This window comes from Schistosoma mansoni, chromosome 1 (assembly GCF_000237925.1).
Source record: "Schistosoma mansoni strain Puerto Rico chromosome 1, complete genome".
Taxonomy (NCBI): Eukaryota; Metazoa; Platyhelminthes; class Trematoda; order Strigeidida; family Schistosomatidae; genus Schistosoma; species Schistosoma mansoni.
In genome coordinates, this window is record NC_031495.1 from 9,698,621 (window position 1) to 9,770,709 (window position 72,089).

At 35.8% G+C, this 72,089-nt stretch overlaps 4 protein-coding genes across 4 annotated transcripts in view; 3 read left to right on the plus strand and 1 right to left on the minus strand.

The window, feature by feature from the left end:
* The window catches only part of Smp_162040 (putative transmembrane 9 superfamily member), a gene marked incomplete at its 3' end in the record, with an annotated part of 12,239 nt that extends 5,251 nt beyond the window's left edge, over positions 1-6,988 (minus strand). Inside the window, exons 1-4 of the mRNA XM_018793185.1 lie at positions 6,974-6,988; positions 4,787-4,905; positions 4,117-4,246; positions 737-873 (exon numbers count right to left, since the gene is read on the minus strand). Coding sequence (XP_018647723.1) covers positions 737-873; positions 4,117-4,246; positions 4,787-4,809 — 290 coding nt within the window. The 5' untranslated portion in view covers positions 4,810-4,905; positions 6,974-6,988. The remainder of the gene's footprint in view (positions 1-736; positions 874-4,116; positions 4,247-4,786; positions 4,906-6,973) is intronic.
* A 14,770-nt stretch (positions 6,989-21,758) lies between these two features.
* On the plus strand, positions 21,759-50,214 carry Smp_162030 (folylpolyglutamate synthase; the record flags this gene model as incomplete). The annotated part of the gene is made up of 13 exons (XM_018793186.1): positions 21,759-21,955; positions 22,758-22,872; positions 25,161-25,241; positions 30,301-30,362; positions 32,178-32,280; positions 34,662-34,742; positions 35,166-35,364; positions 38,490-38,587; positions 41,829-41,878; positions 43,125-43,197; positions 45,776-45,833; positions 47,584-47,870; positions 50,194-50,214. 13 exons carry the CDS (start codon positions 21,759-21,761, stop codon positions 50,212-50,214), a joined length of 1,425 nt encoding a protein of 474 aa, XP_018647724.1.
* Positions 50,215-56,112: 5,898 nt separating this feature from the next.
* On the plus strand, positions 56,113-60,570 carry Smp_073720.1 (putative arp2/3 complex 16 kD subunit (P16-arc)). Its single transcript, XM_018793188.1, has 3 exons — positions 56,113-56,156; positions 58,750-59,254; positions 60,140-60,570. Exons 2-3 carry the CDS (start codon positions 58,862-58,864, stop codon positions 60,200-60,202), a joined length of 456 nt encoding a protein of 151 aa, XP_018647725.1. The 5' UTR covers positions 56,113-56,156; positions 58,750-58,861; the 3' UTR covers positions 60,203-60,570.
* Positions 60,571-68,503: 7,933 nt separating this feature from the next.
* Positions 68,504-72,089, plus strand: part of Smp_162010 (serine/threonine kinase) — a gene marked incomplete at both ends in the record, with an annotated part of 54,558 nt that continues 50,972 nt past the window's right edge. Inside the window, one exon of the mRNA XM_018793189.1 lies at positions 68,504-68,809. Coding sequence (XP_018647726.1) covers positions 68,504-68,809 — 306 coding nt within the window. The remainder of the gene's footprint in view (positions 68,810-72,089) is intronic.

The following is a 72,089-nucleotide window of genomic DNA, read 5'->3' on the forward strand; positions in this document are numbered from 1 at the left end:
CAGAATTCTGTAGCCCATGAGCACCATTAGTTTGGAATCAGAATCTTCTAACTCCTCTAGGTGGGTCTTCCATACCCACCAACCCAGTTTAAGCACTTGACTTTCACTTTTCAACGTTTAGACTTCAAAGATGCAAAACCACCGAGCAACAGATGTAATTTGACTCAGTTAATACATAATTCGTGCAATCAACTATTAACCATACTCCAGTCATATGAAAATTAGGGATACACGTTGAGTATCCAAAACAAACGTGGATAGAGGTCTGAATCTGTGATTTAATGGATAAAAACCCAAGTAATAGATGTATTCAACAAACAACTTTTAGCTAATCACAAGATTTAATAATGATAATACATTATATACAGTTTCGTGTAGTTGGTTGTAATACATGAAAGAATAACCGGTCTACGACAATAGTGATGCTATTCTGTGATCACAAGAGATAATCACTTCCATACAAGATAACTCAACTTTTCTTTTCTGAATCACATGGAGAGTACAATCTGTCCCTTAAAAAAAGAGCTTAGTTCAAATATTTTATAAACTGCACCTTCACAACTAAACATTTATGCATAAAACAGATGGATCACTTGACAGGTAAAATAGACTAGTGAGGGAAACGAAGATCAAAATTAATATTAGATTTTAATTTGAAAACGAGTTTTTTCTTAGGTTTCTTCAAGTGCAAAACATAAAAACATAACAACTTATAATAAGAAGCCTTATATCTTACCTACTAGGACTGGCAATCACTGAAAGAATACGTCCAGCTTTAACATTTCCTGAACTACTCCATGAATCTTTAACTGGATGATAGACAATGTGCAGACTGACATGATTTAACAAGATTGTACTATGTTTGGCCAAAGGCTGATTAAAAAAGAGAACATATATATATAATGAAAATCATTTTATAAGCACCAATAAAACAATCGAAATTATATTAAAAACATAATACCTCAAGCTGAACTTCTTAAAGTTAAGGAGGGGGTATCACGTCTTGCCAACTGCAATAGTTGCAAGAATGGGGTTTGTGAAGTCAAACAGAAATCTTAATGTGAAGACGGTTAAATTATTATTGTCAATCTACACTTATGAATTATTACACTTCAAATCACCACACTAAGACGAAATCAATAGAAGGGGGAGTGAGAAACTGAATACAGAAATACTAAAACCAGTAAAAGAAACCAAGTATGAGCAAAAAAGAAATTAGGTGATGAAATGTAGAAAACAACTCGATGCTTAATACTTATGAAACAATCAATATCGTCTCAAGTTTCTAATAATCAAATACGTTTATTTAGCGGACGACAACTAATAAACGTATTAACCTGTAAAAAAATGACAATGAATTTTAGAGCTGACGCAGTTACAGCCTGCCGACGAGTGGCGGTTACACTCTTGTAACACAGTAAATATTTACCTATCAGATATTCAATTATCCCAATCTGTTCATAAACACTTTGTCTTGTATCACTAGTTCATCTTAAAGACGGATGAATCTAACGCAACAACGATTTGGAACTTCATTTAAAAAGTTAAGGATTTTTTTAACAAAATCCTATCTTCTCACGACCGTATATTGTCAGTAGATATATGTTTGATTTTGTACTAACAATATTGAGACAAAAATGCAGAATGTACAGAAATATTTCGAGTTCTTACTAAGTACAAAAATGTGTTTCCAGCCAAAAAAAAATTGGAACTATTATTTACGAAGTTAAAACATGTGTGATAGCTGAGGGAGTAAGGTAAACATGACTTTGGGTATTATGGTTTAATTGATTACAGTAAATCAAGCTTCCAGGCGCAACGTACGACCTGTCACATGTGTGCACACGTTCATGCTTTCACATCCAATCAGAACAGTGAAATCAAGTTTGAAAGGCGAATCCCGGAGTAATGAAGGTAGTAACAGTACTAGTAGTAATAGAAAGACAAGACATCGGAGATATGATTTGAGAAGATCTAAATTAGTGAAATAATTCACAAGTTGAGTAGAACCTAAAAAGCTTAGGATCTAAAGGAAAACAAAGAGTGAATACACCTACGCCATTGCAAACAATTCTCACGCATGTCAACCAACGATTGGTTATGATAATCAGGCGGATCCCAAACAGGGAATCTTCATCTATCTACACGGCTAAGCCCAACAGTTAAAAACTTCACGGACTGATGCCAAATCTTGGTTTGGCTACCGCTAACCGTTTGATTTTAGAAAGATCAAATGAAGAAACCAACGCAATAATCTTACACAGTAAAGATAGCTTGTTAGTCTTTAACTTATCTATCTACAGACTACCATCCTAAGCTTAGCAAACAGTTCTACACCGAAATTTCGACACTGCATAAATGATAACTGAAGGTGTAAAAACTTATATCTGAATTCCTCATCAAGTAACAGAACAGTTGGAATGATTCGATTTTTTGAGTCACTGTCAGTTCTAAAACCCCGAGATAGAAAAGAGGAAGAAAAGCAACCAGTGGAATAAACTGTCTAAATGCCTTTAATAAAGTTAAAAAGGGTCAAGAGAGATCAGATGTTGAGTGACAAGATGTCTGTTGTCTATAAGAAATCACAGAACAAGTAAAAACACAATAATTAACTAGTTCAAATTCTCTGATGCTTTTTCCATTTAATAAGATTCTAGTTTTTCACAAACCATAACCTGAATATATAAAATTTCTTATTATGGCGAAAATAGATAGATGTTTGATACGTCAGCTGCTTGAACTTCAAGTCGCTTCTATAAGAGTAAAAGCCTTACTCCAAGGTTAATCTATGTATTGTGGACTGTGATGTGGCTACTCGAAATTCTACCGATTGATCAACGCCAGATATCACAATATGACCGCAATACAGTCCCCCAATCTCCAATATATTAGAACACAAACCGTTAGATGAGTATTGTTTAAGGGGTCAGGAGAATGAATATAATTTACAGACAATGCATATTAATACAGTTAGGACGACCGTGAATACTGACCAATAGGAAACGACATGTGAAAAGTCTGAAGACATGTGAAATCATACCATTTTACATTCAACATAGAATTAGAATAAACAGAATAATTTTTGGATATTTTTATGAATATCCAAACTGTTGTATCCCGTGGAGAATTATGTATGGTAACTCTGAGGACTATTTATGGACCAATGTTATATGTATATTTCCCTTTGTATAGTTGTTAAGTAACGTAACTATTCATATTCATGTTCCTCTTATTATAAGCTTTATTTTGACCTATAGACTATTATTATACGATTTACCATTCCTGAGTTACCCCCAGTCAATTGATTACTGTTCCCCCTATTCACAGCCACATTTGGCTAAATCTTGTACAAATATTATTTTCTATTTATGGTACCATGTGGTCTGTTTGGTTGGTATATAGACCCAGTATGTTTGAGAATAATGATTCATATTGCAGAGGCTGTTATTGGTGTTCTGGACTTAACCGGCTGGGCTAGGCAGAAAGCAGGGCACTCTAGACTGCTCGTACGGTTTTCGTGTGTCACTGTCCCAACCGATAATTCGCTGTTCTCTGATTGGCGGTTCTATCACGTCGTACATTAACAAGTCATCCACTCGGCCACAAGATATAACACTAACAATGTACATCAACAACAAAAAAATTGTTTTTAAGGTTTCTTATGACTTTGACAATGAAAGCTCCTGGAAACGCATTAAATATGTAAGCAATATCACCAATAATTCAATAAAAACAACAGAATCCTTTGTTTCCTTCCATGTTTCTGGGAAGTTTATATTCAAAAGTGATTGAACAAAACGTCTTCAGACTAGTTTCAGGCCTCTAGAGACTTTGTTGAAGGATATTTGTGGACTTTCAACAGTGTTATATTTTTGTTTTAATTGTTTTTTATCTTTCATTTTCATCAAGATTTCATAATAAGTTATGAAATATCTCACGACGTCCAACAAAAATAGTTAAATGGTACAACTATCCCACCCATTTCAAAACAATCAAGATATCATACTAAGATAAGTATGTGTGGCTATTTAACATATGGTAATAAAAACATCATTATAAGATGAATCCATAGCGAAAATTTAAATCATCACATAACAAGACAAGTGAGTAACTTACTATTCCTAAACACACAGAATCCGATTTATCCTGATTACCCTCAAAGCATCCAAGTGGAATAGAAGTTTTACAATATTTTTTTCCGTCTACAGCTTGTACACAAACTGTAACTGGCAAGTTATCCATAACCCTGAAATGAAAACACAGGTTATGTTGAATATGCATGGAACATGATATCAAGTAATGATCGAATAGATATAGATTAACAAATACCAACATTTATGTTTTGGATTAAAAATTACAACTGAGAATTATGATCACAAAGCATTCCTTCTATAATACATGTAAATTTAGGAGTACTAATTTTTTTGTATGAACTGCATTCTGATAAACAAAATTTTGATTAGCCGGCTATTAAATGTATACTAGCTCGTATAAATGACAAAAAACTAAATTATCGATAATTTATGTATATTTGCAGTAGACACTGATCTTAACGGAAAATTAGAACTATTATTGTACAACAATTTAAACGACAATTATGTAAGGACTATGAATTGGATTCAAATTTTAAAATAGTAAAATGCAATACCTTGGAATAGATTTACAGTCAGCTCGAGTAAAAGTCTATATACTTAGCTTTGAGTCACACAATTTATATGAAGATTAGTGACAAGTGTAATTTCGTGGTTATACTATCGTAGAGTAAAAAAACATTTAAAAAGCTTACCAATGATGCTCATAGCCCATCATAATAGCCTTAGTAATAAATAAATATTTCTTGTAGTTAGCATGTGAGTATTTTTTCGAGCAAAGAACTTTACATGTCTCTTCTTTGCCAAATATAATCTAAAATGTAAGAAAAAAGGTTCAAAATTTCCAACAAAAACACGGAAAAAATAGATGATCCCTGTTGATTACTAGATAAGTGAATTTAGGTGAACTACTAGGAGGAAATGTGGCTAAGCAGCCAACGTATGTATGTAGTACTGCACATGTCAAATATCTAAAATCCCATAGGTACTATATGGAAATTAATGCTTTACATATAAAGACTATGGATAATTTCAAGTGCATATGATCTTTAATATTTATTGAATATGACAACAACACTTTAAGTAATGCCATATATTCAAAAATACTTAACTTCAGTTACTAGATGGGTCCGAAATGAAACTCTCCTTTTGAACTCACTGCTATAATCCCAATGGTATTATTTGAGGATATAGTGAGTTTTACTGCTCTCTTGCAAAATACTATGCATGGCAATAATGATAATCAGTGTACTCGTAACAGATTAGTGCAAACCCTAAACTGAACTGCAGCCTTAAGACAGTCGCTGTCAGGAGACTTAAGTGTAGTCTTTGAATAAGTATACAAAAAACCACTTATCCTCTAAAACGTACTGTAAGCACACATGAATTTACCACAATAACTCCAGTGAGAATCATTTTGACAAGCTGATTTACTAACATATTTAAAAAGGTATTTAAAACTAAAGAGTTCCCAGTGTAATATAGATGTTAGGTATGGCATGTTATTTATAAATATAGCTTGCTGGTCAAGTTGTAGAACACAATAGCTGGTTTTTTAAGAATATGACTGCGCATTCACTTAGGATAGTTGCTACGAATATGTTATATTTGATTGTTTTATTGATTTCTTAATCACGTCATAAGTCTTGCAGAAGGCCGGATGCTATATCGAATTGGAAATACATTGCGATGAAGTTGGTTAGCGTTGTAATAGACTACCACAGAAGACGGCTAATATGGAGAATGACCTTAGATCAAGTGTTCCACAGTTATGCCGAAAACATTTGTGTTGCTTCCAGGATTAGAAAGGCCGATAGAGTGGACAAAATTTTCGCATTCAAACCTGATACATGTTTGACAACTACGCTTTGTAAAGATGCAGACCACTTGTTTGGAGTCCACTCGACTATCGTAACCAATGTTTAAAGACTCTGGGTAACATGGCTCAGAATCAATCATAATAGCGAAGGTGTATACACTGTTCGTCTTCCCTCAAACCGTGAGATTAAAATTACTTTATACCTTTCTTTCTACGAACTAATTATTTCTTCCTGTATTATATCCTTATATGTTATCTTTATTTTATATATTACTACCATTGAAGTAACTACTTTTATGAATTTGGTGATCACCTTGTTGTGCTAATGAGGTATGGCAACTTGGACCGATACATATATGTACCTAGTCCTACGTTGTGGCTGACATTTTGTCATTCACCATATAAGCAACAAGAAGTAGCTGGTTTGCTAAAAGCTTATACCAGCACATTTGCTTTAAAGAATCCCCATAAGGTACCATTTGGTCTTACCCTTACATTAATGACATACAGTAATCTACTACTGATAATTTTGTTGTGTTCTTCGTTGTTAACACGCATGTACTGCGACAATTATCGCATTGAGGCAACAACTACGTGCGTTTTCTATTTTTACGTCTTGTTCAAAACTGACAGTGGGACTACGATTCATTTTCACAAGTATTCTATTCTCACGCATCGTGCGTCGGGGTCAAATTACACTCCTTAAACTCACTATGAGCACTTCTATATTTTGTCTTCACACAAACGGTGTAGCTCAAAGCCTAGTAAACAAACGTATGCATAGTTATTGAGCTGGAACCCAAAAACTAAAAATGATCATGTTTCCCACATTCATTGATCACACGTTTTCCTCTATACTAGTAAAGAGTGTGGAGATTCAAAGCGTGCACAGTTACGCATGATTCTAATATGGATTTATTGGTGCATGATAGCGAAGAACTTACATACTATCTAACGTGCTATTAGTCTAAGCAAAGTCGGAATTCTAGATAAAAATAGCAGCTAAGGGAAAAACAAAAATTTTTAGGACGAAGTGCATCTATCATTATAAAAATATTATCACCTCATAACTCGATGGTGATAGACGTTCTCCAAAGACCACTTGACCAAGATTTTCGACCGGAGATGGCTCTGAGGACAAACTGCAGAAATCAAACCTAAGATTGAAGCGCAATAAGAGATAAAATCAAGAGTCTGACTAGAAATATAAAGAAACGCAAGAAACAATAAATAGCTTTATATGACGAGCATTGATGAGATTCCTGGAACATAGACTCCTACACAAAACTAGACTTCAAAAGTTTACTGTTTAGATCTGAACAAAAATTCTAGCTGTCTAATAAACTGTATGTTGGCGATGTACACACAGAATAGTTTAAATTTTTTAAAACATCTCATTCGGAATGTCTGCATACTATCAAAGGAAAATAACCTCGGTGTTTCATCTACTGTCTACAAGCATCAAATGTGGTCACCGCTTACCATAGCAGTTTTAAAATTGCTTACACTTATCTGAAAAAAATTAAGGTGAAAAATGGTTTCTATGTGCATATTGACTATGCAGAACTTGATTTAAATAGAAAGCGCATTTGTGTTTCTCTACTAAATGACCGTTTATTCTATAGACGAAAGTCCAGAAATAAGAATTTATCCTCAAGTAAAGGAAATATAACAAGATAATTACCCAAGAAACTAGTGAGTTCCGAGTTAGTCACGTAAACCCCGATGTACACTTAACAAATTAGTGCTGTTGATTTTAGCAATCTGTAATTGCCTTTTTTTAAGTCGATCACCGAAATATTTGAAATCAGATATGTAGACAGAACTACCGCTGAAGAAAAAATCCACTGCCATTGTGAACCATGACGTATAACTACAAAATAGGTAGTTCTTAACTTCCTATCATTATGCTAAAATGAAGTGTGACAACTTGGATTGATACATGTTTGTACCGCTATGACGTCAATTACAACCGGTAGGATTCCTATAAGTAAACCCTTAGAAAAGATGACCGCCAACAAAACTTCGTTAAAAATGCTAAAATATGAAGTTTTATTTTAGGCTGTAATCGAATACATCAAATGTTATCAAATAACGAGCTACGTAACCCCAGGTCGTTTTGTATCATAAACAATCTATCACTACGACCATGCTTTGACAATCCCGTTATATTTACAGTTGATTCATAATTTCACAAGGTTGATATCCCCACTTTTATTATTATTATTATTATTATTATTAATGTCTTTATTCCGACTTGGTTTGTAGTAGTGTCTTCAGGATAAAAAGTCCATGAAGATATCTTACAAAATACCTCCACATTTCTTCAAAGCGGAGCTTCATTAAGACGAAATTTTTAGAATGACAAACCTCCCCGAAATACACGTGTGTCTCTAATGAGTACAGGTTCCAGAACGACATTCAAGACCTGTTAATCATAAACTAAGATGGTTGGTAAAAGTCAATAAACATGATCACGAACTATAAGATGCATTAACTGTTGATAGGGAGGTGTTAGGGATGCTTAGATCAACTAAACCAATTTTAAAATCCACATTCAGAGTGCATTTTATGCATCGGATTTTAGTTCATTTCAATGTACTAATTCGTTTCGTATGAAGTTGATTTATTGATTTCCCAAAGGGTCTCATCGTATTAATTAACTCAATGTTATTCTTCATTTAAGTGATGACTGCTTGATCGACACGTTCTATAATAATCATTGAAATTAATTGGTATGTAATCGAATTAACGTGGATGTAAATTAATCTTGAGCTAATACAAAAACTACCCACAAAAAGGTCGTGTGTGACCGACCTCAAGCAGTTGTCCCTTGGGCACTGCGGTCACGCTCTCAGGTCATTAAGGCCACTTCTAACCCAATTTGCTTTTCAGGTACCTCTAGAAGAACCCTTCCACGGTGTGGGCAACCGGGAAGTGATAACTGCCCTCATACCTCTAACAGCACTCAAGACCGCTGACTGACTGATATCTCTTAGTAAATTTCTCACAAGATTTGTCTTTTGCAGTAACTGGAGTTAGAAGAGAGGAAAGCCGTTGTATACACTACAGTTGTCTTCAGAGTTATCGTTGTTACTTTGCAAACGTATCGGTTGGTGAAGTCCCTTTGTAAGCATATGATTGATATACAATTTTATAATTGATCATCAAGCATCGAAAGCAGTGTATCCTTCAAATGATGGACTTTCGGTAATCTGATGGAATGTCTCAGTGATAAAACTTGAGACTAAATGTTTGAAATATCACAACTTAAAACACAGGCTAAAGGTGCATCACACAAACACTTATAATCTGAGTAACCATAGTTTGAAAACCTACCCAGAAATGCTGTTTGTTTGTCGATTCCGACACAAAATTTAGGATATTATGGACGGGTTATAATGCCACAAAATTAGTTTAGATGTAAAATGTAAAAGATTTAAGTTTGATAAAGAGAAGTGAGACGAATCAATTTATCTTGGAGGTAGAAATAGTATCTGCACAACAATGATCTGCAGTATTAAAAGACTGATCCTGTGTATTTGGGGGTAAAATAAATGAAAGCGTTTGTGGGTAAAACATGACAATTGTCTGAGGTTGGTGCTGGCATAAGCGGATCGAAAAACACAATAAACCTACATGGAAAACCTGGTCCCTCAAGAACAGTGACAAAATATCCGTCCAAACTTATGATCCTTTTTTGAAGCTCATATTATGCGTTATTATTGGTTTAAATTTGACAGTCAGAAGTGACATAAGAAGTCTTAGGGTCGAGTTCACTCAGATATGAGAATGATATGCAGAAATGCGAAACATGTTACTAATAATGGGGATTATTCGTTTAAAGACAAGGTTTAACAACCTGATTAATCAGTAGAAATTGAATCCACAGATATACAGTATTACGACTGCCACTTATATACAGAGACTACACAGCAAGAAATGTGAATCTAAATGACAGACTCCAGCCTCAGATGTTCACTCAGTATCCATTAGCATCTATACGAATTCATACGAGTTCCAATGGTCCCTTATTCTCCGATTAATTACAAGTTTAAAAATAATCCTAAACCGCAGATAAACGACCTGAACAAAATGTAAACATTAGATCCTAATAGAGAAATCTTACAGCTTATGAACAAATCTATCAGGTTAACCGAACATGTCTCGTATTTGCAAGAATGAGCAGTCAATATTTATTACTCAGTTTTCGGTTGCTGACTAGATGCCCAAAAAAATCCTACTAACACCATAAGTGCTTCCGAATGTTCATCGTTGAGTAATTCACCGTTATCAACTGACCGGTGTCAAATGCATCGAGCACAATGTATTTTTGAGCAGACAAGGCGGATACTTTTCGTAATACAGAGTCAGCAGTTTGTGGTTGTATGAATACCAACCACACGTCATCCCTTCATCGAAATCAACAGTTACAATTCACTCACTCTGATTGCAGCTAGATCGATAGTAACAAGTTAGTGTGTGTTTAAGATATGCTAACCATTATTTTGCCTCACCAAATAAGTCATAGTAAGGGGACTCTTATCGTTAGTTGCCTTGTGGTTTTGACGTATAAAAACTTATCTAAATCATGAACTCAATCAGGGACCGCATACAATCGCGTGAAACATTAATATTCGGGTGAATAGAAAACAAAAAAATAAGTGAGTGAAAAAACTTGTGAAGAGAACTTACGAGTCATAGCGGAAAGAGATAAACGACTTCTTTGAAGTCAACTTATTAACGAGCAGAGTAATCTCACTCTAAAAAAAGTAAGATCATGTTGAAACGTTGTACCTTGCAATTACTCTCACTACCAACCGGTGGTGGACAATAATTGATCGGCGATATCCCTGGTAAATACCACGCCCTTACCAGGGACAAGTGGACAATTAGTAACCAGCCTAAAACACAATTCTTCACCATCATACGTGTCACAAACAATCGAACGGTCTTTGATGATTTAAGATGAAAAAATCATCCAATGTTCAAGGTTAACAACGTTTTGGAACAGACACTTCGTCATCCATATCTGTTGTATAAAAGTTGAAAAGTGATGAATACTTGAGATTTGCTTTAAAATTTTACCAAGTATGTTTCTCCAAAGCGGAAAAACGAGCGCGCTTTTTAAAAGTAATGTTGTAGCTGTATAAAACTCCCCAAAATCAATACCTTTTTAAGTGTTCGACATTTGACGCTGACCACGCTATTTTTAGTGGTCTTGTTTAGCTGAAGGCGTTCGGTCATGCATCCGCACCAGATCACGTTACAGCACAGCCTGGGAAACATTTCCTAAGATCATTAGCCAGATTAGATCAATCACTTCTCGATATATTGATAACGCATCAAATATATCTTCCAACCCCTTCGCTTCTGACTTCTGATTTTAACTGGGTGGGCACGATTCGATAATAGGTTTTACTGGTCCATAGTTGTCAAACTACAATATTAGTGGTATCTTCAGTGGTGAGGCCGACGTGATCTGGTACACTAAACGATAAAGTGTGAGTCTGTTCCTTTTTGCAACTTCGTTAATGATTGTCTTGCTATATTTGACTTTTATATATTGGGATACATTTTTTAGAGTTCTCGGATACACTTTAATTATTTATTTTTCGTTCATCATAACACTTGATTTTTCACTATGACGGAACAGATACCCCAAGTATTTAAGTTAGAGACTATCCCCCCAACCTCGATTCAGTTAACGCCTTTTTGGCCGGACAATATCGAAGCCTGGTTCTGCTACGCAGGAGCATTACGGACTCACGCACAAAGTTCCTCGCGGTTGTTAAGACACTACAGCGCGAATTTAACAAGTACGTCACACCTAGTATGTTTACTAGTGATGTTTTGGAACCTTACGAGACACTAAAACGATAGATTTTGAAATGTGGAGATCTAACCGACCGTCAAAGGTTAGACCAACTCCTCAGTAACATCGATCTGCAACATGGTTCTGCGACAGACATGTTGCTAAGAGTGGAAGAGGTTATCGGCCAACGAACTTTCGATGATGGCCTATTCAGACAACTTTTCTTGCCTAAACTTCCTCAACAGGTGCAAGCAGTTCTCGTCTCGTTGCAAAACAACGTCGTAGACGAGCTGGCTGCATCTGCCGACCGCATCTTAGAAATCAAAAAATCTACTAATCCGAGGTCTTTTCAGTCAAAGAAAAACCTCAAACGACCCCGAATGACATCATCGAACTATGTCATACACTGGGACGCTATCTTCGATTTCGTAATGACCCTAGACGGTCATAAACCTCGTGAAGAAGAGTTTCACGTGGGCAATCTGTCTCTCGACTACGAGAGACGGTTAACCCCGACTGGTGCTAGTATCATAACCAGTATGTAAAGTCTTCTAGAAATTGCAGGAAACACTGCAATTATCCGACCTTAAAATCGGGAAACTTCCTAGCCGGCACGCGTTAACGGCAACCGTACCTGGCAAACATAGACGTCTGTTATATGTCCCAGATGTGACAACGAAAGTTCGCTATCTCGTCGACACTGGCTCAGAAGTTAGCGTTCGTCCCGCGAATTCTAACGACAGGCTTCACGAGTCTGTTTTAAGCTTACAGTCGGCGAATGTAAAACCGATCGTTACATATGGTAAAAGGTACGTCTGCCTAAACGTGGGTTTACGCAAACCCATTCGCTGGCTTTTCGTGGTCGCAATCATTGATGTAGACCTGTTACAATACCACAATCTTCTGATTGACACACGCAAACGCAGGTTAATAAACGGAAACGCTAAATCATCCGTTTATGTAACTCCTCTTCCTGACTGCAGATTATCTCCAGTCACAATTAAGCACGCCAAAGACCCATTATATCAACCATTACTCGATAAATACTCCGGTATATATCAACCGCAACCGAAATTGCCGTGTGTGACCAGCAATGTTACACATTACATCTCGACTACAGAACCACCTGTATTCTCAAAAACACGCCGACTGGCTCCCGAAAAGCTTGGGTTAGCTAAAAACGAACTTGACCACATGATAGACTTAGGAATCATTGGACCGTCAAACAGCTCGTGGGCATCTCCTTTGCATATAGTCCCTAAATAGGACAGCAATGATTGGCGTCCAACTGGTGTTTATCGGCGTTCAAATGCAAATACGACTTACGATTGTTAGCCGCTGCAGAACATTCAAGATTTGACAGCTACCTTCAAAAGTACGATTGTCTTTTCGAAAATCGACTTGATTAAAGCCTACAAACAAATCCCTATGGCTACTGACAATATTGCAGAAACCAGCTGTCATAATTCCCTTCGGAATCTACGAATTTTTGCGAATGCCCTTCGGCCTAAGAAATGCTACCCAAAGGTTCAAAGGTTCATAGGTGACGTCTTTCGTGGTCTCATATTCGTACATGCGTATGTTGATGACTGTCTGATAGCAAGTCCGGACAAAAAATCACATCTCCAGCATCTGGACACTGTTTTCGGACGACTTCAAAGGCATGGCCTTACTGTAAACATTCAGAAATGCTGAATCGGAACCGACTCCTTAGACTTCTTAGGACATACTATTGTTGCCCAAAGCTTCCGACCCCTCAGAAGCAAAGTTGCGGCCATTCTGGATTACCCATACCCGACTTTTGAGCAATTGTTCACATTTAACGGTCTTGTAAGTTTATATAGACGGTTCATACCGAAGTGCGCCTCCCTTATGAAACCGTTAACCGACCAACGTCGTGGAAATGCGAAATCCATTAATCTGGACGACACTGCGTGAAGAGCATTCTCCACAGTCAAGGAACATATCGCAAATGCAACCATGCTGACCACTCAGGACACTCAAGCAATTAAGTGCATCTGTCCTTGAGATCACTTCTGATTACCATCGATTGACATCAGTAGGCTACTTCTGATTGGATTGCCATGTCAGAAATATGTTTAAAGCCACATTCAAGTCCTTACCATCACCGTTCATCCTACGGTCAACATCTAGGGTATCATATTGTAAGATCCATTTTGAAGGTTTCGTGTGTGAAAATCCGTCCCTCCATATATTTGCAACTTGTTCTTAATGTTTTCTTTATTTGTACATTATTGTTAATCATTTTTGATGCCATTTGAGGTTTCATTTCATAAAAGTTTTCTCAGTTTTTCTGTCGCTTTCACTGGGTTTCTATGTTTCTTCTTAAACTGTATCTATGTTGTTTTAATTGATTTTGTGTCTTGGTGGCTGCCATATTGATTGTCCACACTGTGATTGTGTCGCTTGATTTGACTGGGATCGTGCATTTTGGTTGTGAATTGGAAAAACTTTGTGTTATAAAGTAACCTTCTGAACGGATTTTTTCTTGATCTATCCAGACGGGATAGAATAGCACTTATTTTTTGATCGATTACTGTGGGAACAATTATTGTTTGAATAACTGAGTGGTAATATTTGTTTAGAACTCTAAAATCCAAACTACGTTTGGGTGAAGAATAACTGTCGGGAATAAATAAGAGACGCGTTTTTACCCCAATCACCTTGTTCTGCTTTCGATTGGGCAGAACGCGTCTCTTATTTATTTCCGACAGTTATTCTTCACCGAAACGTTGTTTGGATTTTATACATATTGCCCTCCATGGATCGATAAGGAAACCGAAAAGCTGCCGAGACCTGCTTTTGAAAACAGACCGCGAATCATTTAATTGTGAACGCCGAAAAATCTGGACTACATGATTAAAGACCACAGCTAGACGTCGCACCACTTATGAAAAACAATTGACATAAGATGGACGTGCTTGCCCAAAACGGTTGTCTTCGTACATCGGACATAGAATGAAATGTAGTGATGAAATCGCCTCAATGTTGTTTCACGGGAACTCAGATCTACTGGCTTAGTCAGACCTGGCCAAAGCTGAGACTTTATCAAACTGTTTCAGTGAATAATATCCTACGGGTACTGTTAACAACACTCATATCTACACCACTGAGATACTAGATAAAAAGACTAGTACATGCAACTGAGAAAGCCGTCCTTCAGTTGTTCTATAACTCAGATCAACAAAATCGATGGGTTCAGATGTACTACATTCACGACTATTGTCATCTATTTGCACTATGTTCAGAGCCACTGACAGCGCTATTTAACATATCACTCTCCCAAACTCAACTCCTCGGGGACTGGAAAGACGATATAGTTAGCCCTAGATTCGACATAGTGGGATTTTAATTTCTGAAGCTTTTGCGAGCGTGGAACGCCTTATCGTGCACATTGTGGAATCAATATTTGCTAGCTTAATTTTTGAATGTTTGCTGTTTTGTTCACCTTTGTGCAATTTGAATGGTTTAAGCCCATATTCATGGCAAATAATCGCATTCTATTTTAAGACTTATGCGCCATACATGAGACTGTTGCATCAACTTCAGTCTTATCTTCCAAGTAAGCGAAATGTGGTATAATTATAATCGCAATGTTAAACAGGTTCATGCTGATGTAATTTTGGGCTTTGAACTGGATTATTGCACCTAAGCATCTAATGATCATCAAATATTATTTGTCATGCGAACTAACTTTGATACCTTCTAATCATTTATAAAATGATAAACTGTGAGCCAAAGTACAACTTGAGTATGTTTGTGCTTTCACGTTTTCATGATGTCACCCATATTAGAATGTATGTCTCTGTAGAATACATCAATGGACTCAACAGGAGTTGGTTAGTGCTGATGAAAAAGATTTAGTTTGGAGAAGCTCTTATGAATTACAATTCAGTTAGCAATAGAAGACAGTGGTAACAAATTTTTTGTTCATTAACCACCTCAGATTTCGGGAACTATCTATAGTTTCAACTGCGCCTGATCATGCTCGTCATTTACAAACGAGGTAGATGGCTTGAATTATCAGTTTGTCGATATTAGTGAAAAGTATGCTGACAATTTCTGTTAGTAAGTGGTTCGCCATGTGAAAAATCGAATAAGTCGTTTATACTAAGGTATGAATTTCAAAAGCTGTTCTCCTCAAGTGAAACAGGCCGGAGAAAATTTCTCCTTTCCCAGAAATTAGCGGATTGCAATGGCAACCCCTGGGGAAAGAACGACCCCCACGGTTTCTGGCTTTCTATGATGGTTGCCCAATACCTATACGTTCGACTGAAGGACCAGGACGAAACGTTTCAGAAAGGAAAAATATGCAAGAAAAATGTAGTTTAGAAGCTCCGAAAATGATCTGCGAAAAATTTTGTGAACGGTCTAGAATCTTGTATTAGCTGATAAACGCTCCAAAGTAGATTATGTCATAACGGTCACTAAGTTACATATACATAAACGTCGGACAACATTGAGAAACCCTTTGTGCAGCTTTCGATCATACCAATGCCAAAACCATTTCAGTTTCATTTACGTTGTTCGTTCGTCCCAAACTCCATGAGCTGTTGGAAGTTCAAAGAACTGTAAATAAGTTGATTCCCGGAATCTCGAAGCTGCCGTATGACGAGAGCCCAGCATAATGAAATCGATTTCTTTTGTCATACAGAAGGACTTGAGGTAGCTTGATCACGGTCTCGCAAGTTACATCGTCACAAATCTGTTTTTGACTTGCTCTCGTTAACGTTATATGTCAAAACAGAAAATTTACGTGAACACTGCAAATGGGTTCGAAGTTCCAGAGTAAAACACTCGTCAGATATCTATAAAGATTCCCATCGAATCACCAGTGAGTGTAACTGGCCACCTCGATACGTGAATGAATGTCCACTCACTGATACAGTGGAAAGTTTGAAATAGACCACCATTGTAAATATCGTGATTTGAAAATAAGAGCTTTTGCCAACTTCATGTTCAGATAAGATCTTGATGGTAGTCAAATGTCAACCAATAAGCAAGGCCAATAATTGCTGCAAAAATGAGGATATATCGGAAAACAGTGTACGAATGAATTATAACTATTTCTGATGCCAATTACATATACGTTACTTTATCCCCAGATTTAAACATGTGTATGATAACTATCATTCACTTGTTTTTATAAACATCATACGATCAACGAAGTGCTTGGATAGACCTACTGTTATTGACATACTACCCATAGACTTAAACATACTGCTTCATATTCTACTTTACATGGAAAACCTGTACCTACGTGTGACGAGCATAAGCGATTTCGTTTCCGCATTTCTGCAGTTACAGTGACACATAAAACAAATATTGTTTACAAGGTACAGTATGACTTCTCATAATGGGTAAGTAAGAACAATATGAACAACTAAGCCTATAAATCTAAATGCAGTATGGTGTAATATTAAAAAGCATTGCCAGTTGACCGAAGAAATTGCTATGGGCAGTTTTCACTACTGCATATGTGATCACGTAGGTGTTCATAAGATTGTTGTTCGTGAATTGATAAACTGAATTTTTACCAAGTTATTCATGACTCATGTTGTGCACAGTCCATGACGATAACCCCTACCCTGGACGTGTCATCCATTATATACATGAGCTGATCTACCATGCAGACAATATCGACTCTCCTTCCCATCCTTGTGCATGCGAATAAAGTCGGACGACCGTGACCGAGGTTAGCAGTTATCAGTCACTGAAACAATGAATAACTACACAGCAACATTTGACAAACAGCATCTTCACTTCTAATTGTTGGTTTTGTAAATAGAATATTTACCGACAACTTTTGGTTATTGTTTATATGATGCGATCTAATCGTAGCTATAGAAGCAGATCATACACACGGGTTTGTTTTCGGAAGTAAATTCCTTCAGTTTTCCTCTTTTTTAAGAAAATGATGACTTTCAACGAGTACCATAGCCTGGAATTGTAGGACTACATACATGCCTGTAGACATTTGAGCTTTCATTGTCTTCATGACCAGTCTCTCCTTTGACACATACGACCCCTTAATATGAGAATTATGACTAGTTCAATGCTGACCTCAGATCCTGCTCATCCTATTAAGCAAACCGCTTCGTCAACTGATTATCTACGAACTTTCAGAAGGATGATTTTATATCAGCTGACGTGATTTTATCACCTAATCATCCTGTTGAGGGACGCGCATTAGCCGCAAATTCATAGACTTAGATCTGATGAATTTTTCGGGCAAGAAGCATGACAAATGGGACTGTGTTAATAGAGTACAAAATAAAAAATGTATAATTGTGAAGAAAACTTACCAAATGCAATGCAGAGGGTACTATTATACTAAAGAAGAACGACAACGTTTCCTAACTCACTGATGTTCAGTCATCTTTTTAACTTTGGACAGAACCATATGTTACACGGATTATCAGCATATAGAATGGCGAGTGATTATTTCTAATCATATTTTTTACTTAGCCGGCTATAATGTACCATCCAAACTCATTAATCCAAAGATATTTTCTCATAAAATGTCAAGCAGTAGCAACCAACCTGAGGTTTGCTCCAAAGAAGACAAAGGACGCTTTTTATGACTTTGGCAACGAAGTTGGTGGTTTTCAGATATCAACAGTCTACGTGAACATGGGAACACCTGAGGATCATCCCCACTTACACCTACGCGATTGACCCCAGGCAATTCGAATACGGAATGCCCCCTGTTATTCAGCCACTCAAAGTCGAAGGTGGGTATGTGCGGTCAATTACCTTTCTTCCGTGACTTACATTTAGGTATGGGAAGAGACGGATTGTACTTAACTACCGAACTGTCACTTTAACCAGCATTGTAGTTAAATTACTTGAAAAGATGATTGGGGCTAGTTAACCAGGTCACGCAAAGTCATTTAATCTGTTGACTCCGAAAATTCGCGAGCCTTACGGTCATTTTGATTAGCACTTTCATCCTTTGACGAGATGCTTTGGATTTTATACCCCACCTATGTAAGACCGCGACTATTGTACTACATTCAAGCTCCCTCCAGAACTTATCATCTTCAAGGTCGCAACAAGAACGTCTCAAAACCGCGACCCAATGCACACAAGTTAGTGTTCCTCATTTCCCACCTACTGGTCAATGACTGAAATGCGCTACTCGAACAAGTGGTGTCAATCTCATCAGGTGACATCTACAAGGAAAAGTTGGGATATTTATTGAAAGACAGACTGCAATAATTAATATAGGTCTACCTACCTAATACTCTTATTACTGAAGGCTGTAGACATTAAAAAGACAAGTTGGGAAAAGAGATATCCCTTCACACAATTTGCCTCTCGAATCTCCTTTTGTTTGATAAGTTTAACCACATATTTACTCGCAGGCATTGGTGATCTCCATTAGGCGAAAGCTTTTTATATGTCTACAACCACTTGAACAATTTTGCGATTGAAAGACCTTGGTAAGGTTAACATTATTTGGTTCATGTTGTGTCTGCTCGTAGTTTAGACCTCGCATTGTCTTAATCTGAGGCTTGTGTTATTGCTATTGTGCGGACACTCTCAAGGCCATTTTAGCGTCTCTCTTATTTTTCCGGAAGTTTACCCACTGCTTGAGAAGCTTAAAGCTGTGCAACATTTAGCTTCACAGATTCCTCCGCATACCCCATCTGGCTTCACAAATTTTTATGACTGGGTTAAAGTCAAGTAATAACAGCAGCAAACCATAAGTGCCGCACCCTGAACTTGTGAGATTAGATAGCTTTTATTCGCCTGGAGGTTAGAATAACTAGTTCGGTCCCTCTTTAATATGCATGAATTTAATGTACTAATAAAAGAAGAGAATAAATGTAGTAAAGTTGTGAAAAAATGATAAAATGAAGCGTTTGAGTACCATTTACTTATTCCTTGCTTTATTTTCATCCTCTATATCCATCACAGTTTTATTCTCCTACTCACAAGCCAAAACTCGGTTTGCACTCTTCCAAAGATTCTCAATACTCCATTATTTCCTCCGTATTATGTTAGGTTGGTTTGTACCTCAGTGAATGTTTGTTGAGCTAAACTCACTTCACGTTTCTGTTGGAAATTCAGATGTACGCATCAGCATTTTCATATACTCTTATATGTGTATCATGGTGCCTTATTCGACAGAATATTTCAACAGTCAAATTATTAATACAAAGCTATAATGACATTGTATTGTTACTCTGGTAAGATCTACCGCGTGTATCCTCCCACGGGGTTGTCAAGTCAGCTCTGATCAAATAGGACGTAATTTACAAATACATGACCAACCCCTGTTCATGTCTCAAGTCTTATACGGCAATTTAGGTTTGCTGTAGGTTGAAAATATAAATTCATGTAGACGATATATATATATATATATATAGGTTCATGTACATTAAACCTTAAATTATTTTCCGAAATATGAACTCAGCAAAATACATATTGACATATTCGCTGAAACTGGACAAAAAATAAGTTGTAGCAACGTCTTTCATCACCTAAATGATATTCAAACAGGTTGAACGTGGGAAGGTGAAATTAAATAATCGGTCTGCCATTTCGTTAACGCGGCAGAAAAAACGTGTTCACGCTGATCATATAATTTGCTCAAGTTTACTGTAAAACCCAAATGCTTACAAAATTCGTTCGTTAGTGTACAGTTCATATTTCTTGAGACTAACGTTCCTCTTATATCTACGTACTGTTATCCATACATTATTCTGTTTGTCATGGTACTTATAAAGCACATTGTTATCTTACAAAATTTTTGATACGATCGATTTAATGCTTTTCTTTATGAATATTGAGAGTAATCTAATGTTTTGTGAGATATCTTGTCCTCTTAGTTGTGTTTTATATTTTGTGTTTAACTTGATTACCAAAGAAAGTATTTATGTAGTTTATCTTAAACACAAAATAACATTCTTAGTTTGTGCATGCGTAAATAACCTATGTGTCTATTTTGCTTAGTCCGTGCAATTTCAGACAATATGTCACATTTAACGCCTCGAATTTACTGATTTTTTGCAATATACAGGTTTTGAAAAAACAGCAAATGTGATATTTAGCGTATAAAGTATATGATTAAGTAAGGACTAGTGTGCATTGTAAGTTAGACAGAAACATTAAGGAACGATAACTCATAATTCTGCAGGGTTGGAAAAATGTAACCGTGAGGATGGTAATAATAGCTTTTATAATAATACAAATGATTTGATGACATATTCAGAAGACAAAAATAACCCAAAAGGTAGTTTACTAACAGAATAAATCCCGAAATCTCATCCAAACATATTTTAAAGGTCAGCACCACTGATCTGGTTATGTTATCAACAAGGTAACCAAGATACTATTAATTACCACTTTTTTGTAAAGACTAATATTACCTGGCTGTCTGAATAACACTAAGTGTAATGAGATTTTAATAGCCTAGTGACTCCTTTATACTTAACAGAACTGTGACTAAATGATCGTAGAACGTAACTCTAAACTGTTAGGTCACTTGCTTAAAATGTGTGTTGTTAAGTCTCATGAAATAAATGTACCTTTTAGTCTTGTTTACTCAGTCGTACTACTGTGCACAAGTTGCATTCCACAAATAATGGATCATAGTCGGCAAAAACACGTTAAAACCCTTCAAGTGATTAATGTGGGACTCGGTCCCGTTTAACGCCTTAAATATGCTTGTTTGAGTCCAAAAAATAGGATGTTTAGTGCCTCAGTCAGCTTAATTACTGAGTAAGCGTAATAATTCCAAGTATGGGTTTGCCCTTCAGCATCCGTTTCTTTAATTTTATTTGTTCAACTTTGTAATTTTTCAGGTTTGCTAATGAATTTACCCAAGAAACCAATATTTTTAAATGACTTTTCGTAAAATAGTCCCATGTTTCATTCGATCGTACCAAGTAAGTTGACTCATGTTCTAAGTGTTTGAAGGACGCCATACATGAACTTAACAAATCTATTAAACTGTCGAATTATTTAACACCGTCAAATCCAAGGCTTTTGAAAGAACAAAGGTATGGGTTGTCCGCTGTTTATTGCTCTGCTGTTGGAATTGAAGTATGTTCAAGAATTTCTTAAGTTATTTGTACAACAGGATCAGCAACTACGTGACTTACATATTATACATGTCACAGGGTCTAAAGGCAAAGGTTCAGTTTGTTCAATGATTGAAAATATTTTACGGCAATCCGGATTTCGCACTGGTTTTTTAAGGTTAGTGAGTATATACATTCAACTTTTGTTTTTTATAGTTACTATAGTCAGAATGCGAATTTTAGGCAGTAACCAGCTTATTTAACTGTTGGAGCTTTAATAATTGAGTAGTCTATTCTTTAGTGACGTCAGAAGTGTTGGATGTTAATAGTTTTCTTCGAGAAACGTTTTAATCGTCGTTCCAAATTTCACTTCAACAATTACTTGTTTAGTCATCGCCATTATTTGTCATCTCAGTGAGTGAATACAGGCTTTCATGGAGTATTTGTTTGGACGCTGATCGCAAGTTACTCCAATTGTCGGTGTTCGAGTCTGAATAAACTTTAAAACAAATACCCGATAAACTTCTCTATGTTATATTGGGGCATTTCCTGTGTATTGAAGAAGTTAAATGGTTAATGAAACAAGAAAACTGCCGTTTCGACTTACTCTGGTGAGGAATCTAGTAGAAGTAATAACGATATAGCTGAAAGCTCCTCAAAGACACTGAATCTCGGTGGAGCCACCCGTATAATCTGACTCACAAAGTTCATTTTAGCTGATTTATATGGAAAGTAGTCTTAACAAAACTCCAAATAAATAACTAATCAATATCTTCATTTTAGTTATCTATACTAATGATAACTAATAGTATTCATCGGAAAGCTTAATTTCTCCCCAGATCGATCAAAAATATTAAGTCATATCAAATCATTCACCTTCTTTTGTCAACTGATACCACATACGGAGCCATCAAGTTATCAAAAAACGGGTGTTATGTTAATTAATCGTATATTTGTATATTTTTGTTTTCTTTAAACAGCTCTCCTCACCTCATAAATGTTGAGGAAAGAATACGGATAAATGGACGACCCATATCTCGTGATCACTTTGCTAGTTTATTTTGGGATGTGCGTGGGACACTTCTTGAGTTTACAGTGAGTCTCACGTTGTTTTCAAATGTACGACTAGCTATTACTACTACTAACTAATCTGTGATAAATAACTGATTGCAACTAATATGGAAAATAAGTTTCAAATATGAATTCAAGGTACATCAGAGTCTTCGAATCGGTCGTATATTAAAATCAGTAACCTAATGTGTTAGTAGGGTAGAGCGTTATCGTCTCATTCTAAAGTCAAAGTGAAATCAGAGGATCCTGATTGGGCAAATTTTCAGCCAATCATTGCTAGTAAATGAAATGGAAAAATACTAAAAGATTCTTATATAAATTTTGGATAAACTTTAACGTTCTTACTATACTAACTTTTGCGTTTTGGATTTTCGAGTGTATTGTTGTTAACGTCCAATTCTCATCCTGACTTAGGACCAGTTGAGTAAAATATTATGTCCAAGGGATACAACGAGATAGAATTTCAAAATCATTTGATATGGTTTACTATGGGTAATAGTGCCACATCTTTTAACACTATATGTTTAGTATAATTGGTTGCTAGTGATCTTTGTATGTCCAGTCTAAGCTAACTTCATGAACTAGCTAACAATAATCCCAAATCTGTCATATAATACAGTACTAAGGTGGTGCAGCAAACCAAGACAGTCTCAGTCCATTAACAATCAGACTGACTAGTATTGGTAAATACAAACTATCCAACTGCAGTCCGCGCTACTATCGTTGCCATTGAATGAGAATGTTGAGTTACAAAAGTCATAATCGGTCTCGATAATACAGATAAATTCACTCTTTGTAGGTATCATTACCAAGTTTTGATTTGATAATTTTGAATAAATTGAGCATTGGGTAGATTGTTATAAATAAATTCATATATTTGTAATATCCCAATGAGTAGAAAAATGAGATTTTCAACTCATTGGGTAGATTGTTATAAATATCTTAATTTATTCACAAAAATTCACTGTTTATTCCTTTTCTTGACGTGGTCGATTATGCATATCATGATAACGTAATCTGGCCATAGTGGCTAGACCACTTGCTCCTTTAGGTCTTACCATCTTACCCAGGTCAGTTGGAGGATGTTAAAACTAGGAGTAGCAACTTGACGTCTAATGGCGAAGTTGTACTGTTGACTGTATAATGGTATGATAGTAATGAGGCCTTGGGAACAACAGATTTCCATCACCGGTGGTGAAATCTGAAAAGTATGTTAGCATATTTGCAACTGTTTACTAAATGGTCGTGTGTGACTGGTTCGAGTCAGTTGTCCCTTTATCAGGTTCTGGGGCACGAATGTACTTTCTGCCGTTCGACTCTAGTTGCATTCCCCGACTTTACGGAAGTTTTGATTGAGTTAACTGAGAGCTTTTGTGACAATATTTGTCATTAAAAAGGGTGGCAAAGAGGTATATAAACCATTGGCAAGGTTCTCGAATACTATTGATCGAGCCAGAGCTTATGACGAACTGTCATCAAAATTTATAACCTTAAATGACGTTTCTCAGGGTTTTTATTTCGGTACAAGGGTTTTTCGGAAACTACACTGCTGTCGTCTAACTTTTTAGGGGTTAATTTCTTATCAGGAGATCCACTTGTCGACCCAGAGTATGCAGGTGATATGGTCCTTCCTGTCTAGTGAAGGAGCTGACAAAATACAGAATCTTATAACTACCTGGAGTAACAATGCGAGCTTGTTTGAGTATGACTGACTGACACAATATTTAATTCTCAGTTCTAATGATACAACAAAATCTTGTCAATTAAACTAACCAGATAAAAGAATCAATTGAACGTTATTAATATTTCATTTGGCTTCACCAAATGAAAGCACATAATTTTAGATATTAATACAAGCTTTCGGAGAGCAGTTTTACACCTTCACCGTACTCCACTATTGTTTTAGGCTTATGTAATACAATGTTTTTGACGTAATCAGTGTAATATCTAAATATCTGAATAGATAAAGTTTAATTTCGTTGATTTCTCTTCCTGAAAACTATGAATTCAGTCGAACTTGATGACTGAATATATGTCTTTATATTGGACTTTAAATCTCATTGTTTCAGTTGTAAGTTTGGCACTTGATAGGTCTCACAAAAGTACATAGATAATCCGTTTCACATGATAGTGAAAACACTTGTCTATCAACTATCTATTGATAGATGAGAGTTCCACTCCGTTCATCGTGGTTTAGAAAATCGGCCAGTATCATTAGTTCTCGACCAAACAGTCTGAATGCAAAAATTTATACCTGACAAGTAAGTTAAGTTATTCAGTTATATTATTCTCGTTTTCTTATGTTTATGTAGAAAACCTCTAATAATATACCTATGCCATCGTTTCTTCATTACATTTTTGTAATGGCTTGTAAAGCGTTTATTGATGAGAAAGTGAGTTTACTTATGTTTATTGGCGTTTACCAGTAATATGTGAAGATATTTTTGTCTTAGTGTTTCGATCTACATAATGTTGATTGGGGTTGAAAGTGATGACGAACTGGACGGTACCTCCAATATAAGAACTAATCTATGCGACTAGAAGGACCGAACGACTTATACATAACCACAGAAACTTCATGCGAATAAAATACTAATTAAGTTTTTCGAGTTAAGGTCGACAGAATGACGAATGAGAGCTGAATGTTTTACAATTTTTATTTTATATTTATTTTATTTAAACACATAAATATTGGTACAAGGAAGCACCAGATACATATGCGCCGCACAAATCTCATTTGATTTGTGTGAAGGCTGTGATACTGCCCAGGTGCGCAGACTGAAGCAGGTGGTTTTCTTAGGGGGCCACACCCCGAGCCCTTGACCTGAAGGTCTAGTCCACAAGGCAGTGGAGCATCGTAAGGAGATGCAGTCCCATGGTAGACGGGGATCAATGATTGATTCGTACGCCATTTGTTCCCTCACGATATTGGAGCCCATGTGCACCATTGGTTTGGAATCAGGGTTTTCCAACTCCCCTAGATGGACTCGCCTTATCCACCAACCCGGTTAAAGCGCCGGACATTCGCTTTTCGTCCTCTCAATTTCGTAAACAACAGTAATGCCACGAGAATGCAGTGAGTAGGACTTCCCTGGCAGAGGCTATATATTCGCTGGCCATGTGAGAGCATTTCGAGAGGGAGAGCGGACTCTCCCCACTCTCGGCCGTACCAGGGCATTTGGGGACGTTTTACAATGTATATACAGCATAACATCTCTGGCTGAAGTGAGTTGTTCACCTTAGGGATAATGTGTTATATCTTAACTCTGCTACTTAATGAGGAAACTGGATGGACTATACTACAAAATACCACTGAATAACTCTTTAACCTAGTGTTCATTAATTGAGAAAGCAATAAAAACTTAAAAAGTTTGTTTCAACTTCAGTCAATAATTATACAGTGTAAGCTTCGTGGGTATTTATAAAAGATTTTTGAGATTTTCTCCAGATTGATCTATTTAAACTGACGAATTCTAAGTTGCCAGTTTCAATTTTACATGTGTATTTTATGAATTTCAAAATAGCAATTTAAAAAAATATTTTTTTCTGACTGACACTAGCAAACTTTTCTGAAAATATTTGATCTAAAACACGACAGAAGAACTACAACGAATCACTAGATCGCACAGAACCAAAACATTCTATAAAATAACGAACACTCCTCAAAATACTTAGTTTAAACAAATGATAAAATCCTTATCATTTCGACACGAAATTATGTCTGCAGATTAGGATATATAAATTGTGGGAAATTCTGTATTGGAGTCTTATTATGAAATCGTAACTTGTCCCAACGAACATCTAAACTGCACAAAAACACCTCCAAATAGTCTCGTAGAACTAGAAAATCTACAAATTAAACCAGCAATACCAGTACATAATAGATTTAATGACCATCAAATGGATATTAATAATATCGAAATCGTTCAAATTGGATTTTCCAATTATATAGAGAGGCAAGTGGCTGAAGCCGCTCTTAACAGAAAGGAAGGCCTGACAACACAAACCATTTATCTGAATTGCCACACTGTTAATCCCGTTAACATCTCATACAACTAAAAAAATTCCTAACTCTTTCACATTAGAAATGCCGCATTTTTTACACACACACATTCAATTACCCAGGTATATCTCATACAGTAAGAAATAACCTTGACCGAAATAACGTAACACTAAAATAAGTTTAAGTAGTGCAAAGAACTCCGCCTGTAGCTCTTCTGGGGTTACTGCCGGTCCCAAGCCCGGGTAAACGAGGAGGGTCGGGCATGAGATCAGTAACCCTATTCCGTAGAAAACGCTAACCAGAATAAACGAATTAAACCATTTAAACTCTCCCCTTCGTGTCGGAGCATCTTAATTCAGAAACATGACTCCTCATGACAAGTGGCGAGATTCTTAGGAAATCACGAGGCTGATGCCCCTTCTAACAATCAAAGTAACACTTTTTATGAGTGCATGGAATGTCCGAACAGTGTTCGAGACCGGATAAACCAATCAAATTGCTGGGGAAGTGAGGAGATACAACTTGGCGGTTCTCGGAATCAGTGAAACCCATTGGACCCAAGCTGGACAGATGAGATCAGATTCGACAGAGATGCTGCTGTGCTCTGGTCACGAAGAAGAAATTGCTCCACATTCAGGGAGTTGCTCTGATGCTATCCAAAGAAGCACACAAAGCACTCATAGGATGAAAATCTCATAGACCCAGGATCATCAAAGCATCCTTCAAGACAAAGAGGGAGGGGATCACAATGAATGTTATCCAATGATAGCAATAACGATGATAAAGGTCAGTTTTAGGAGAGGCTGCAATTGATCATGTTTAAGTGCTCAGGAAAGGACTTGACTATCCTGATGAAAGACCTAAGCTCCAAAGCAGGGATGGACAACACTGGGTATGAAGATATCATGGGACGACATGGACTGAAAGGAAGAAGGGAACGAGTATGGTGACAGATTTGCAAATTTATGTGCATTTAACAAATTGGGTGTAGGCGGCACAATATTCCCACACAAACGCATACACAAAGCTACATGGGTCTCATCGTATCACACTACAGGGAATCAGATCGATCATATTTACATCACTAAAAAATTCAGGTCATTGGAACACGTGAGAACCAGGAGAGGAGCTAACATAGCTCCAGATCACCACCTGTTGGATGCAAGATGAAATTAAAGCTAAAGAAACAATGGACAACTGAAGGAACAATATTACAAAGGTTCAAAACAGCCCTCCGAGATCCCGACAAACTCAACGAAATCAAGATTGCTCTTCACAACAGGTTCCAAGACCTACAAGATCTACTTAAAGATGAAACTACTATGGGGGACAGCTGGAAAGAAATAAAAGAAGCACCAACCTCAACATGTAAGCAGGTGCTGGGCCTCAAGAAGCATCATAATGAATGTATCTCTGTCGAAACCCCAGACAGGATTCAAGAAAGCAAAAACAAGAAAACAGCCAATCACAGACTCATAAACAGAGGAACAGATTGGTAGAACACTTTGAAGAACTCTTGAATAGGCCAGCTCCATTGAGTCCATCGAAAATCGAAGCAGCACCTGCGGACCTTCCTACAGATGTCACTTCACCAACGACCGAAGAAAGCAAGATGGTCATCAGACAAATCAAGAGTAGGAAAGCAGCAGGACCTGACAACATACCACCTGAGACACTGAGGTCAGAAACAGTAGCAACCGCAAACATACTTCATGTTCTATTAGGGAAGATTTGGGGGGAAGAACAACTGCCGACAAACTGGGAAGAGGGATATCTCATCAAGATATCAAAGATAGGTGATCTGAATAAATATGGGAATTACAGGAAAAGTTTCCAACAGTGTTGTTGGACCGGATGAAAGATTCAGTGGACGCCCAACTTCGAGATCAACAGACCGGATTCCGTAAGGATCGGTCGTGCACAGACCAAATCGCGACACTGTTTATCATCATTGTACGACCAGCCGAATGGAACTCGTCACTGTACAAGAACTTCGTTGATTATGGGAAAGCATTTGACAGTATGGATAGGAGAACATTATGGAAACTTCTTCGACACTATGGAGTACCTGTGAAAATCATCAATGTCATTCGGAATTCATACGACATACTACAGTGCGAGGTCGTGCATCGAGGACAACTGACAGACGCATTCCAAGTGAGGACCGGAATCAAACAAGGCTGCTTTCTCTCCCCCTTTCTCTTTCTTCTGGTAGTTGACTGGATTATGAAAACCTCGACATCTGAGGGGGAGCACTGAATAAAATGGACAGGTTGGATGCAATTAGACGATTTGGACTTCGCAGATGACTTGGCTCTTCTATCCCATACAAACCAACAAATGCAGGTGAAGACAGCTAGTGTGGCAGTGACCTCTGCATCAGTAGGCCTCAACACACACAAGGGAAAAAACAAGATCCTCAAACACAACAGAGAGAACAACTCAATCACACTTGATGGAAGAACTGTGGAAGAGGTGGAAAATTTTACTTATCTGGGTAGCATCATCGATGAACGAGGAGGATCGGATGCAGATGTAAAGGCGAGGATTGGCAGAGCAAAAACAGGATTCCTACAGTTGAAGGACATATGTAACTCAACACAACCGTCAACCAATATCAAAGTGAGAATCTTCAATACGAACGTCAAATCAGTCCTACTGTATTGAGCTGAAACTTGGAGAACTACTACAACCATCATCAAAATAGTACAAGCAATTATAAACAGTTGTCTACGCAAAATACTAAATGTCCATTTGCCGGATACCATCAGTAGCAGTCTACAGTGGGAGAGGACAAATCAGGTTCTAGCTGAGGAGGAAATTAGGAAAAGACGTTGGAAGTGGATAGGACATAGATTACAGGAAACACCAAACTGCATCATGAAGCGAGCTCTAACTTGGAATCTTGAATGGAAACGGAAAACAGGAAAGCCAAAGGACACACTGCACCAAGAATTGGAACAGACCTAAAAAGGATGAACAACCATTAGGAAGGACTGAGAAGTATTGCCCAGAACAGCGTTGGATATAGAATGCTAGTGGACGGCCTATGCTCCTCCATGAGGGGTAAGTAAGTAGTGTAAAGGACCTAGGATAGAATAATTTTAATACAACTAAAATTAAAGTAGGTCTGATCATATAAATTCAACTTCTGATTTATTTCTATTCTCCAAAAAAGTGCTTCACAGTAAGTCACGAAACTTCAGAAATTTAATTTTATCTCATTCATCAGGATTGTATAAATATTGTTGTTTCTGTAATTCTACTTTGAAATTATCATCACCTATTCATGTCTTATCTTATTTGCCTCTCTAATGTCATAATATAGCTCACAATTAATTCAACATTCCAATCATTAGAGAACTGTTCTCTAACTTTTTAAGTGATCTTTAATCAATTATTGTTATTTGTTTATTTCTAAAGGTTTAACTCTTAATGTTTACTTCTAGGTAGATGTCGGGATTTTCGAAGTTGGTATCGGCGGACGCTATGATCATACAAATATTTTCAAGTGAATTAACTTTTTGTTTATCTAATCACTTGTATTTTTAAAAATTCCGTTCCATTTTGCTCTGAGTTGATTTTTAAATTCCATTTGTCAATCGACCCCATAATATTTGCTGGTAAAATAGATAGGTTACTTACACACTGAGTGCAGCATTCCTAGAAGTTTCATTTAATTCTTTGCAGTACCATTTGCTTTGTAGAATATCCCTCTAGGAGTTCAGATTATTGAAGATTGATCAACAATCAAATGTCTTATCAGATATTCTATAAACTATTCTCTATGGTGTATATATACCATAAAATTAAAGGCTTCCGCTTTATGCAACGTACTACTTTGAAATTGTAATCGCACTTTCATATTGTGACGATTTATTCTGGCCATATTGGCTAGACCACTTGCTCCTTTAGGTCTTACCATCTTACCCAGGTCAGTTGGAGGATGTTAAAACTAGGAGTAGCAACTTGACGTCTAATGGCGAAGTTGTACTGTTGACTGTATAATGGTATGATAGTAATGAGGCCTTGGGAACAACAGATTTCCACCACCGGTGGTGAAATCTGAAAAGTATGTTAGCATATTTGCAACTGTTTACTAAATGGTCGTGTGTGACTGGTTCGAGTCAGTTGTCCCTTAAGTTATGCAGTCACGCTCCCAAGTCATAAATAATCCAGTTTCCTCCTCAGGCACTTTGAGAAGAAATATCCTTCTGCGATATGGGGAACGGAAAAGTGACAATCGCTCTCATACCTACCTGTAACGACACATGAGATTACCTTGTTGACACTGGGATCCCTCTGAGACTTCTTAGTATTTCTTTTATCTTCATGTGCCTCTAATGCTAAATAATCCTACTGACTGAAAGCTACTCTAGGTTCCTTGGAACGACTCTCTAAATTACACGTTGGATTATTGCATGTCCAAACCCTATGTCAAGCTGAACATCATGCCTCACCACTATGACCGTAGGATATTGTGCTGTTAATGTGTGCTGTCTCCGGAATATGCGTAGAGTATCCCAGTGGGTTCATTAACTTGATCTAAACTAGATAGTATGGTGAGCCAATACAATCTACCCTTCATGCCTCTAGAAAGATGACAGGAACAGGGACATCTTGCCTGTATTCATATTGATAATTTCTTATGTATTATGCAATTAAATGGTACAATAAGAAGTTGATAAGAAAATGACGAAGAGCGACGATAACTCATCCGTAGACTAACAAAATGTTTGCATGCTGATCGTTGACAGATCGATTGGACTTAAAACTCTTTAAGTATAGAGTTCCAGTCTTAACGATCAAGTTGACTGAAATATTAGCTGCAACGTAGGAGTGATGAATTGTTGGAATTGTGATGGGAAGTCATGATCAATGGAGTTCTGGTATGTCTGAAGGCAAACACTCGTCATCAAGGTCGTTTGATGGTCGTTGCGACATATCTCTTACTAATTAAAGTCAGGAACGTGTTGAGTTGGATGCCAAATTTATTCTTCTGAGATTTAAAATCTCTTGATTAGACCAAAAGATGCTAAGTGTGCACTACTGATGAATCATGTCCTTGAACAAAACACCTGTCCAATGCCCCCTGGTTTTTATTAATGGTTCAACTGAAGTCAGTCCTCAACGAATAATCTTATAAATTAAACTTATCTCCACAAAACGTCTATATGGAAAGCAGGAAGCAAACATTTTAATTTTAAGGATATTTTTAAACATACTTGATATGTGACTGCTTTTGTTCACGTATTCAATCCTTAATATTCACTCTTTTTGAAAAAGAAGATAAAACGTCTTATTTTAAATCATGCTAAATTTTTAGAGATCCTTGCGTAACTGTTGTTACAAGTTTGGCACTGGAGCATACAAATATTTTAGGCCATACCATTGCTGAAATAGCTTGGGCTAAAGCTGGGATTTTTAAGGTAGTCTTCACCATTATGTTTTTGATGTATTGTGTAGTCTTGTTAAGAAAATGTTATTTCTTTTTTAGCATAAAAGTTTGAACTTAGATTTCAAACAATCAGGTTGCTTATTTGAGAAATAAACTTTAAGTTAAAATTCTACGAATAGCAAGGATGCTAAGAAATACTCTTCTATCATCACCCTTAATATTATCGACATTATCAGGACAGACTTCATACTCTTCAATTCCTATTTTACACTGAATACCAATAGTCTGTGATTGTGGCAGTTAGTAGTAGAATTGCTTTATTAATAAATAGTGCAGATTTATTACAGCCTAAATATTGAGTGTTGGCTTAACGGCCAAGACGTTCGACATTGAACCAATAATTTACTCTTTCGAACCTCGCTCCACGTAATTCGGTTTGAGGAACTAGGTAATATCATTAGCCCTTATATTTAAATTGTAGTCCGAAGTATACGAACCTTTGTACTGGCAAATGAGTTAATAAGATATTTAAATTACGGCTTAACTAGGCCATCGAAAGTTACACTCTTATTTTTTATGCTCTCTATGAAATATTCCTGTAATAATCTAAAAGATCTAAGCAAATAAAACCCTCCTATTATATTAAACTTTGGCGTTCAAAATTGATCAGAAAACCCGAGTTTTGCTCTAAGGTTATGAGAAAAGTGTTTCAGTGTAATATAAATCTATATGTTAGTTAAGTGAAGATAATATTTGAGAAATAAAGAATACGAGTCATAATTTTTTTGAAACTCATTAGTCCGGCACACTAACATCCTCTTGGCTTTAAAAGACAATGGTCACGATTTCAAATCATTTGTAATGGTTCACTTATTCTTTGTTCCCAACCAACTTTTGATTATCATAGGTATAATATAATTAATGTATCTTCCACTTTCGTTTATAACTTATTGATTAGGTCGACTCGATTGCCAACGACCGGTACAAAGATGTTCTAAAAGTAGCCAATTACAATGACTTGATCAGAGTAACATAAATCCATTTTATTTCAAACAGCAGACCAGTTAGTTCCGGGTTGGATGAAATACGTCCTAGATTTTACTTCTCGGCTCAAAATACAAATGTTCAGAGCAAGTTGTCCTCGGAAATGTTTTTTTTAGGTGACAAACCTTCCAGAGGTTTTTCAGCCCAATGGTTGCAGGACTTGATTTTATGTTTTGAACCCCTATTACCTAATTTGGTTCAAGCAGCTGGCTAAACATTCACTAGATTTCACACCTCAGGTGTAGCTTTAAGTTATGTAAATAAACCCATACTTGGTTATCATGTCCTACGACCCGTTAAATATCACGTGACAAAACTTGCCGATCAGAATATTAACTTCTATGACCTCGTCCCTGTGATAAATCAATGACGTGTCAAAACAGAACTCGCAGCTGTGAGTCATCTCTGAGTCCTTATTGGTTCTCTATGTAGTAGCTTCTCACCAAGCCCAACCCGTTCATTCCAGAACACAAATATCAGCTTCCGCTGTACGAGTTGCATATTTCAGACATACGTGGTTTATATACAAACAGATCGCGTCACACCATAAAATGAAAAAATAATTGTCATCCAAGATCAAGCCGAAAGTGGCTGTGAGTACAGGCGACTAAGTGATGGATTTGGAATAAGTTAAGCATAGTAAATTGCATAACTAACCAATAAGTCAAATGAAAGCTTATAATAAAAGGAATATATGTATATAAAATCCCGTTACTTAATAATCATCCAATAAGAGTATGTGTAATTACAGTCCATAAATAATTCTTAGCAGTTACCATTTATTCTTCGTTCGGATGTAACATCGGTAATTAAGTTTTACCACTTATTTGCTATGTAAAATTGCGTTATCGAAAAGGGCGGTTCTGTAATCCGATTGATAAGCCTGATGCTTAAACGCGTGATGCTGGTTATCTAACCTTTTCTTAGTCCCCCAGAGATCTACATTCGGGTCTCGGAATGATTACAGAAGACAGGAAGTATGAAGAGGAGCTTTACTTTCAAAGTTTGTTTAGGTACAAAAAAACAAGATTATTTGCAAGTTCACGTGTAATATTGATACTCAGGGAGCCTCGGATGATATGCCGAAGTTTCTAGTAATTATTCAGTCAGGTTATAATACGTAATCCACGATTTTTCTGAAATTCTCTGGGGACTTTCCATTGAATGCTGTTTGGTTGACGAATTTTCAGCTTCATTTTCCAAATTTTTAAGATTTCAAATAATTTTTGATTGGTTCTAACAATCGAATCCTAGATTTGTATTTTAAAATGTCTATTACCTATGAAATATAAGTTAAGTTTTGAGCGAATGCTAATTTTATTTATTTCCAATTCTGCTTAACTTTTTCTGATGTAAACCTTTAAAAAGACTGGTTCCATAGCAGTAGTCAGTCATGGACAATCAGATGAAGCAATGCATAAGTTTATTGAAGAAGCTGAACTTGTTAATGTAAGTGGTACACGTTGTGTTTTTTTTTTAAATATCATTTAACTGTGTGATATGTTGATCAATTTAAAATGAGCAGAAAAAGTAGGTGAGTTGAGTATGTGAAACTAGTTACGGATTTGGTGATCATCTTGTGCTAATGAGGTATGGCAACTTGGACCGATGCATATATGTACCTGGTCCTACGCCGTAGCTGACTAACTGATGTAATTCCATGACAATTTCAAGGCAGTCCACTCAAGGTGCACATATACTATAAGAAACCGAATAATTACAGTCACTAAAATTAACAGTAGGAAAATACAAACCCCTCATAGACAAACTAAGCAAAGTTCAACTTTCTACTCATTAGTCTACTTTTTTCATCTGGATATATTTTCGAAATGTTATGTCTTCTCATGTCTATTTTGTATTCTTCACTTCCAGTGTCCTCTATATGTTGCACCTACATTAGATTCACTACTGACTACAGAGAATATGACTGAACCAATTAAGAATATTTTGAACAATACGAATACTATACCTAATAGCCAATTATTAAATCTTGCTTTAAGTTTAACTACAGTAAATTATTGGCTTACTAAGTTACATGGAACTACTGATGATGGTAACGTTAAAAATATTGGTTAGTTATTACATTGTTTACCCCTTAATTGTATGTTCTTTTTTTAAAGGTTTTTTATGCTGATTAATTGTATTGTTAAAGTTTAGTCATTCTCGCTTATGAAAATTTGTCCATTTTTAATGATCATTTTTACTGCAAACGGAATCATTAAAAGTCAATGATGCTAGATGTTGAGATGGTGCTATATAATTTGACTTTTACCGACTTCCATCACTTGCATTGTGAACAAGATGTTTGTTTACCGACCGACCATACGGCAAGTACTGTACACCTCAGTCCGCTCTCTGTTAATATCCTGCTGCTGCGAAATAGCGTCTATGAAAGTAGATGTGTGTAGATTTCAAGTATTTGATTACACTTATTTTCAAAACAATCCTCGTATATTATGTGACCACATAGAGTGGAGTTCTGAGGATAGGCTTAGAGTACTGACTAGTAACAGTAAGTCCATTAATAAAGCCTTTATCAGCTGAGATGGTTAGGACATGCGTTACCCTATGTTGACCGAACTAGGTTGAAAAAGTCAGAACAGGACATCAGTTCATTGAGTCACACTTTTAAAATAATGTTTTAAACCTTGTCACGAAATTACTTTTAAATCAGTTACTTCCATCATATTAACAGCATAAACAAACTGTACAGTCAGAAAAAATCCCTTGTACTGAACTGCGAAAATAATCAAATAATGAAGTTTTTCCACTGATTAGATATTTTGTGACAGATTTCTTATTATGTCCATAAAGTTAAAAAGGCATATATTAAACACATTCCAATGAGCAATATGACAGACAGATGTAACACAATTTCCAAGCATAGGTTTGTATAACAATTGATGATACTACTCCATTGTCCAGACTGGAATAGGGTAGATTGCAATTTGAACATGCTACCTGGTGATTGAAGAGCAAGCTGTCACTCTACAACAATGGAAAATAAGCTGGCAAGTGACGGTGTGCGGATATAGAAGGAGATATTAGTCGATGAATCATACTGAACGTATATACTAGCATAATGTTTCCATTGCTCCTCCTCAACAACTGTCATAGTCGTCAACAGGCTATGGTAGGTTATTTTCGAGAAATCACGTAAAACATTCAGAATTAGTTGATTTTTGTTATATGCATTCAAAATATTCAATTGATTCATAGTAAATCTTGTTACTCCTACTTTGTTGTGCATGATTTGGTTGCTTGCAGAACACTCGGATAATTAAACTATGATCCAAGTATTGTATCAAGTATGTTACGAATTTCTCTCTTTAGAAATTTTCCCCTTGTTATTCTTCCACTTCTTGTTCCAGGTTTACAGCCGACATCTGACTGGAAACCGAGTTCAACTGTTTTACTTAGTAAGTTTTCACTCTTTAAGAAAAACGATAAAATATATGTCATGCTATAACTTTAGGTGTTCAAAAGCGATCGGGAGGTTTTCTGCTACTTGTTACTCATCAGCAAGATGTGTTTGCTATCTTCATGCAATAGATTCTTGTCTATGCGACTTTGGTTGCTATTCAGTGACCGGTTTGTATAAATATCTTAGTTCTACAGGATATCAGTCACAGCATTGATGACTCAGTGATAACACTTGGTGATGCCGGTTCGAATTGCATGATGCTCATTGATTCGCGTCAAGATTACACATATACGCCCTGATTGTGTAGAGTTGCTGGTAACACGGAAACGAAATCCAGGGTTTTCTACTAATTTGACTTCCGATCATCTGACATCCAAAGCATAGTGCATGCGATATTCAGTTACATGCATAACTGCCCACATTGCAAACTGACGGTTCAATTGTTGTGTAACCTATAATTGTATCTACAGAAAGAAAAGCTACATCAATTCTATTCGAGCCGTTTTTGATACAACTGGTTGGTAATAGATATTGAGATGTAAAGGGGAATCGATTTTCCTACTGAACACGTAGATTGTAGTCGTCAATTACCGTGACAACAAAAAATTGGTAAGAATTACGTGCATATAGTTCCAATATAAGTAGGACTACTACACATGTAATACAAAGTAAACTAACAAAAACCGGTAATCTGTTTATTGGGTATGATGATAAATTTTTGTTGATAGACACAGATTTCCTATTACAATAGTGATTGTTTTTTTTTTACTTACTTACGCCTGTGTTGGGATGATCATGCAAATTTCTCGCAATTGGCATGACAAGCTCATGAAACATTAAGGAGCATTTCATCCAATCAGCGTTTGATTAGAAGTTATGTTAGTAGCATAGCGAAAATGAAAAGTCACATGTAGAGATTTTGATTGGCTGATAACTACACTGCTACTATGTTGAATAGTATTCTGGAATTTTCAGTACAACCCAAAGACTTCTAAAATACTATAAAAACTCTATATTTTCTGTACATAAATGAACCTTGTAGCAAAGTGCTTCCCACATATTTTGTGCCTTTTCTCTCGTCTTCAAGTCGCTGTATAGTTCTAGCTTGGCGGTTACGAAACTAGCTTAGGATCCGAATATAGCGTTCAATCTACAAGACGAATCAGCCTGTTACTCCCAATGGAGCATAGGCCGCCGAGCAGCATTCTCCAACCCACTCTGTCCTGGGCCTTCTTTTCTAGTTCTATCCAGTTTTTGTTCATTCTTCTCATGTCTGTCTCTATTTCTCGGCGTAATGTGTGATAGTGATTGTAGTACGTGAAAACTAGTAAACCTACAGAATCACAAGGAAGCAGTTATTTTCCATCTATTTCAGTGAATTATTCCAACGTATCACTTACACTGATACAAATCGCTATATACGTTTAAATATAGAAATAAGTCACTATAGTAAGATCTTGTAAACGGGATAGTTAATTAACCTTAAACGTCAGCGATAGCTGAAATACCGTGCTTTCAAATATAACGGCCTATAATTACATGAAGAGGTGTTTCGCTATAAACATTAAAATGATTTTGAGTCAGAAATTATGTATAAAGAGGTCAATATTGCCTGAAGTTTGTATGTGTCCAACCAGACATGGCGGAAAACTGTTAAGACGAAGATATTTGTAGGATGGATGTCAACTATCTGTTAAATGTTGTTATAATAGCTAATTAGTCTACACGTTAAGCAATATGTATATTTACTGAGGGATTTATTTGTTTCAAAGATGCTTTATCCGCCCGATGGCCTGGTCGATGGCAAATTGTAGTTCGAAAAAATATAACTTATTATCTGGATGGTGCACATACTGTAGAAAGTTTACAGGTGAGTATAATTTAGATAAATAAAGGAAGTGTAACTTTTGTGAGTTTGCAATTAATTGTGTAATCTCACCATGAAATGTATTTTACAAGTTTTTTAGTTGTGTTTATTTCTTTTATTGAAATGATTGAGCCGCATGCTAAACTCTTAATTGATGATGACAAAGATTTGTAGCTCAGGTTGATGATTTCGGTAGAGCATCAATAATCATTGAGTCACAAGTCGAAAATATTCAAAATGAATATACAGACAATGTTAAAGTAAAGGTCAATAATAACCAATCAAGGTCGACAAGACAAGTTATCAGTCATATGTGAAAGAATTCGAATAACTCAGTTCTATCTGAAGTTTGTGTTGATGATGTTGTTCAGTGTAACAATGGAAATTTCACTATTGAATCATTTAGTTCAGAAAACGAAACCGTGCCAAAACTATCATTTTAAAAACTAAATAATGTCAATCACTTCATCCTATGTGATCAGTGTAAGAAGAAAGTGCATGTAAAGTTGAACACTAAATATATATACACTCAAATCATTTATTTGTTTAATACCTGTATTCATGAACGAATCGATTGTGATTAGTAAAAATAACTCTTCATAAAGTGGTTTTAATGAAGGATCTTTTATAGATTATTATCACACATACTTTTTTATTGTATGACTATTAAGTTCAGAGGGGGTTTTGTGGAGAATTTAGTATTTTCACAGTTGAAATCATGAGTCAATTGAAGCTAGACCACCATCGAAAACCTGGAAGCACTGGACGGCCGTTTCGTCCTATTATTGGACTCCTCAGCAGTGCGCATCCACGATCCTGCACTCGCGAGATTCGAACCCAGAACCTACCAGTCTCGAGCCGAAGCCCTTAACCGATAGACCACTGAGCCGGCATCCAACGGTGTTAATGTCTAACTTCAACCAATCCACGATGTTTGAGCGACCGTTCACCAATTGTCTTCAGTGAGCTGATATCTCTACAACAGACTTGGTAGAAATCCACTGGCCACTGCTTCCCACTAGAACTCAAGGAAATATCTCTTGAAGTCAGTCACTAGTGAGCATATGATTATAGATCAGAGGGAGTTTTGTGGAGAATTAATCGAATCTCGCGGTTGCGGGATCGTGGATGCGCACTGCTGAAGGGGTCCCATAATAGGACGAAACGGCCGTCCAGTGCTTCCAGGTTTTCGATGGTGGTCTAGCTTCAATTGACTCATGATTTCAACTGTGACTATTAAGTAAGTAGAATACTCCCTCACACACACAGTCGCTTTTTTATTCTTTCATATTTAATTATTTTTCATTCTATGGTTTGATGCGGTCTTGTCTGTCTGCATATAAACCGCATATGTCTGATTTATTGATATAAAAGGTTCGCTTTCTTCTTCGGGACTCAAAACAGGGTATAGAGAAAAGCTTCGGAATCGTGGGCGGATGAAAACTTAGTTGTGTCAGCTTAAGGTTAGTAGTGCTGGTCGGGAGTGTACTTGGCCCTATCGGAGACACTAAGCTATAGAGTAAATGGTAGGTACAAAATAAACCAAATTAGGATCGCGATTCGGATTGTTGACTGGACAAGTGATATTGTTCAGCGGTCACAGGATATTATAATGACAATTAATGATATCGTGTAAATTAAAATGCCTATAACTGTAATGACATAAAAACTAGTAAATTCATTTGTTTACATAATCTTTTTCAACACCAGTGCTTGCAATCTTACATCATATCGCTCGCCACTATACCAAATAGACGTTTTAAACAGTGAATAATAATGAATTCGAAATTTTTTTAATGTTTGTGGGGAGAGTACCATTCAAAGTTATTAATTGGCATTTATCATAGTAAATTACAATATACCACGTAATTAACATTTATTTTCGCTACGATTAACAGAATTACAGCCTTTATTTCCGATCTATATATGCTTATTTTTTATAACAACACTGAATTCGCATATTTATCTTATTTATATTATCAATTTGACAGGAAGTAGTTTGTCGAAAATCATAGAGCTGTTAAATAATGATAGGATTATTAGATACTAGTCGTGTAAGATGTTAGTTTAATGGGTAAATCACTCGACTTTTAGTTGTAACTTTGAACTTTGCCCTACCCGATTTCGATTTGAGCATCCATTTAGTAATTCTAGTCTTGAAACCTAAAGTATAGTTAATTTTGGAGTACATAAATCTGTACTTCGCAAGTAAGTTACATGTTTATTTGAAGCGATTCAAGCATTTTAAAATTTTTGATCTACGGTTTCGTGGAAATTCTAGGATTTTTCTTAGATTTTAAATAATGAGCTGATACTTAGATAATCATTAATAACTTGGAAACACTTGGTGGCCATTCCATCTTAGTATAGAACCCTTCAACATCTGTTCTAGTTTAAATCATCTGTTATGTATAACTACTGAAATTGTTTATAATAGATATCGAAACGATACACTATTATTTGACTATTCAATCTCTGAGACATTGACGAAAATGAACTGAATTGGGAAACTTTTAAATAGAGTCAGACCTAGGAAAGTAGTGAATTCATGAAAACTTTAACACTAAGGTCTTTTGCAGTCAGTCTTTACTCCGACATGAGCCCCGATCTATTAGTTATTCAGAAAAATGATTATCATCTAAGATCATTCAGGAATAGAGGAAATTGAGATATATATTCGTATTCAGTAAACAACTTACTCCCTGATAACGATGAATCAAATCTCATCTATCGGGCAATCTACTCGCCACTTGTAAAGAAATCCTAGTTACAAATTCATTTTCTTAGATCACTTCCTATTAATACTGTATAGGCAAATAATGAAAAACTTTATGATCAAACCAACTAGCTCAATGAATACTAGCAGACCTCCTTACCATCTCCAAATAATCATGCAAACATAGATCGACGATACTTCTTTGGTCTTATTAAGAAAAAAAAGTAATTGAATAAATCCTGAAATGATCGTTAATTCAACATATGTATATGTCTATTGGTGAAATTATCTACATATCTTCAGATATTACTTTTCGTTAGACTTTCCTGTGTTAGTATTCAGCCGTAATTTAATAGTTAATACATTTTTGTACTAACCAACTAGATGGTAGATTTTCAATTTTCTCTCCACTGTCTTTATTTGGTTATCTTGTAACTTAACTATTATTTCCTCATATTTCAATTCACCTTTTCACGATTCACTCATGATGTGTATTTTGTAATGTTTGATCTTTCTTTTTCTTGTCAGTCTGCAATAAAATGGTTTCAGAATAAGAGCTTTGCTTCAAATAATAACAGGTATGTTTCCGTACATTTTTTCGATGTTGAATACCATTTTTATTCGTTTTATTTACGAAAGTTTTTTCTTGCTCATTTGCTTTACCCGCTGGTCGTCATAATCTAATATTTCAGTCAGTCAGTCAATCAAACGCAACGTAGGGCCTGTTACGTGTGTAAATTTGTCCAAGTTGCCACACCCCATTACCATTACCACAAGGGGCTGAAATTGTTGGAATCTTATTTTCCCTTTGTGACTTGACTAATACCGTACTGTACAATTATCATTGATCAATATGAATAACTCAGAGTTTATAAGTGTCCAAACCAAGTTCAAATCTAATGGTTTGAAAAATTCTGGGCATTGGATAAATAATGTGTGTTATTATTTGTACTTTCCGATAAGCGAAAAAAAACGAAATCGTTTTTAGATCAGAGTGGGGTTTTGTGGAGAATTTAGTATTTTCACAGTTGAAATCATGAGTCAATTGAAGCTAGACCACCATCGAAAACCTGGAAGCACTGGACGGCCGCTTCAATTGACTCATGATTTCAACTGTGAAAATCGTTTTTACTGACTTCTCCCTATTTACTGTTAATATCTTTAACAAAGTGATAGTAGACCACAATTTACGAAAATCTCAGCCCATTTATATGCTAACTTGGTCTAAATTCTATATGAAGTAGTTCTGAATTGTTGAATAAGTAAATGAATTCATAAAGATAAGAAGTGAGTGTATGTTGCTAAATTTAATCCTTACACCCCAAAACTACAAAGCTATTGGTTATCTCCAGCCTTTTGAAAAGAACACACACATTGATAACAAATGAAAAGGAAAGAAAAAGAGAAACTAACAAGCATAATCGAAATTCTTAAAATAAATCATGTAGGAACTTGTCTAACGGTATCATACACTACCTCATGTACTTGACACTTTATTATTTCTTATTGAAGTCATATAACCTTGTATACAATATAATCTTCCACCATATATTTAATCGAATTTGTAATTAAACTACCATTTATCTTATTCTGTCTGACTCATTTTCATTTTGACCACTTAGAGTATAAGCTGGTTCAAGTTAGCATTGCATATTGGTCATCTCAACATCAACAATTTATGTTCTTTCACGAGTTTATTCTATTGAAACATAGGATAAATTTTACATTCTCTTTCGCTCTCTCTGTGTCTTTTTCATGTAAAATAATTTTGCACATGTCTAAACATGATTAATTCCCATTTCAATATTCTTATTTGCTTGATAGACGTCCTATACGAATTATTATTTTCACTGTGATTGGTCCACGAGATCCTAAGCCATTTTTAAAATGTTTACAAGTAAGAGCTTTTGTGCGTGGTAATATTTTTTTTAGTGTTGTTATTTATACTTTAAATTTAATGTTTATTATTTACTATGGTAGTGGTGTGTTTATGTGTGTGAATATTTTGTATCATTTCAAGGTAATTTTCTGTCATGAACTTGCGTCATTTGAAGAGCTATTAAAGATCAGAGCGAGCTGTACAACTGCTACGTTTGAAGAGATTACGATATCGCCTAGAACCGGCAAACGGAACGAAAGTCAGCAACACAATAACAGGACAAGCTAAGCGATTTCACTGAGGGAGAAGACCAGATTCAGCCAGGAAAACTATATATTCCACAAGCTACCGTAAGCACAAACGAACAAGCACACAATTTATGCATATATATACAGTACACAAATTTCCGTGGGAGACGTTACAAGTTAGCGTACTAAAAGAAGGAACGAAACAATGACATTTAAGGTTCTTCTAGGTGGGAAGGACATACTGAAGGCACAAATGGGCGCTTTTGGTGCGAAAATGAGAAATTTAGATTTCCATAATAAAATTACCAAGTGAGTTCTGGGGATCTAGCATTTCCAACAACAACTGTATTGGTTCAGTTGAAAACATTCTTATAAATGAACACTTATGACTACATCATTCAAACAAGATCCTGTGTCTAACATGCTATTGTTAAGCAACAGGATGAGATTCCAACAGTCTGCGTTTCAACTCAATAGTCTTAAGGTATTATCCTCCTTAGATGACCATGTATTTGATCTTGTGTAGTAGCGTTGTGAATGCCCATTGTTGTAGAAACCCGAATTATACATTATAATCGTTGTTAATTTCCCCCTTATTTTCTTAATCGCCTTACTATTTTTTTATATCATATTCCATCTATTAGGAAACGATAATGTCAGGCGTTTTGCCGCTGAAAGGATTCATTTTCTAATAGAACCATATCGGTTTTTGATAATAATGGAGATAATCTCAGTGGTTATAGATTTCCATAATTTGATTACAGGGATGTAAATTGGTGTAATTACTTGTTTTTTTTGTAAAAAACCTTATTTTCAATAAATAGATCATAGTTTCAAACGAAGATTCATTTGCTTTAGTTCAGTCAATCATGTAATAACAATAGCACTCACATGAAAATTGTAGCCGAAGGCAAATTAGCATACGTATGGAATAAGTTAATATCTTACTTACCTATAGTAACTCCTAGACCTTAATGACATATGCATTAATACAATTTCAGTGACAGCTTTAGTTATTAGAAATTATTCATCTAACTCTTTGAAATGGATATTTACTAGTTTTCTTGTAAATTCTCCAACTGGATAGGATTTGTGGGAGCATTTCACATTTATTCCCATAAATATTTGATATTCCAATCTCTATGTAATGAAAATTATCTATTCCAGGCCCATTTCATTGCAAGGAAATAATTAAATCTGGGAAAAATTTCTTTCACAAAGTTGAACTTTTGCATACTTTATAATTCATTTGAGATTAAGACTCGATCGTTAAAATTGATCTCACCACCGATTGATATAACTATTCCAGGCTGTCGTCTCAATTTGAGTAAGTTAGCAGTAACGTTCCTATATGTGAAACTTCGTTACTTTGTCAGCGGGATATAAATTGAATTAAAGCACGTTTCGTACTGGGTTTTGTTGGAGCACACTGGCTATTTCTTATCTAATCAGCGTTAGTGGACACTTGGAGAAGACTAGAATTTTTTAATGTAAAAAACTATAAATATACTAACGTTTCTCTTATTGTGATTCCTACTTCCATCCAACCTTTTATTTGGAATATAACTACGTTCCTGTTCAACGGTGTTCTGATTTAGGGACTTGTCGAGTGAATTAGTGTCCAAGAGTACTAAGCAATAAGAGTATCTGGGTCGTAATAAGAGAAATTATAACACTTTTAAACTAAAACGAGTAACATCGAACTCCTCAAGAAACGCCTTAGCAACGAATAACAGTCAGATTTTGATGTTGGCTGACAGTTGTTTTAATCTCTAGATACCCTTTAATTGTAGGAATGCTGCCCTTGCTTTGCTAATTCATGCTTTCACATCTGCATTAGATCCTCGTCTATCAGTGATACTGATCGGGTACGTAAAAGTTCCTATCTCTTCCAAAGCTTCTCCATCAAGTGTGTCACTGCCATTAGTGGCAGTAAGAAATATCCAAAATTAAGAACTACGTTCTAGAAAACGGAATACAAAGTTATGTGTGTAAGAGCATTGAAACTTCAGATTGATTGAAAGATAAGAAATAAATGAGTCTACACCATTACACTGGTTCGAAATTGTCACTCAGCGTCTCCAATCACTGATTGAGGTTACTTTGAAGAAATCAACCAGGTAATCTGCATCTACTAACTTGACCCAGATCAACCGTTACTAACTTAATGGACCAAAGTCACGTGTTGCTTCGACCACCCCTAGCTTTCTTCCAACATATTCAGTCCTATTTAAAGACTAAACCTTAATATTTATGCAGTGTATGTATGTGATAAGTAATGCAATCACTATACACATATTATTAGATAATACATGTTTCATGTTGCTAATTTTTGTTATATTTTTCAGTCTTCTTCATTTGCATTCGACTTGGTTGTTTTTGCCAATCCTCACGATGGTCAATTTGGTAATTCTACCTAATCTACATTATTTTTAATACTATCTCTTCATGAAACATCAAGCAATTTTTTCTTTGTTCAGACATTCGCCAGCATGATTCTAGGAATATACATGTAACTGCTATGAATAGTGTGTAGATTTATACCAGAATCGCATAAATTAATACGAATCTGTGTAGATCTGCGGATTGTACAGTTTTCCAAACAAATTTATTTAGGCTTAATTCAATATTACAGTATTTTGTTAAGTATGATAGGCTATCAAATAGGACTGTGTTGTTAAATCTATGCAGATATTCGTATACTAGCACATAAGGTTTTCTTGTTACTTGATTATTTACTTCAATTAAGTCAAGCTCCATTTGTTAAACTTTTGATATTCATTTTTCACACCCCATTTGCTTTTCAGACGAAATTTTCCCTTGAAATCATTATGTAAATATTAGATTCGTGGCCTGTCATTGATTAAACTGACTGGAAAATACTTAACGTATGTCCAGCCTCTATCTACCTGGGTCTATTTTACTGGCGAACATTGTGGTACATTTGAAAATGAGGTGACCAAACCAAGACATGGCAGAAATCCACTGAGTTATTATCTGTTTGAACTGTGTGCTTGGAGATATAGACATGATGTTTAACACTTCATAAATCCTGGGTTTCGTGTGATATTATACTTTTTTTCAATATCAGTCGTTCATCTCATAACTTGTTCGTTGCATTTATTTCACCATTGTGATCAATGTTACTATTTCCACTCCATTTCATACTGTTGTAAGCCAACCGGAACGTTGTACGCTTATGCTCAGGTCGCTTGTTGTCTGTGACTAACTTGAGCTCAACGCAAGCATTGAAAGTGAAGCATAATGGTTAGATTGAATGTTCGTTGAGCCAATGGTCAACGCCAACGCTAATACAACTATGCACCTCATATATATATATATATATATACTCGGCTCTGGATCTCTCTATCCTATTTCGTCTTTATATATATATATATACTCGGCTCTGGATCTCTCTATCCTATTTCGTCTTTGTTTAATTGTAGTCAAACTTCAGGAAAATTGCGTTAGTTCAGTAGCTTTCTGTGTGTACAAAAACTTTGAGTGTAATAGTGCTCCTTTCTGAGGTTTTTGGTCATGTACTAGTGTGGTCATCTGAGCGAAATCTTAGCCAAATATAGAAATCCATCAAGTCTCCATAGCTAGTATAATGGCTACTCCATTTCTATACTAGTGAACTTTTCGTTTATTCGAATTATGGAATACTCTGGTATGATGGGATTGGATGAGATCGCTTTCTCTATCTTGACGTTCGTACATATAATGGCTCATTTATAACCTCTTTCAGCAAGTTCTTACTATTTTCAAATGCTATATTTTTATACAGAGGAGAAGGTGGGACGGAATTCGGACGCTTAAACCGGGCTAGTGAATACAAAGGACTCTCTCAGGGAAGTTGGAAAATCTTGACTTGAAACTGTTAATCCACATGGATCTCAAAAGAATGAATAGTGCAGCAAATCACTCCAGTCACCGGCTATCGTGACACTTCGTCTCCTGATGTCCCGTTGGATTTTGAACTGGGCGTTTAGGTCAAATGTTTAAAGTAATTCTCTCTTAGACAATCACCTGTCTCGGTTTGGATGTCCGATTAGTCTTCACACTAGTACTTTATCAGTTTAACATTTATTCCTCATTAGTAGATGCTGGTTGATTAGTAATAAATAGTAAATTGACCTTTTTATTTGTCTTCTAGACATTCTTCCCAGTAAAGAGTCGCTTGATGAATTATGCTTTAATATATGGCGTCAACTCGAATCGGAATCGAACACTGGGAGCAATTCTACAACACATTCTATTGCTTCGAAGCATGTCGAATCTTTATCTGCCTTTGTAAAGTGGATACAAAACTTGCAGCGTTTTTCTCTTCAGGCTTTGGAATATTTTCCGTGTGAATACAGTAATTATGATGAAGCCGACTATACAACATTCTGTGATGTTCTTGTCACCGGCAGTCTATATATGGTTGGTCGGATACTAAAGGTACGCTTTTTGTTCACTGTTTTAAAAAATGCCATGTATTTGTAATGCAATCGACGACAGACATGTATACCTTCTAGACTGTTATGACCTTAGTCTATCCACTGGTTATATCGCTAGATGTTTAGGAAAATCTGTTTTGGAACTAGTAAACGTCCTTGGATATGCTAGGCTACCTAGTGTAACCTTAAAACTGAGTGCGTGAGTTCGGTTTTGAATAATTTGGTTTTGCAGCTAAGGACTTTCCTATTATCTGTTTAATAATCTACTCCACAGGCACTAAACAGTTGGTAAAAGAGAAGACGACTGTAGTAGATAAACTTCATATTAAAATTAGACGATCGCGTTTACTCAAACGGTACATGTCTGATGACATAGACATCTGGATCTCGACACAATAAATTGAAAATAAAATGTGTCTAAAAAAATAAGGCAATTAAAGTGAAAATCAGAATACTAACCTCGATTTATTTACTATGTTTCGGGAAGAGTGTATGACACAGTGACGGTCTATAGATCGGACGAAAATATAAGATTACAGGAATAGCGGAAACGCACTACTCAATCGTTTATAATACACGTAGAAAAATATGAGTTCTAATGGCTTATAAAATAGGTTGCCTAGTTTGTCTTTATCATTTATTTTCCTCATTATAACAGATATTTTTAATTGGGTGGATATATAGTTTCACTGTAGGCTGATTATTTCACTTATACTATCTAAATTTGTGAGATAACAAATGACCTTTGACTTTTAAAAAGGTTTGCTAAAGCCCAGTGATGATCTTCAATCTGCCTTGTAGTTTTATTAGTTTCAATTATTATTATCACTTAAATAAAGTGATGATTGATAGGAATAATATTAAAGCATAATAGAAGAAGTGAACAGATGATAAGAAAAGGCGATTTACATCTAAGTCATTGCTATATCTGCTCTCTGAAGTCTTATTTTGTAAAAGAAGTTAGGTGTTAGATAGTTTCAAAATGCTCCTCTCAAAATTCAGTAGGGCCCCAAAAAACTCTTGAAAATATTTTATGCAGTCAGGATTAAATGGACGTTTCTTCGAAAAATCTAGAAGGGTGATATTACGTGTTACGTTTTAAATTGGATAATTACCTTCTTACTTGTATATTTAGTATACTCATAGAACTTTCTGAACGATTAATGTCATGTTAATTAGTATAAATACGCAAAACTTTCTACACCGAGTAAAGATTTCTTTTGCATTTCTCTCCTTTGCTCCTGTGTTTAATTTGCCGTCCAGATTTTGTCTGGGGTTATTAGAAGCTGCTAGAAAATACGATCAGTCACTCAGTTAATAAACGTATCTCTTACCTTGTTGGTTTCTCAGTAGTGAGTTATATAAATGGTCCATTAGTAGTCACCCGAAATGCAAGAAATGATATTTTTGTGAAATTAACTTTGGTCGCACTCTAATTAATATGGTACATTTCCAACGTTTGCACTGATTTATTCTCATCGTATTACTCAATCCATTGTACACTATCTGGTGGTTAAGATGTATTCCCTGAAATTTCGTGTTTATCATACTCTGGTAATGTTGTACTAAAGTTTAAATCTTTATTGCATTTGCTCACTTTGGACAAGTGCTAGTCGATATCGTCCTATTTAGTGTGGATAGAATTCAACGTGTTTGGAAATCTATCATTCCTTTCATTTATTATATCAAGTGTGGAGTAATAGTTTTTAAAAAAACTTTAATTTCAACTATAGGGTTTTATGTCCACTAGTAATGATTCCCCTGATACCTTGACTGTATGTTTCGGAACAATCGATAGTTCACATGATATTCTGATGCTTTACCAAAACTCCAGAGTGATCAGACACGAACCTCACACTATTTTTTTTCAGACTTTAAAACACGTGATCATGTAGGTAAATTATGACACACCGTCATTAATAAACCACTGCATGTACTAAACTAGAACTCTGTACAAGTAATGAGTCATGAATAATTAACAGTAATTTATAGACGGACAAAGATGTAAATATAATTGATAAGTCCAATTAAAGCTTACTATTGAGTGAGTTTAAGCATGCCGTTACCCATTTTAGTAAGTGGATGTATATTTAATCACATATACTGAATTCTCAGAGTGTACCGTCCTGGATTTCAAACTTTTAATTATCCACCCCCTAAAAAGTAATCTTGAGTTCGAACTTCAGTTACATAACCAGACTATTTTTTTATCCCTACGTTGTAAAATTACAACAATATACATAAATAATGCCATCCAAGTTTTATATTATTTCATTTTCTCTTTTGTTTTATACTTCTCAAGTGTCATCTTATTTGTTTTCTAGGAAATAGATGAACCTGTTTAAAGGATACAATTGATATTCCCAATTCAAATCCTGTAGATCTTCCATCTGTAAATTAATGACGCGTTTCTAGATTCCCGCATGTTTAGTGAAATTATAGTTGTAAACTGTAAATATTATGTACATAGATAATCATCGACTTGTTCAGTTTTGCATACTTATATTTAAAATGATTTGATCTTTAAGGTCACTTTATAGAGCCTACATTGAGTACTATCGAAGTAGAAGCTTACATTCCTACAGTAAGTTGTGAACAGTCGACGGGTAGAGGCATGATATATTTATCTTGTAGCCATTGTTAGAGATTGTCATCCTAAAATGCTTAGTTCAACCACAAGCAAATACATTTATCATGAGCTCATATCTATTGAGCCTGAAGATCAAGTTATTGGAAATAATTTGTTGCCCGAATACTCCTTGCTTTTACTGCCTGGCTCTAATTATGCTGCAACGTAAATTACGATTGTTTTATGTGCTAAGGTTGAATTGACCAGTAAATATGAGCTTTTCTTGGTAGTAGGTGATTCAGTCTAGTCCTTTCAATTTCGAGTGTCACTGTGAGCGACTGATGTCCCACAGTAACGTTTACTGCATCATGAGAGCTGAAGACGGAATTGCGTTTTTTTTTAGCAAGCAGTGTTTACGTATGGTTTCCTCTGTTTTGTGTTAATTTAGGACTAGATTCGGAAGTTTGTGCATAGGGGATTTGAGTAGTTTCGTGGGTAAGTGTGATGTTCCTTTAACAACGATATGCCGTTTTTACTAGTGGTAGTAAGCTTCACCCATGTATCTAATTCTGCACTCAGTCATTCGGTAAAATCCACCACTTGAGGCTTCTCTAGTTGATTATCCTAGAGGAGATACACTATTAGTACTTTGAAACAGGGTGTATATACAGAAATGTGACATGTCTCCTAGGTTACACAGTTCCACTAAGGGTTCATGTTAGGTCACTCATATACGAGCGATGTGAGGGCACTATAAGTGAGACACATGTTTACAGCTTAAACTGGAAGTCACATATGTATTTGAAGTCTACCTTTCCCTGAAGTCACGGGCAAAGGAATGAGAGTTCAGGGCATGACAGTATTCACGTGTGGCGGGGAGCAATGTCACCCAAAACAAGACTGGCTAAGCTGCTGAAGCGTCGTTAGTGTTCTTTCAAATCAATTGACGTCAAGTACATGATTAGAAATATATACAGCCCTCCTATATGAGGTAAGATTTGAAATTAAAAGGTATTATCACTAGCTCAGATGTGTTTTGAACTGTGGACTGAAAAATCTTACATCTGAGTCTTAGTAAGTAAGAGGTAATGCTTAGAGACAAATCTTCGCTGTCATCAAAATTTGTTGTAGCTAACAGTGGATGGTCATTGAGAGATGATGGCAGATATTATTCTGGAAGCTATACTGGGTAACGTCTATTCAAAAAGATAGAATCCTTATAGAGAACTTTCACTACAGGCTTAAAGTATATTCTGGCACAAATGGGAAGGTGTCTTAACATTTCCCAACTACGGCTCTTACCTGGCATTATGGAGTAGACCCAGTACCGAAGTTCCAAGCGGCATGATGAATTCTCACACTAAGTTATGCCACAAAATAAAAGCTTATCCAAAACGCCTTTATAGGTTCATGACCAAATTAAAGTCTACAAAGGAAGCGGCGGTACTGTACTAGGACGGAACTTTACAGATCCTATCAACCTAGAAATGGTATAAATCGTTAATGGTAATTTGGTCACATTAAAACCTAGTGCTTACGAGCGTTTAACATACTTTGACTCTAATGCTACCTGATGTTCTGTTAAGAATCCATAGAACTATCGTATTAGTATGGGGGGGGGCGCTGAAATTTATGCGACTACAGGAGACACCAAGATGTGACAATATCCTTTTTGTTATCGTCAAACGGAAAGCAAAGCTTATCAGCATGCCGGTAATATAGCCTGTTCATGAACTCTTTACGGCTCTGGCAAATTCCAAACTTTTGAAGCAGATTACTCTCCCCTCAAATATTTCAAAGACATGAAAGTTCCAAATTGTCACACTAATCCAAATACTTTCAAAGGTTATGTGACGGTTGATTAGTGACTAGATGAAGTAGTGCTTGAAAGAATGCAGCACTCTTCACGAAAGCCACCACAGTAAAATAAAGGAACTTTCTTCTCTAGGACACAAAATTCTGCTTTATAGGTTTTGTAAAGTAGCTCTTTAGACAGAATCATAGACATCTCTTTTTTAAATATATTGTACTGAACATTCTCCGTGTTTGATTTTTTTCCTTGTTTATATCTCTTTGAGATATTCGTTACTTGCCATAAAATACCCGGCTCAATACAGGGTGAAAACAAGAGAGATATGCATAACTTGTCACCTGTGGAGATGGACATTGTTATGACTAAGACATATCGACCCTCAGGATCTGGCCTTAGTGACTCTGAGTTTTGGTTAGATGAACTGAAGCATTCCTTCACGATGCACTGTATTAAGTCTTAGGGAATTCGATAGCGAGACATCTGTCCTGTGCTTCATTCTTTAATTGCTGAGGAATTCCGCTACTTTATTTTGAACCCCGTTACGTCACAGCTCGCATCTGCCATCTCTTCACTGTTCTTGTCTTCCAAGATATAGAATCTACGAGGACACTAAAAATGTTCACAAGTTCAAAACAAAATCAGCCAAACTATCAATTGTCCCATATAACTTTGCCCTTCATAATCACTTACTTACGCCTGTTACCCCTCGTCGAGGAGCATAGGCCGCTCACCAGCATTCTCCATCCAACTCTGTCCTGAGCCTTCCTTTCCAGTTCTTTCCAGTGAACATTCATCCTCTTCATATCTGCTTCTATTTCCCGGCGTAATGTGTTCTTTGGCCTTCCTCTTTTCCGCTTCCCTTCCGGATTCAAAGTTAGGGATTGTCTTGTAATGCACATTGGTGATTACCTTAATGTTTGTCCGATCTACTTCCAACGTCTTTTCCTTATTTCATCTTCAGCTGGAAACTGGTTTGTCCTCTCCCATACCCTTCATAATCAGTGAGTAGACAATTTCTCCTCTTCAACTATTACGAGACTTTCTTGGAGATAAACTTTGTAAAATTCCTCAAAAAATCACGTAGTTTCACAGAAACTGTTGATGGATAAATCCCGACGTTTGTCACTGTTGCATCACGTTCATCTGTTTAGATATCTGGGTATTCCATTCTTGGAACTCATTCACCGTTTTTTTAGCAAGTATTTCTTTTTTTGAGCTTCGCTTCAGTTGGCGATGGTATGACTCGATTACTTTGTTGGTTAGGTTGCCGAATGTTAAAAAGTAAGAGATATATGCAGCTGTTCACATTTTTCTGCGGTTTCACCAGCACCCTGTCAAACGCTGCTGGATACCAACTGACATGCATGTCACATATGTATCGGTTAAAACTAAACAAGCTGAATAACTTGTAGCTTATCTTGCAACTTGTTCTATTGTTTGCCGGTCGATAAAGATATGCTTATTACCAAGGTGTCTATTGACTACGTACAACTGTTTGATTGCGAATCGAACTGCGCCTAAAGTTTGAAGGAATGGTGGGAAAACATGAAAAGGTTAGAGTTCTATGTTTCCAAGCGTATGTGCTATGCTAACCGTCGTTATTTCTTCCGTACTTTCGGTACATGATGTATCCCTCATTGTAATAATGAATATACTTAAAATCCACATCACATGATCAGATACTGATTTTTATTTCCACGAGGACATCGCAAGATGACGATTTCCACAGTTATCCGTTACAACAACTGGGAACAATGGGTAGTTACAACTATATTTACACAGTAACGTTCTTACCTTGTCCTAATAGTGTTACACGTGGAGTCGGTGGATACTGCTTCAGTAGATTTCCACTTGTTCTTGTGTTAGGGAGCACACTCTCATTTAACTCCTGTAATCTAAAGAATATTTTCTCAATGTCCAATAAGTATGTCAAACTGAGTAGTACGGGCCTGGATTTAGTTCACCACATACTCTGTGCGATTTTTGACTTTAAATTCCTCTTTTCAGTGAGTAATTTCGTTATGAAACTCTTCTTCGTTAAATTCCCCTATCTGGCTTAACTCGGAAGACAGTAGGAGTGTGTGGCTTAAGGTTTTTCTTGATATGGGAAATGATAATCCACGGATCACACATCATAAAGCTATTTATACACGAATAGCTGTAAACAATATTAAACATGTACCATTACGTTAGGCTACTAGAACAATCGAGTCTCAGCTACAAAACAAAGATCTGCGTTGTTACGTATGTTGATGGGCATACGGTTTGCTAACCATAGCAATGTTCTTGCGGTTCTCTTTTCGTAGAAAACATGCATATGAAGACAAAAAGTGGATATTTATGACGTTCAGTAGGCATTTCTTTATTTATAGACAAATATAATCCGTATATGTTGTCCTTATTGACAAACTCTTAATCATAGCTCTCCTGTGGAAAAGCGATCACGCCGTCATAGCCTTCAATTTCATCGGAAAATCTGAGCTAAGACATCCTGCCGATAACAGGCACTAGAATTTCAAACGATTTAATGTGTCAGCTTTACATGGCAATCCACAGAAAATGGGCTGGGAAGTTCATGCTCAACTTGATGTGGATACTCGTTGGGATTTCATACTACACACTATCTTATGTGCTACAAGGAAGACTGTTCCACCTCTAATTGACTGACTCACTTCTTATCTAAGAAGTCAACATTTTACTTTGAGGGTTGACTTCAATTTCTCACAGGCTATGGAATGTTCTAGTCGGGTCTTCAAGGGTTCAGTACTGGGACCTCTTCTTCTCTTGATTTATATTGACGATATTCCACAGCAGGTCTCACCAGATTTATTGTTTTTTGTTGATGATGTAAAACCAAGAAGATAACTTGGCACTTCAGGAGGATCTGACTTGACTTCAAGGTTGAAAAGAAGACAATGGACTTACGTTTAAAACTTCAAAGTGTAAAGTAGTCCATCTAAGACATGTTACAGATTACAGTCACAATTTGGGAACTCACCTCTAGAGGTCTCCCAAGTTGAAGAAGATTTAGGAGTGTTGGTACCTCACGATTTGAAGTCTTACGTTAACTGCGACAAAAATGCCTTCCGAGCAAACCTTGTACTAGTAACATTGAAGGAAACTTTGGCCAGTTTGACGTAAGAACTTTCCACATATTCTTCAACAGTTCTAGCCGTCCCCATCTAGAGTATGGAAACATAGTATTTCCCCCCTCACTTGAAAAGGATAAGGACACTCTGGAATGTATCCAACGGTGAGTCAAGAAGTCAGCTTGGGGACTCAAATTCAAGCCTTATGAAGAGAGCCTCCAGTCACTGAACCTCCACTCATTAGAGTACAGGCGTCCTAGAGGCTTACATCATCCTTAACACTTCTGGTCATCCATAAACACCTACATAAAGTTAGTCCTAACACAAACTTTAGGGGCAACACCCAGAAACTGGAGACAAAACACAGAAGAACGGACTGTAGATGTACCTTCTATTCTGTAAGTGTAGTCAAATGTTGGAATTCGCCGGCGGCCGAACTAGTCCAAACGACTTCCCAGAAGTCCTTCAGGAGAAAACTTGAGGACCAGAGATAATATCTTACTATCATTTACCACCTTTCTTTCTTTTCCTCTTTTATCGCTAATATACCTAGGTTCAAAACCATTTGAACCATTTGGGTATTATTTACGGAAGAGCATCCTTTAATTTAGTGGAAATACTTTCAGGAGTACTTTACTCTGTGTTGTTATTAAATAAATGAAGACAGGTTTCACTTAACTCAAACATACAGAATTCCAAAATCCAAACATACTACAAAGTTAAGGAAGTCTACGATATGTCACTGACACGTGGTAGTTCAAATATGGAATCAACATCGTGAGGTGAATCTCTCAAGGTTATTGAAACGAAAGAGAGGTAATTTTAATGCTAGATTGACCTTTGCTTTGTGTCTTCCTGTAGTGTCTAGCCCATGTAGGATATCATTGTGTCGGCTCTTAGAATCAGTTTTTTTTCTTGGCCTCACAATTTTTTCTTTGCTTTTTGTGATGGGTTGATTTCATTGTTATACGTATACGCACCCCCAAACATTTGTGACAACTCTTACATTGTTAAATAACGACAGTTACTGTTCAGCTGTAAAGTTGGTTAATTTGACTGTTGTATATGTTCTTGCCCTTCACTATCCATAAAATTTTCTTTGAAAAACTTAAGGTCTGTTAACAGTTTACAGAAATGTTTGTCTTCTTGAGTATACCCTTTCCTTACATCAAATGGAAACTTTGAAAGTACTACATTACTTCAGTGCCATTAGAAAACTCATTGTTATATCTCAGGGTTTTTCAAGTTTTGCTTTATTCGTCAAACCAGTCCACTTTTCCAAAGATCTTTGGAGAATTGGACCTGAGTCTAAACAACGTATGGCTTGGAGCATATGTGGTATCAAACTCTTGTAGAATAATCGTTCGCATGTTCGCATGTCATTTGGTATCGGCCTTTAAAAATATCATTATATCTCACAACCTTGTCCGTGATTGCTAAAATTAAATTTCGGAGCTTTTACGAAGAACTTACTATTACAGAGTCATGAGAAATAAACCGTTATATTCTATAATTAATTGCATCGTATGATCTGACATATCATTGAGGTAACAACCAAATGCTTTGCATTTTACCGACCCATATAACAAGAGAATACTTTTAGCCATTAGAAAGAAACTGGAATGTTTCGTAGAAACTGTTAAAGTTGTATGTTGTATTTCATGACTCAAAACTAAGTCTGGAGGTCTCTTTTACATTTACAGTTTAGAACTAGTGTTTGCTTATTAAAGCAAATGTTAATTGCAACTGTAGCTGACATTTTATAGACGATACACGGTCCATGTAACAGTACGAGTCAGGTTATTTAGACCATTATCCTTTGTTTTAAATGATAATCTAAGTCGGATACTCCAAGTATCTGTCTTATATCTTAACCCCTATCAACACAGTTGCCAAAAGTTCTAACCCAAACCGTCTCTTTAGTTAGGATTTTTCAAACATTTCTCGTCTGATAGCTCCAATGGGAGTCAAAGTGTTTCAGGACTATTCACAACCCCTATATTTAGGTTCCCGGAATTGTCATTGAATAATACGTTGATTTTTTTGAGCTCTGCTAGCAACACATTTAACATTTTGAGAAATGGTCCATACAGAGCTACTAAGTTTGTTTATATGTGTAAAGTAATCACGAGAGTCCTTTTAAGAAATAATAGTTGATTTTAGATGTTCCATGTCCTTCAGTTGAAAAGCATATGCTTTAGCAACTTGGTGAGTGCTATTAAACGTGGCTTATTACCTGGAAAATATTAGTGGCTTTACGCTAGACACATTAATTGGAACTGTATTATATGTGCCCGACGCCGAGACTGGTTGGCAAAGGCACAGAGGTGGTCAGTGCACTATATGGTTTCGTGGTATGAAATAAAGTTGTACAGGATTGGCTTCTGTTGGTCCCTTTACGACTCCCTGGTTGCGGTCTTAGAAATAATGCAACACAGTGGTTTGAGACGTTATCAGAAATAGCTTAGGATTGAAACCAGTGGCAGTCCTGCTGTGGTCTGTTTTTACGTTCTTCATAAAAGTGAACGTAACCTGACTGAACTGCTCCTATTATTATTATTATTTCATTCTCATACATCAATTTCTTCGTTGTTGCCCTTCTTACTATTATACGCACTTTACATTCGCTGTCTTTTTACAACCTCATTGTTATTGTGTGGCGCATGTGTATTTGGTGCTCCATTGTACCAATATTTGTATTCAAAGGAATGAATAAATAAATAAAGTAGGATTATATGATTAACTGTTGAATAGAATGAGTACGTGCCCGTACATTGTAATAATGGTAAGGAATGGTTAGCCTTTAAGAATGAGTCTCTTGTGTCCCATATTTGGGATATTAAATTTTCTCAGATGGATCTGTATTCTCACAACCATCTAGTTTATCTTGGAAGCCCTCACTCGCCAGTAATTTGCAGTGATAGTTGGTATAATACCTTAGTGGAGGAAGCTTGTCAGTGTATGACTGCGGCAATAACTAAGTGACTGTAAAATAACAGCAATTTAGAATGTTACTGATTATCTGTCTAATGAGTCTAAAGGGCTTCAGTTCTTCTAGATCAAGTCGAAAAGATAATTTAATCCAATCATAAGTGTTATGTGGCTCACTACTAAGTCTAATGGTAAAAGTTTTTTACTATGCTCTTTCCCATCTTCTTTTACTTCATGTTATACTTTATTTCCTTTTATCAGTTAGTCTATTTCACTCAAATTTAGCCAGCAATTAAAAGTTAATTTTTTTGTTTCGTATTTTTAAACTATCCTCTCCTAGAATATATCAATGATATAGTCGTTAAATATTTTTCACTTACGGTTTGTCAATTACGTGACCTATATTTCATTCAAAAATCATTGATCGGTTACTAAATATATTGATCTTTTTATTTTCATCTATTTTGAAATTGTTTAGATATCGTTTACCGCTTTCTACATCCACTTTCTGTGCATCCATATTCTACTGTAAAATTGTCATTCTAATTAGCTGTTTGGTTATTATATTTCCTTTTCCTTCTCTGTTATAAATGGCTAAAAATACCGGAGATACAAAATTTCGAACGGTGAATGTTGACCAGTTGACTGAACCAACATTTCAAGATGAACTAACGGAAGATATCAAACCGTCTAGGTTGAATGTTTCTGAAATCAATAGTTTAATATCGAGTGGAAAGTCTACAGATGCTATTTTGAACATATTACAAAATGCACCAATTAATTCAAAAGATCAGCAAACTAAGGACACAGTATTCAAATTGATGATGCGTTTGCTATCACAATTTAAATCAAACCAAAATATTGATGAATTTTTGTCAACTATGGATCAAGATAAAATTGATTTACTTATGAAATATATTTACCGTGGATTTGAACAACCACAAGAGATAAGTTGTGCAGCACTGTTAACATGGCATGAGAAGGTACGTTCAAAAATCTGTTATATACACTGTTGCTGTTTAAAAAAATAATTAGTTTGAAATTAACTAATTAATCTATTTTGTATGCAGTTATGTTAATCCACTAGTTAATAACATTTCCGTAGTAGAATTCTCTCTGTATTTGTTCTGATAATGGTGATTGAATTTTTGATTTTCTGTACACTAGGTAAAGTAATAATATATACATTACTAAAGATTTATACTTATCAACTCTCATTACCTCCTAATTTATCCCAGTATTCGGTTTTTCTCGATATGGATTACCGTTTTGGCATATATATAAATGGTTCATATTCTTCTATGTGTGGATTGTTTGTAGATTAGCATACTTAGTTTGTTAATGCTTCCCTATTTTAACCAGTAACACTATGGAACTCAAAACAATTCAATAAGCACTTAATCCCATGATTTTAAAACTAATAAGCTTGATGACGACTGTCTGACGTTTCAGGGAAAAGTAGTGGTAATTTGACTACGCGGTTCAAATAATTGTTGCTCAACCATTAGACCACTACTTTATCTACTTCCGTTTAAACAATGGAAAAGTAATTTCTGGCAATATTTTACTCTACTCTCACTCAGTAGGTGTAAACAATGTTGTAATATTACGCGAGTTAGTTATCATTAGTTTGTTAAAATTATCAGAAATAATGTCATTCAGTTCACTGATCTCAGAGGTTGATGTGTTTGACAGTTTTACAGGTAATTGTAATTCATCCTAACATTGGAATTAAAAAAAAACTTGAAAATTTCCTGTTGGTTTTTATTGAACTATCGCAATAAATTAACATGACTTATACGGTTGTATCCTGAATTTTTGTTAAAGTGTTTGTTTCTAATAAAACGTCTCACCGTTTCATTTTTCAGGTGTATACTTACGGCAAAGCTGGTTCTATTATGCGTGTCCTTACTGATCGTAAACGTGTTTAATAACTATGCCATATGTATATGTTCGTGCTCATGATTTTATATATTAATGTTATCTCTTTTACAGTGCAGTTACATTGCAAAATATTATTTGTACTTTCATCAAAATAAAACAAGGAAACACCAAGTGGCAGTGTTGACATCAATTTGTCGGCCTTTTTTTAATGCTATTTTATATCATATTTTATTTCAATTGTTTTCAAGGTTTTATTCTTACTCGATTGGATAATATACAAAGGTTAAACGGATTCAGCTGAAATATTTTTTATTTGTCTTTATCTGACTATTCTTTGCAATGTGCATATATTAACATGTTTAATCTTTGATGATAGTTTAAGCGAAAATTGAAAAATGTATAATTCTGATCCATTAAAGATTTGTTCAACGATTCCTTTTCAACATGTGGGTTATAATAGAACTATTGAGGGATTAGATTTGAAACTTGATGCTAAGCTTCTGACCTAATGAGATAATATTTTAAGAACTGTTATGACATATTGTTGTCATTCACAACGTAGAACCTGTTACGTATGTGCATCGGTTCAAGTTACTATACTCCATTGGCACAGGTCAAATCTCAGAATAGTATAGTAGTAGTATAAGTGGTTATAGAAGTGATTAGACATCAAAGACACAATTCAAGAGAATATGAATTAGTGAAGTAAAATCACAGAAAAGGTTATTAGGGATTCAGAAGCTCAAAATTTGAGGGAAGACAAAGAGTGGATGCATCTGCGCCATCGTAAACGATTTTGAGCCGTGTCATTCAAAGTCTCTGACCACTGATCACGATAATTACATGGATCCCAACCAGGTAGTCTACACCTATTAACATGGTTCAGTCAAATTGTTAAGGACTTTATGGTCTGCTGCCGCCATGTTTCGGTTTGTCTCTCCTCAAATTACCTCCTGTCTACTCCTACACCACAACACCGTCCGTCGAGATGGTGGGTTGTTGAGTATACGTAGCACATGTTCCAACCATTTCGGTTGGCGAAGATTTGCTGTCAGTCATCAACCGATTTGCCATCCTTATCTAGTGCCTTATTCTTAACCCAGGTCTTGCTTACTCGGTGGTTTCGAAATACAGGAGCAATGCTTCAAAGACGCCTATGATCGAATACCAGTAATCTAGGAATATCTTCTATTCTTAATGGGCATGTTTCACATCCATAAAGTAGAACGTAGATAAGTAAGGTGGGCGATACATTCCAATACTTCACTCTCTATCATTAATTCAGGCCCTGACGCAAGCCAATCCTGAAATATCATTTTACATTTGGTGGGCAAGAACTGCATCCTAAGCATGCTTGCATTTTCAATTAAGGTAGTCAGAAGACCATTTTTTCAGCGTCTTCACCAAACAGAACCGTATCATCAATAGGTGTATCTCCTGGTGAAAGATCAATCCCTGAAAAGTCGGACAATTAAAGTGTTCTCTTTAAAAGAATGTGTATGGCCGAGTTAAATAAAAATAGGGAAGGCAGACAACCCTGACCAACACCACTTGAAGTAACCGACTTTGATGAACGTACGCCATAAGCTCTGATTCGACCACTGGTTTTTGCGTAGATAGCCTGTACAAGTTTGTCGTACTTTTTCTGTAAACCTTCCAATAATAGACACTGCTACAGAACCTCACGAGCAATAGTGTTGGACTCCACCTTAGTGTCAAGGAATATTATTATAGTCGAGAAGCGTCTCTCAGGACCTGAGGAAGGTTAAATAGTTGGTCCATACGTTCAGGCTTGAAACCAGCCTGGTTTTGTTGGGTTTGCTTTTTACAAGCTCTAGTTAGACGTCGAAATATTATTGAGGCTAATATTTTAGACACTATATTAGTTAAACTGATTCCTGTGTGATTGTCACAAGATGACTTTTGTCCTTTTTTATAAACTGGAACGGTCGAGATCGTTCATATGAGATTACGCTCATTTTCCAGAAGTTAGCTAAGAGTTCAGTTAATCTAACTGTTAAAACTGGACCATCATCCTTACAAATCTCAGGGGTTAGTCCATCAGACTCTTCTGCTCTCCCTCCCTCTAGATTGCTTAAAGTCTTTTCAATCTCACTAACAGTTGGGGGACTTTCATCGATTCGTCATTCATGTCGTCTGGGTACCTGTAGTGTATCTGAAGGCCAGTTGAACTGTTCTCTAGAGTGTTCTGCCTGTCGCCCCAGTCTCTTCGATTGAGAGTGAATAGTAGTCCCGTCTTTTTCTGAAATAATCTCACTAACAGACTGAATTTCAACACCCGTTTCCTTGATAAGTATGAACAGTTGTCTACTACCATTGCTGACAATCATTGCGTAAGCCTTTTATAGGCCTACGTTTAAGCTTTCTCCGCTCCTCATCGTATCAGACGAGATGTGTTTTCGAGTATCTATTAATTCAGCAGACGCCTCTGAAATTAAATGGCTTTTCTAACCTTTTGGTTTAAGTTACTAGTAGATATTACTACTGTTTTCACGGCTTTTTGGATATCATACTAAGCTGCCTCAGGGTAAATATCCTTTTCATGGTTGACCGAATCCTCAAATTATTCCTGAAATATATTCTCAATTTTTTCATTATTAATTTGAACTCTAGGGGTTTATATTTACAACCAGAAATACATGGGAAAAAGCTGCAAGAGAAGGGACTATGAAACAACTGTATGATACGGCGAAGAAACTAGCAGGGAGATATAGTAAACCAGAGATATCCGTCAAGGACAAAGAAAGAAAGGCAATCACGGAGATTGAAGAACAGAGGAAAAGATGGGCACAATACTTCAAGGAACTGCTGAATAGACCAGCCCCATTGAATCCACCGAACATCGAAGCAGCACACACAGACCTTCCTATAGCTGTCACTCCACCAACGATCGAAGAAGTCAAGACGGCCATCAGACAAATCAAGAGCGAGAAAGCAGCAGGACCTGACAATATACCAGCTGAAGCACTGAAGTCAGATATTGAAGCAACAGCAAATATGCTTCACCTTGTATTCAAGAAGATTTGAGAGGAGGAACAAGTTGCAACGGACTGGAAAAAAGGACACCTCACCATGATACTAAAGAAAAGAGATCTGAGCAAATGTGAGAACTACAGAGGCATCACACTGTTGTCAGTACCAGGAAAAGTTTTCAACAGAGTGTTGCTGAACCGGATGAAAGACGCAGTAGACGCCCAACTTCGAGATCAACAGGCTGGATTCCGTAAGGATCGATCATACACGGACCGAATCGCGACACTACAGATCATCATGGAACAATCAGTAAAGTGGAACTCGTCACTATAAATCGACTTCATTGACTATGAGAAGGCGTTTGATAGTATGGACAGGAAAACATGGAAACTTCTTCGACACTATGAAGTTCCTGAGAAGATTGTCAACATTATCCAAAACTCATACGACAGACTACAGTGCAAAGTGGTGCATAGAAGATAGCTGACAGACGCATTTGCAGTAAGGAACGAAGTCAGACAAGGCTGCTTTCTCTCCCCCTTCCTCTTTCTTCTGGTGGCTGACTGGATTATGATGACTTCGACATCTTAGGGGAAGCACGGAATACAATGGACATCTCAGAATCAATTAGACGATTTGGACTTCGCAGATGACCTAGCTATTCTATCTCATGCACACGAACAAATGCAGATGAAGACAACTAGTGTAGCAGCAGCCTCTGCATCAATAGGCTTCAACATACACAAAGGAAAAAGCAATATTCTCAAATACAACACGGAGAACACCAACCCAGTCACAGTTGATTGAGAAACTGTGGAAGATATGGAAATATTCGCGTACTTGGGAAGCATCATTGATGAACGAGGAGGATTTGTCTAACACTTATCACATGATTTTAATAAAAATCTGCTATTCATTAAGACGAAAACTATTCGATACTACTATATGCAGAAACAGTTTGTTCAATTTCAATTTAGTGAACAGCGAAACAAGGGATTAAGCTATATAAAATCATGTGTTTAAGGGCATTTTAAATTAGCCATACAGTCAAGGATGAATAAATAAATAAAAATGGATCGAAAAGCCTAAGTCATTATGGCTGTCTTAATGGAAACAAGGCAATGACAAATTATGGTGTTAACAGTCTGTCGAAACTACTAAACAGTAGTATAAAATTACAAACGTTATTTTAGATAACTCAAAAATTTTCATATTGTGAATTAGAACATAAATAGGCGAACAATATTGCTTTCAATTAGATTAGAGCCTGATGAGTATCTAACTAGAAACAATATTTTAGATGTCAACATTATTAGCTGTCAAATTTTCCTCATATTGAAGATGTACTCATGATGAGACTTATAATGTTCCGGTAAAGCAAAAATCGTTAATCATTTGTGGCCCCGGTCTTTGTTAATTGATAAGGGTGAAGCTCTAAATGAAATTTATTTGGTCTTCATCAAGTTGATTCTGATCATAACGGATTACTAGACAGAAAATACTCAATAAAGTTAAAACTTGACAATAATGATGTATTAATTAGTCATTGATATTGAGAAGTTTCTGAATTCCTAGTAAAATTTATGGCCAGTACAGTTCAATAATATTGGAAGTATGATAAATACTTCTGATCTCCATGTATGATAGTCACTCCATATCGTGATTTGGCTAATGTAGGTAACCTAAACAGTCGGATTTCAACTTAGTAGTCTAAGGACAATGGATTTACTATGAGACGTCGAAGTCCTGTGAAACCTTTCTGATGAAGTCGGGAGTATGCATTAGGGATTCGTTCCCTACTAAGTCAAAGCGTACGTCCAGTGTTTCTTGATTTTCATTGGTCGTTTAGCAATCATTTTCATAGACGTTTTGTTAATTCGTGGCGTGAATTGTTTTCAAACCCTTAGTTTTTCGAAAAATGGCTATAAATGTAATCAGTGACAGTTGAATTAAAACAACAATACAATTTGATTATCCAAAGGAGTAAATCCTGATGATCACCATGAAAATTATGATCTTACCCTATTTTTATTTATTAATGAAAATGAACTGTAAGTGCTTAAGTTGATAATCTTTTGCATTTAGTTTGGCGATTTAGTCAAACTGTAGGCATATTAGTTGTAATATCTACTTATCGAGTTAGTATTTATTGTTCCTGGAATTTATTCTGATTTCTCTAGTTTAAAAACAGATTTAGTTTAAAGCTTTTACATTATAATTATTGTGGTAGCTTGTCATGAAACGAGATAATGCAACCCTGATATTTTGTATTCCTATCATATTGAAAAAAATAATTGATAAACTTATTCTCACTTAAAAGTTGTATACATTCCAATTTGATCACATAGAAAATATGAATTGTAAAGTTGACCTGTGAACAACCATACTATTTAGAACTTAATTTTTTACATCACATGGTTTTATATCCAACTGCATCACAAGACAAGCCCCCACATGGAATCCTGAAGGCCAAAGGAGAAGAGGAAGGCCAAAGAACAGATTACGTCGAGAAATGGAGACAGACATGAGAAGAATGAACAAAAAATGGATAGAACTAGCAAAGAAGACCCAGGACAGAGTGGATTGGAGAATGCTGGTCGGCGGCCTATGCTCCATTGGGAGTAACAAGCGAACGTAACTCTCTAAGTAAGTAATGGTTTTATATATTGGTTTACTGAATTGATATATGCCATTACTTTATCTTAAAAGTATCATCTATATTTATATTTGTCCATTTCCATATTCCAAATTTTAAAAGAAAACAATGTACTGAATAAAATTCTTCGTAAAATAATCCAAATTGTAATTCACCTAGTATGTTGGATAATTATGAGTAGTTGGTAGAAATCAATGAACTAAGATTTGCTTCCTATTGATGGTTATCGAAAATAACCTATTTACAACTTCGAGTAAAACTACACTGGTTTTCAAATTTAAATCTACCTAAACCACAATAATGAAGGTAACAGTTTCAAGAGAAACAACAAATCCAATTAGACATTTCGAGTATGGATTCTTGCTGTACACCATTGTTCTTTTGTTTAGCATTTCTTGGACGATACATTTCAGTTGACTCTTCTTAAATCAGAACAAGAAATAAAGTTGAGCAATGCATGTTCAAATAACCTGAACAAAAAAGATAACAGTAAAAGTATTGTTTATATTGTACTTGCGTAAGAACCTGACATCATGATACTTGGGCTACCGCTGATTGGTCGAAAATGGATTAATCAGCGTATTCCGATTTTAGCTAGATCACAGCATGTAATTGTAAGAACTCTATCCTGTTACTAACCATCAGTCTCGATACGTCGGTCCACAGCTTCCTGATGATTGCTTCTAACTATCAAACTTAAAAGCGTTTAAATTAATTAACAATCATATTTGTACAGAATAAAGTGAATTGTACTTCACATAGATCAACCAATAACTTTGTGCAAACAAATTTACAGTAGCGTAAGATTTAATGGTTATAACCAACGGATATAACTAATTAACATTGTTATGAAAATACTTCTTGAAATGTGATTTTATATCATATACTATAGCAAAGTGTCAGCTACTTATATCATTCGCGCTCCAAACTGTTAATTCCTTGCTCAGCATATCATCAGCTCAGTTAGACTTGTAAAACCAGCTACACTCAGCTGGAGAACTATGCATAAGTGCTTAAAATTGATAACTGTTTGTTCTGACTTATTAATTAATCTGCAGGAATGTGGTAAAAATCCTCTTAATAAAATCAGAAACATGGTGTTCAGATATTTGAATGAGCAATGATAGTTTTAAGTTGTAGATGGGTGTTGAGTCGCGACTGACTATGATCACCACTACAATAAGATTATGTGCCAGATATCGACTTGGATCCCTCGATATACCGAAAACCAGAAGGCTGTAATTGGTCCAGATAAGATATATTTATTGGTGATCTCGTGGTATCGAAAGAATACCGAGACGTGCCACAGATTACAGGCAAAATGGCAGAGCATGAGAGCGTTCGCACGAACAAGATGGACAACGGAACGAAAAGTGCTTTTGGTATATTTAAACAAACAAGTACAGTAAAACAATCACTGGTACAATTGGTTGTAATAATAATTGTTTCCATTACACCAATCGCATTTTCGTCATAAAAATGTAGGTCACTACAAAGTTCGAATTTAACGGAACACACGTTTAACTTTCATCTATTTTTACGAAATCATCCACCGTGATCAAGGGATTTTTGTCTCATATGCAATTACAGGTTTGATAAGATGGGTAGAAATTAAGATGAACAGTCAGATTCTCATTGACTGAACTCCTGGTGGGCTAAGAACTGCTTCCATCCAATCGTGTATCCTATCATTTTCGCTTTGTGTTGATAGTTCGTTTATGAGTGTGTAATTTTATCACACAAAACACCTATTATCCCTGTAAATGATCTTTCTTGTCTATGTGTGAAAAGCAATCCGGGACTTAGCAATGCAACCTTACGAAGAGCCATCACTTAGCTACACTCCATATGATTAAATATCATCCATAGATTAACATTCTACTCATCTATTGTGACAATGAAAAGTGCTCTCTTCGAAAAATTAAAGTCTTAACAACGTTCTTATTTTAATTTTGTGAGATTCATTTTAAAGTTAATCACTAGTACGCATATTATCAATATTATATTATTGTTGCCATAATGATTTTCAAAATCTAGACAAAATCACCAAAGTATTTAATTAGTAACAGTATTTGTTCCTCTAATGATGTCTACCTTCAGACTCATTTAAATAGTTGATAAACGCATTAAAACTCTTAACAACTACAAAGTTACAATTTTAATTAACAATTTAAACTTCTTCACTATTGTTTTCTTCAAGGTACGATATTTGCATTACAATATCCGTAAACTAGTGAAAACATATAGATTATAAGTGTGTATCATTTAGACAATAAAAGAAACTATACACTCCTCATCCTTGATTCTTATCCAACCTATCTCATATACAAACATATGATCAGATACATTGGTTATTTCTTTTTCTTTTTTAATCTTTCTATACATATAACAACATTTAACTACTTATTATTAACTTATCTTTTTTAGTTTAATTCAAACACCCGCCTACTTAAATATTTAATCAGTTTATTCGCTTAAACAATTAGAAAAAGACTTTTATTGATCAAATTGAACAAATGAAATAATATATTTTTTTTCTTTCACTCACCCTATATGATGATGAATTAAATGAAGAAATGAATGGTACAATTGTAAATAAAAAAATTCTAAACAAGTAACTTAATATTTTGGGTACCTGCTTTTTGTAATCTTATAAAAATAAACAAAGAGTATATGAGTAAATAATTCATAATAGAGAATGAATCATAATAATTATTATATAATGTTAAACAACAGAAAGAATCCCAATGCTAACAATGAAAACATTCTAAATTTAAAAATGAATCATAATATTTCTATATTATCAATGGATAAATCTAAAAATTCAAATTATTCTATGAAATTTTTCAATGATTCATTTAAACAAACACAAATTCAACATTCATGGATTGATAATACAAAGTGCCAAATTAATTCTAATGGAAAATATAAAATTATACGTACTATAGGACAAGGAAATTTTGCTAAAGTTAAATTAGCAATTCATTTATTAACTGGACGTGAGGTAAGTATTGTTTGTTTTAAAAAAAAATATATCATCATCAATGTATGCAATGCTTTAGTGAATAAATGACATCATTCATTCTACACTACTGAAAAACGATCTAAACTAGAGATGCATGAATAAATATAAAGCAAATTAAATGAATCCTATTACTGTTCATTTTGTAGACTATCGTTGATTTATTATTATCAGAAGGGGTTTTGTGGAGATTTATTATTTTCATAGTTGAAAGCGTAAGTCAATTGAAGCTAGCTGAGAAGTCCCACAATAGGACGAAACGGCCGTCCAGTGCACCCAGATTTTCTCTGGTGGTCTAGCTTCAATTGACTGACGCTTTCAACTATCGTTGATTTACCTTTTATTACCTTTTATGAATGGCAAGTATGAAATCAGTATATAAAATGACTGGTTGCTGGATTATTTCTTGTTGGAAGGTTTAGAATCTATATCTGCAGTATGGATTTATTAATTCATTTGTCCACCTAGGAATGTTGAGTTTTTGAATACTATTTCATGCTGTTTACCTCAGGGTTTCACTTGTTATTTTTCTAATAATATCAGCGATATCGATAGGACTATAATTTATGAACGATGTTTGAGCAACGCTAAAATGACCTTAGAATGTCCACCTACTTACTTGGATTAAATGACGGTTATATATTAGTGTAAGGAATTAGGATTAAGATTTACATTTGAACATTAGGGCTATTAACTAGATTTGATGTTTTCATTACAAACTGACATAAGCTTTAATGCCGAAAACGGTATTTAGCCAAATGAGTAGATGGATTTCGTGCTAATGTCCAAGATTTTCTATCTTAAATCTTATTGGTTCATCCATAAATTATAGTCTGGCCACTGGGTCCGATGGATATTTTCATTTTGCAAATGACATTTTGCCATCTTAACAACAACATCATCACCAAAATTGAGTTGTATTTAATAAAAGAAGTTATTTGTGTAGAGTGATTTATCTGTTAACTCCTGGAGATGAATTTACACTGTCTTGAGACAGACATTTACAAAAAATGTTTTTGACAATCATTTTTCCTGGAATAAACAAACACTGGCCATCTTTGATATAGAGCTAATTAAAAATGTGAACTTTGCTATCCTGCCCTATTGTTGTTTCCAGGCTAACGGCCTATATTGTCAACAAGAACTATCTCTTAACAGTCATTCATGGTATCTTCTGATAAACTATTTTTCAAGATCTCCACCTTTTTGATCTTTAAATTCCTCGTCAGTTATTCGTAAACCGGAGAAAAGTTTTCACCAATGTTTCAAATGTAAATTATTAATTTGATAAAACTTCATATGACAAGTATGCAAACAATTTTAGATGGATAAATTTAGTCAATAATTATTTTGATGTTACATTTACAACAAAACGATTATCTATTTTTAAAATTGTGATACTTAACAGTAAGGAATAAGATCAAAACATTCTATAAAGCAGTGACCAGTGGAATTCAACCAAGTCTGTTGTAGAGATATCAACTCACTGAAGACAGCTGGTGAACGGTTGCTCAAACATCGTGGATTGGTTGAAGTTAGACATTAACACCGTTGGATGCTGACTCAGTGGTCTAGTGGTTAAGTGCTCGAGCGCGAGACTGGTAGGTCCTGGGTTCGTATCTCGCGAGTGCGGGATCGTGGATGTGCACTGCTGAGGTGTCCCATAATGGGATGAAACGGCCGTCCAGTGCTTCCAGGTTTTCGATGGTGGTCTAGCTTCAATTGACTCATGATTTCAACTATGAAAATACTGAAACCCCCATAAAACCCCTTCTGATTCCATAAATTGTCGCATATCACTACATATGTGTAGTTAACAATGATGTATTACACATTCAACGTTACACTGAATGTGGAAAATTACAGAGATGAAAATATTTGTATGGTTTTTTTGACTAAATTTAAAAAACGATAATGGTTTTTGATACGTCTTGTCAATTGTACGCTATATTCGGATCCTAAGCTAGTTTCGTAACCCCCGAGTTAGAACTATACAGCGACTTGAAGACGGGAAAAAAGGCACAAAATATGTGGGAAGCACTTTACTCCAAGGTTCAATCCTGTACAGAAAATCATGGGTATTTATAGATGTTAGCGTATGTTAAATCAACATCATATTTCAGCAAATCCATTAACAACATATTATGCTACCGACCAATAGTAGCACGCCACGTTGGAACTCTAGAATGTTCCATTGTATTCTGATTGGCTGGGGCTCTTCGGCTCCTTTTTGGGCCTCTGGAGGCTCCGTCGAAGTTCTCCGGAAGCCAATTCAACAGTTTTTTTATTGGCAAGACAATATTGGGTTCTTTAAGATCCTTTACATTTTAATGCATGTAACTGATTTCATATCTCACATCTTTAGTTCTTCTAAATATATTAAGGGGTTAACCTCTATAAATCACTCAGTTAAGTTACATCCACTTGCTTACTAATGAATTGTTTTAAGATATATTTTCGAAAATCTAACAGAAAGTTGTGACTGGTAGTATCCAGCCATGTCAGAATTAAAAAGTGCTATCACCAATGTTACTTAACTATCGTCTCTTAATATCGAGAACTGGTTAAAGTAAGAAACTTTGGTAATTGGATACCAACTCAGTTGTATAAAGGCTATGCACTTGCTAATATACTTGACTGCCCTGATTTTAATCCTTAGGAGGATCTATTTACTCCAATGAGGGTATGAGCATAAAAACAAGTATCAAAAGACGCTACTATAAAGATGGTATCTCAGTGAATGTGATTTACACAAGAGCATATACCAAATGGATGCAAATTAAAAATAATTAGCAGTTCATTCCAAAATAATTTAATTGGATACTGAGTACAACCACGTCTGATATAAAATGTAACTAATTGTCTTTAAAGTGTGATTTGATATAAAACAAAATTATGGGGATTTATGGAGATTGTAGTATTTTCAAAATTGAATTCACTAGCCATTCTAGGCCAGAACACCACCAACTTTAAAAATACTGCAATCTCCACAAATCCCCATCCCGATAATAGTTATGTGCTCATTAGCGACTAGCTTCAAGATGTATTTCCTGGAGTTCTAGTGAGAAGCCGTAACCAGTGGAATCTACCTCAGAAGACGGATGAGGGGTTGCACAAGATCATGGATCGATGGAATTTAGACAGTAACACCGTTGGATGTCGACTCAGTGGTCTAGAGGTTAGGGGTTCACGCGCGAGACCCAACGTCCAAGGTTCTAGTCCTACGTACGGGATCGTGAATCCGCAAGGTTTTTAATATTGG

Excerpts from the sequence above, each read along its gene's own strand:
- Smp_073720.1 (XM_018793188.1), top strand. The coding sequence starts at position 58,862 with ATGGCTAAAAATACCGGAGATACAAAATTTCGAACGGTGAATGTTGAC. Across the intron at positions 59,255-60,139 it reads TGTTAACATGGCATGAGAAG|GTGTATACTTACGGCAAAGC; the intron begins GTACGTTCAAAA and ends TTCATTTTTCAG.